The following is a 72089-nucleotide window of genomic DNA, read 5'->3' as shown; positions in this document are numbered from 1 at the left end:
CTCTTTTTAGAATTATGTAGGCTTATATTTCCATATACAGAAACCAGAAATTGGGTTAAGTGTAGTTTCCCAAATAAAACAAAAATGTTTAACTAATATGCCAAAAGTATAATTATGTATCTCTTTGTCCAAAGACATTTTTGCCAAACTTTTGAAATTTTACAAAAAAAGGAAACAATTATACAATGATGCCTTCTCTGAAGGCCAGATGTTACTTCAAACTTCTATTTATTAAATGGCTTCTATATATTTGTCATAATTCTACTCTCTTTGTTACCCAGTTCATCTCAAATCCAAATAAGATTTTTCATATCAACTTTCAAGTAGGATGATTAAGGTTGAAATTTTTAAATGCCTTGTCCATGTTCACACAGATCATAGGTGTCAAAACTGAAATTCCAATGCAGATCTGTCAGAGACCAGCTCTCACTCTTTTTACTATGCTACAGGAATATGATTTACTTTACAATAAAGTTCATATTTTTAAAAAATTTCAGATAACTTTTGCCTAAAAGAGGCTCCTCCTTCAGACTTTTAGGTAGAATTTACGAGAGTTAATTCTAGATGACTTTACCTGAAAACTCTAGAGATGAAGAAGAGTACACTCTTTAGAAGGAATAGTAAAGACAATAATGATAGAAGGGAGTTTGAACTCTGGAAGATCCAGGTTACTTTCCAGTGTTGTCCTTTAAAAGAGCAGTATCATCATTATCAGTGGCTATTGTTAATAAACACATCAGACATCTTGTTACTTACCTACCTTTCACTGTAAAACAGCATCTTTACCCTGGGCTAGTCATCGCATACTAATCATTGATTTCAGCTTTTTGTTTTCTTTTATGTGGTGTCCTGAGCCTAGAGAATACACAGGAATTTCTCTGTGGAGTAAGACACATCTAGATTCAAATCCTCCCTTCTCCCACTTACTACTTAGAGCACAGGACATTGGAGTTATTATGTAGTCATTCTCAGTCTTTGTCCCATCATTTGTAAGTGATGAAATTAATAGGTACCACATAGAGTTATGGTGAAAATTAACTTAGCTCTGGTAAGAAAGGGTTTAGCCAAATCCTGGACTCACAGCAGGCACGCAATAAAATTTAGTCACCTTGCTTTCGATCTTTTTTCTTTTGTTTTAACCTTATAATGCTTAGCAAAGTATAATTTTCAAAAAGTTATAAGAATAATTCCCAAGTAAATAATAAATGATCATGTGCCAAAGGTTTCATTCTACCTTTTAATTAATGAGGAATCCAATAAGATGTTAAGACTGGTTCAAAAAAGAACTTTAAAGACGCATATATATTGGCAGTCAATAATACTAAAAATGAGTTGCCAATGGATGCAAAACAATATAAAATTTTTAAAAATGTGGTGTTTTCATGTTTGGCAATAAAAATGTGATATTTGAGGTTATATTTTTATGGGGTGAAAATCATTTGTTTCTCTACCTGACAAAATTTGTTTGCCTTGCTACGGACAAAAATCATTTGCATTGCTATTTGTTTTCTACAGGCTGACGTCTACCCCTACTGAGTTGTAAAATAGCTTAGTCAATAAAAAGTTAATCAAATGTGCACACTCCTTTACAATCAAATAATCCCAGACATTCCATTAGACAATGCCTAGGCCTTTTCTAAAAGAACACTCAGAGTAATCTCTTTGTGCATTCTCAAACCTTGGACATGCTGTGTAAAGTACAAAACCTTGGTTTTGAAAATTCTTAGTTTCCGAACAAATGATTCCTAAGACTCCATTATCTCTACAAATATGCTTTTAACATTATAGGTAAACTATATACATTTATTTCTCATGTATTCATGTCTTTCTAAGTCTTGTATTTTGATAGTGTGTCTATTACTTTGATTAAAGAACTAGCTCCATATGCACTTCTGGCTCCTCATTAACTAACTGAATGATAACAGGCAAGTCACTGTTGCTCTCTAAGCCTCAGTTTCCACCTGTGAGAAATGCAGATAGTAAAGACAAATACTTTATTTAATTGTTGTAAGGGTTAAATGAAGTAACACATACGAAATTTTACAACCATTTCTGAAACATGATAATCATTAAGCAAATATTTTTATGTCATTTTAATGTCCTTGAAAGTTGAGATATGGGAACAACATCCATTGAGTGTTTGCTTGTACAGTAGCCGGCAGATGAAAATGGGAAGGAAAGCAAGTAATAGAAGTTCTGGAAACTGACAATAATGATAAATGTGATGATGAAGTACACTTGAGGACCAGATCAAAAATTTGGTTCAAAAATCAAAAAGACGTGCATTTATTGTTTTTAGACGAGTAATTTTCTTTCTTTAATTAAAAGTTTCCATGCATTTTCACTTGGAAGACTCAGTTATAAAATGGAGATAAAGATAATTCACTAGGCCAGGCATGGTGGCTCAGTCTGTAATCCCAGCACGTTGAGAGGCCAAGGCAGGTGGATCACTCAAGATCACGAGTTCAAGACCAGCCTGGCCAACGTGGTGAAACCCCATCTCTACTAAAAATACAAAACATTAGCCAGGCATGGTGGTGTGCACCTGTAATTCCAGTTACTCAGGAGGCTGAGGCAGGAGGATTGTTTGAATCTAGGAGGTGGAGGCTGTAGTGAGCCAAGATTGCACCACTGCACTCTCCAGCTTTGGGTGACGGTGCGAGACACTGTCTCAAAAAAAAAAAAAAAAAAAAAGATAATGCGCTCAAAGCATAGAACTTTGCTTCACAAAAATGATAATCACCAAAATAATGTTACTTTTACACTGTTGATTTAATTTAAAAATGTAACTATATAGGTTACATTTGGAGTTTATTAATTTATGGAAAGAAAATTAATTCTAACTCAAATTTCTTTCTTTTGCTTCTTCTTTTAACATATAAAATATCTCACTCCCTTATAGTCAAGAATTCCCAGAAGTTAAATGGTTCGATTTAGAAGGTAATAAGTAACCAGCCCCTCAAGTGAGACTGGTGCAGAAGGGATATGCCAAAAAATACTACAAGGTTACCTCTATCTCTCTATTAGAAACACATTCTGCTACAGCACAGAACCATGTATAACAAGTTAAACTCAGGCCTCTAGGTTTTTATTTTGGTATTTTGTTTTGTTTCATAATGTTTTGCTTTTTACCCTTCAAAAATAAGGATTAGAAAAGAAACAGTAATGTAAACTGATATCTTTGGGAAGAACAGTTAGATGTTTATTTTAGGAAAATTATTATGCTAGGATTTCGACTTAAAAGTTCTATAATTGCTTAAAGTTTCATGACATACCAGAATAAGATTACAAAATGATGTTTTAACCCTCACCCTTTTAAAAATACATATAAAACTTGACAAAACACACTAAATGTAATAAAGTATATCATTGGCAGAGATGACTCATATACATAAGAAAAGTCCTTATTTGCCCTGTAACTCAGAAATGTATAAATATAGAACATATCTTATGTGGGAAACAAAATTTCTATGTCCAAAGCCATGAAAGTACTAACGAATAGCCAACATTTTAGTCTCATAAATTAACCAAGCCATATCATATGATGTTTGAATTACAGTTCTTTAATATTTTACTGCATAATTAAGTTGTAAATATGTAGTCTTTATATAATTCCATGATTTGAAGTTTAATTCCAAGTTAGAAAAAATTTTATAGTGTATATTATTTAACCAACCACATTTTATTTTTGAAAGTAGTTGTGTTTTAAGCAAAAAAAAAAAAAAAAAGAAGAAGAGGAAAAATCACAAAGCAAACTAAAATGGGGCAAAGTTTTAACTTACTTCGAATATTATACATAATAAATGTTTAGAATAAGTTGTTAGATAAATATGTTAGACACTGAAAAAAATAAAAAATATAGGAAATAAATGTAAAACTTTTATTATAATTTAACCAGAAGAGCTACTAAAACTCTTTTTCCAATTAATTCATTTAATCTTCTACTTTTTTGGACACTCAGAGCAAGCAAGCTAAAATTCAAGTTAGCTCATAATTTGAAATAAATTCATATTCAAATGCCAAATTGGGGCAAATCAAAGATATAACTATGGCCTTATAAATCAGAAAAGGAAGAAAATTAGATGGAAGATACATGTTACCAGTTTTAAAATGTAGTCTTCTAAAGTTAAATTTTCTAATTCTTTGTCTTCTCTGAGCTTCCATAAAAAGATTTTAAAAGGCATTGTGGGCTAACATAAAAAATATACTACTGGGCTTAAAATTTCTTAAGAATATTATCTGCTTAGGAGATGGAATCGGATACTCAGTTCAATGAATCTGTAGTCACTTTTCTAAAACAGCAGATTTTGGCTTTGCACCTCATGACAATTTCTTTGTCCAAGCCACACTAAAAATAGATCTTCGTATAATGGAAATGTTGAGACATTAACTATAGCAATGTGAGTGAGCACCACTATAATAAAGATTTCTCATCAACTCTTAGTTTATGTTATATTAACATATGAAAAAGCTATTTAAAGATTAAAATTAATACATCATAAAACAATGGTAATATTTCATACAAAATATAGTTTTATTTAAATCACAACTACTCACAATAGCTATGAATATCCCCATTCAAATTGCTATCATGAATATTGTATAAAATGAGAAGAATAAACTAAAAGTAAAATTAGAATACTCCTTTATAAATTATAATATGTCAAGCTAACAAATGGCAGACTTGTCATATTGAGCAACTAAATGTCTAAATGATCATTCAGCACTCATAGTGTAGGAAGAAAAAAACATTGGCTTTGTTGCTTCTAAAGCAGTTGCTCGATTTTTCATACTGTCATTCTGCTCTATTAGCAAAGCCTAACACAATTAGGTATGAATATGCAGTAATAACATGCAAATTGTTCCCTCACAATTGCCCTAAGGCAGCAGTCTCAGCCTTTCTAAGCTTGATTCCTTCTATATCATTACAGGCTTGGCATAATTCATCAGAATAAAAAATACCTTAGCCTTATTGCAAGTGGCTAGCTAGTAAAATCACTGCTAGTTGTTAACCACTCTCCCTCGATGGTTTTGTTAGCGATGCTTGTCCCCAGCTCCCTGCCACTCCTGCACTTGTACATGTTTCCCTTGGGTAATGTTAGACACTACATTTGAGCCTGCCAGAACAATTAACCCTACTGTTAATTAGAATGAAATGTCAGGCGCACAGATGGTACAAGCTGGCACCCTGCCATCCCGCCAACTGCTGCTGAAAGCAGCTACCCTACTGCTGACAGCTGCTCAGCCATGTCCCAAACCAGCAGATGTCAAAACTTTCCAGCTGAGGAAGGTTAAAAAAAGCAAAGAGGAGGGGTTTCTCATCCCAGCAGCGATGATGACTGTTTTAGTGCTATTGTATCTATTACCTGTTGTCATACTGTACCAATCAAGAGGAAGTCTGCAAGCAGAGAGACACAAATTTAAAATAATGATACTAATCATCATAACATAAATAAACACAATATGGCTATAATTCAATACAAGTATAAAAACAGCATTGGCAACAAACAAAATCACTGAACGTTTTCACTAAGTTCACATAAGTTGAGAGGCATATTTTCACATATGTTTTTAAACAGAAAAGAATATTTTAACATTCCCAAACCAAGTAATTTAAAAAGCCACAAAATATTGCCCATTTAACCTTTAGACAAAATATCCACTTTGTTTCTAGAAATCATACCTAGGGGTGAAATTGTTATTTTTCCTGGTGTCTTCTCTTGTTCATAATTTATGAACATAATTTTTGAAATGATAATTTATGTTTCCCTCTATCCTCATACACATATATGTGGTCACCAAAAAGAGGTAACAAAGGATTATCCATGAAAAATATCAAAACTAAAGTCTGATTGGACAATAAATTTGCAACTGAATATCATTTTGGTTAGAAACCAGCTTCAGAATTTTGGCCTGAATGTTGTGCTAATCTTGTGGCTAAACAATTAGTGATCTTATTATTAATTACTTGGAAATGCAAGTTCCTTCTAAACTCAAGAGGACTGGACCATAAATCCCTAATACTTAGTTTGGAGATAAGAAAACAATTTTGTCTTGCTGATTGCTATTAAACATGGGAAGTGTAGAAGTGTGAAAGTAATCTCTTTTCAATTATGCTATTTTGAGTCATTCTCTTTAACAGCATGAATGCAGGTGGATATTATAACTTAAATGCCACAGGAAATATGCCATAAAATTTAAAGTGCATGTTTCTGCTATTTCTATTTCAATCAGACATTATTTATTGATAAATTATTTATTCAGCATTTCATAAGCATGTACACATAATGAAAAATACAATGTGAAATCTTTTGAACATTCAAAAGGAATTAAAAGTTACTCACATACTAACTGCTCATTCTAATTAGGCAAAAAGAAACATAATATACATATATGGACCACATATCATTAGGGTTCTTCTGTCATGCCTAACCAAAGTTAACTATACTGTGAAGATACCCATTAGGGCTTTTCTGTCCTGCATAACCAAAATTAACTTACACTAAAAGGAGATTTATCAGAAAAGTATGAAATGGTTTATAGTAAATATTTCTGAAAAGCAGAAGGACTGGCTTGGAAAAGACAGGGACAGCTTAAGGAATGGGATGGCAAGAACAATGGGCAAACTAAGACACTAAGATGAATCAGCTCAAATAATTTCTTCTAGGAATGTAAAAGTTTACCTGGCCTACTTTGCTTCGTGTGCCTAAGCATGATATGTGCACTGTAGCTTAATTAATGATTCCAACATACTGAAACAAAAGTTTAGTGTGTTACTATCTGAAAATGGGCAAGTAAGTACTATGTGTCAAAAACATAAGTGTCAGATGGCCAATATCTTGTGAAGTCACCGCTAAAGGATGCCATGAAGAGACTTGATGCAACCTTGGTTAAAACTACAGAGAAGATTATACGGGAGGGGATAAGTAGGCATTCCAGATATAAAAGCGAGAGTAAATAAGATGTTGCATGGTGAGATAACAAGCCTGGAATGTTTGAGCATTGAACATCTCACTAAAACAAGCCAGTACCATTAATGGAACAGTGACAACTATGACTACTACTACTTCTAATAATTTATTCTACTTATTACTACATTTCTACAGCATTTTACCATTTACAAAGTACTTTATGAGAGATTCTTCTTTGATTTTTACAGTAGCCCTGAGAAATATGTTACACATATTTAGTGACTTTTTATATATAAAGAATCAAGAGGTGTGTTACAGATACACTAGAGTCAACATATGAACATACTATCACTAACACACATGAAGAATTTGATACTTATTAGATACAGGTTTAAGCTCAGAAAGCTGGAATTCTTTTTTCAGCTCATGTTTTTCTGGAAGCAATCTAAATAAAATGTGTTATATGTTATTTCATATTTTATTATTTTCCAAAAATATCATTTGATTAGCTATCAAATGTCAGGCACAAGTCTAGATAGCAAGAATAGTGAAATGAGATATAGCCCTGCTTTCAAGAAACTTGGAATCTAATATGAAGAGACAAGTGAAGAAGTACGAATGTTGTTTATGTTTGTTGGAAAAGAGACAGGATGAAGTCTCGTGGACACAGGACACAGGTAGGTCAGGTCCTACAAGGGGGCCATCAAGAAAGAGTTTGAAAGCTATATGACTCAATGTACTTGAAAATCAATTTGTTTCAGAGATTCACAAAATATCACTTGGCATACAAAAAGAGGACAAAAAAGATAATTGAATTAAAATAAGTACAAAAACCCATCAAAAATAAATCTGCCCCTAAAATGCACAGACAATACATTAAACAAGTAAAATGCTTGTGGTTTGAATGCTCCTTTTTGTAAAATGTCTCTTTGAAAGTAACAATACTAGCATGCTACTAAATCCAGAGTATGTGTTCAACCGGAAAATATTTTAATTTAAACTACCTCTTGAGATTAAAATGACATATTAAAGATGCACGTGGTATAATATTGAAGTTATGTGGACTTCCACAGAAGTTCCAATAATGAAAAATAAGATAATTTTAAATGAAATGGACAGGGACAAAAAATATTTGAATATTTTTGTTGGAATAAACGTAAAAATAACTCTTGCCCATTCAAAATTAAAGTATATGCATGTGTATATATATTTGTATGGTTTTATTTTCACTGTGAGAGTGTAGTAATTTTCTGTCTTTTAATCTTGACTTATAATAATTCATAAGGGTCATTTTGGGCATAAGTGCCATTAGATATTAAAATATTAAACATTTTTAAATGTACAAACATATAGCAAACTGAAGTCATACCATTTAATAACAATCAGAAATAAGATAAAATACACTTTTCTTGGAAAATCCTGTTGTGGTTGCTTTTTTGTTACTCAACTCTCTCTTACAGACCAGGGCTTATTCTTTATACCCATTCCACAGATCGCAATTTTCAGCTTTTATGTTTCCTGTCCTACATACATAACATCTGTATTTTGTTCAACATATTTAAATATGCAGATGAAATTTTCTAGTTGTATGCATAGTAAGAATTAATGATTGATGTGGTTTGGCTATATGTTCCCACCCAAATCTCATGTCAAATTGTAATCCCCATGTGTCAGGGAGGGACCTTGAGGGAGGTGACTGGATCAGGGGGACGGATTTCCCCCTTGCTAGTCTCATGATAGTGAGTGTGTTCTCATGAGATCTGGTTGTTTAAAGATGTGTAGCACTTCCCCCTTTGCTTGCTCTCTCTCTCTCCTGCCACTATGTGAAGGTGCTTGCTTCCTGTTGCCTTTTGCCATGATTGTAAGTTTCCTGAGGCCTCCCAGTCATGCTTCCTGTTAAGCCTGTGGAACTGTGAGTCAAACGTCTTTTCTTCATAAATTACCCAGCCTCGGGTAGTTCTTCACAGCAGTGTGAAAATGGACTATACAATGATCAAATCTTTATGAGTTTATGAACCATTATAAGCTTCTGAATTGCATTCACATGTAGTATTTCATGCAATCTTTACAATGCTTCGAATGAATGACAGGAGATACTATCATCCTCACTTTTTAGTGAGTTGTTCTCCATCATACAACTAACATGTAGAAGAGCTGAGGCCATCCAAAAGTTGCAACCAAGCCCAATCCTCTTTCTAATTTAACACCATCTGCCTGCAGAATGGACATGAAAGTCCACCAGCAAAGTGTAACAGTATTAACTGTCTTTTTAAAAATCAATTATGCCTGTTTTCATTTATTACAATCAAATCATAGAGATTAGCCTCAAAGAAGCAAAACACTCAATTACCTATTTTTTCTCGGCAACCATGATGCAAGTCAAAGACATCTAGATGAACCAGAGAAATGAACCAGGGATTTTTAGTGAACAGTTGTGAAATGATTCACAGTGCAGGCATTAAATATTTAAGCAGAAATAATGTAGCCTCTGTTTCCTGCAGATTTAATAGTGCATATACTTGATAAATTTGCTATCAGAAAAATACATTAGATTAGAAAATATGCCTGTTTAGAAAAATAAGCTAAATATTGTCAGATTAAGTGTAACTTCTTACTTATACCTCTCTTTCCTCTGTAGCCTAGGACCTCACCGGTGAAGAGACAGATGAGGAGGGCAAGGGAAAGGCAGATACAGGCAGAGAGAGGAAAATAGATACAGATAGATAGGAACAGGAAGAGAGGCAATTTAGGGAACTCGTGACGGTTATTAAATAGGGCAAAGAAACATTGTCTGATTCTAAGAAGGATGATTTTAGACAGAGCTAGTCTGCCCATGCAGGGGCCCCTGAACCAAAATACTCTTCTCCTAAATACCTGAATACTTTACTTCATTTGTCACACTGTCTCAATTCCACCACGGGATTATTCTTTTTTAAAAAATAATAATGCTTTAAAAATTCAAATTATCTCTGGGAGGGTTAAAACACTATTATTACTAGAAGAATAATATGACATCACTGGGAAAAACTTTATTACTTAGCTCAAAACCCACTAATTTAAACATGAGGATGCTGAGACCTTGTCAGGTCAAGCTATTGTCATAAAATCACAAAGCCCAACTATGTTAGAACTGAGGCTTCCAGTCTCCTGAGTCTCCAAGTGAGGAGAATCACAACAGTAATAATAGACAACATTTCTGAGTGGTCACTCTGGAGCAGCAGTGCTCTGAGACAAACCCCTATGTCGTAATGTTAAATGGCACTACTTGCACATGTTTTTTCCACCTGTGTTAAGCAGAGGAATAAGCAGCTTGTGGGTTGTTTCATGGAATGGGAAGAAGGGCAAAAGAATGGACTGATCCTACTTTCAATGAGAGGATGTCCATGCTTACCCACGTTATGCACTGGGGTTTTGCCTAAGATTTGAGAGCATCCTTAGAACACTCCTTTTAATGTTTCCATTGATATCATTCATCTTTGCTCTCTACTGCCAAGGAAGTCTAGTCAACTGCACTTTTCTTTTCTTTTCTTTTTTTTTCTAGGCAGAGTTTCACTCTTTTGCCCAGGCTGGAGTGCAGTGGTGCGATCTCCGCTTGCTGCAACCTCTGCCTCCCAAATTCAAGCCATTCTCCTGCCTCAGCCTCCTGAGTAGCTGGGATTACAAGCACCTGCCACCACGCCTGGCTAATTTTTGTATTTTTAGTAGAGACAGGGTTTCACCATGTTGGCCAGGCTGGTCTCGAACTCCTGACCTTTTGATCTGTCCACCTCGGCCTCCCAAAGTGCTGGGATTACAGGTGTGAGCCACTGCACCTGGCCTACAGGTTTCCTATATGTTAAAAAATTAGAATTTATAGCTTAAAAAGGTATTTCATAAGATTCTCATTATATGTTAGAAGTTCTTAACAACCTGTCATAATACTTATATCTTACCTTTAAAAATTACGTAGGATCTCTGTTAGATACCACTTTATTTATAAAATTGACAGTTATTTCAAGTACTTGAAAACAGTAGGAAGGGCTAATCTATAATTCATCTTTGTGCTCATTTAGACTGCTGCCCTTACTCATCTAGCTAGTCTGGATTACAATAGTTCACCGTATTTAAGAATAGGAAGATTATGTGTTTCATTCTCTCCAGAGTGGTCACTTTCCATCCCAGACTGAGAAAATTCATTTCAGCCATCAAAGTTCAGTTTGAATGCTACCTTTATTACAAAGCTTTCCCAAATCACACTGCCAGAAATCATCAGCTGATCTTAAATTTCTATTAGCAATTTATTTGAAGCTCTTTCCAAGATTTACCACATATCACTTTAGATTAGAACTATGTATGTACAAGTCTTACCTTTCTTCCTAAATGAGAAATGGCTTAGGACCAGGAAACTTGTGCTCTGAGAACCTATAATGCTTCCATAAATTCTCAATTAATATGTGTATATGTTTAAATGAGTGATGAGCTGAAGCTATGGGGCATGTGAAGGAAAAAAAAAATAGGAGAAACAAAGTTCTGAGTGGACTGGAGAAAATGCCTTGAGAATCTCTTTTACGTTGCCTCACGGTCAAATCACTAAAGATTACTCTCCCAAAGTTAAATCAACTGCTCAAAATAAATGCCTACCTATATTTGAATCATTAGAAGACATTGGTAAAACAAACCTGCCAGGAAATTATCCAAAGACATTATATACTGTCACCATTTGCTAGCATAGATATAAACCCTTATATCAGTAAGAAAGAAAAACTGAGTAACCTTTGATCTGGCCTAGAATCATTCAATCCAAAGTTCCACATTCCAGTTTGACTCCCTTTTGTGACTACAACTTCCACCGGCTCTCAAGGGAATTAAATACAAAAGACATGTGCCAGGCTCTGTATAAAAATATGGCTATCTGATTTTAAACTTTTATGTAGCTACTTATTGACTTATGAGGTATGGTATTTAGTTTCCATTAAAATAAGATTTGCTTAAACTTTTGAAACAGCAAATTAAATTACATATATTTAAAAGAAAATTAAATAAAATCTATTTTGCCTTCTGTGTACAAGGCACTATGTTAAACCTACATAGGGAAGAATCAGAGGTGGGTTCTCTGCCCTTGTGGAGTTTACACTCTAGAAATTCAATAACCATTAATCAATCTTTCATACAATTAAAATTTTGGGAAATAGAAAAGGGAAACATAAGTTGGAGATCTGTTATTGACTTAGGCAAGGCTTCTAAGAAATAATTTAACTTCATTTTGAAGAATTTATTGATTCTCCAAAATTATCATTTATAATTTCTACAGATTTCTGAATGAACAATGAATGATTTAAAGTTCTAGAATTATACATTGATCTTATGTAATCTTTTCTTTGGAATGTATTTTCATCACTCTTACAGAATATAAATCAATTATTTAAAAACATTTATCAAACTTCATATGTGTATTTTCATTAGAGTTGTAGACTGATTACAAAACTGGAATACTTGCATTTTTGCAACATTATTTATAAAAAAGAGTAGATTAAAAGAGCTGGCATTTAAACCAAATAATTTTGCTAGGATGTTCTGACATATTAAGAGGAGGTTTAAGGTGCCATATAACTACATGTGTAAGTACACCCTTATTGCTGACCTTACAATGCACTTAGTATCTTATACTTCACTAATGCTGTCTCTACTACCACAAGCAATTTATTCTGCCTCATGTTCCTCAAGTGCTCATAAATCAGCATTAGATCCTTTTTACTGAGTTGCTGATTTTAAGCCAGCACAGTTAGAGGGAGCATTTGGATTCAAAGTATAATATTGGCACACATATTGATTTTAATTAGTCTAATTAGTTCATTACACTAAAAATCACACAGATCATTTATTACATCAAACCTAATGGCATATGATCAAGGATTTAATATGATAATGAAGTAGATCAATTATCACTCATAAAGGAAGTCATTAACAAGTGTAAACATTGTCAAGCTGAATACCATTACAAATTATGAAGTCATAGCAAAGAAAATTTGCATATACACACTAATTTTATTTTATAGTTTATCTCTTTAAAAAAGAGGTACGTTTTCATTTTTAAATCCACTTTTTTGTGTCTGTTATTACCATTTTAAGTTATGCACAAGCTGGTTAACATAGGTTGTAGGTTTAAATACTTGTATCTGGGAAATCTATATGTTGCAAAAAAAAAATTAACATCGTTAGCTGGAACTAAAGTCCATTTCCATTTCTTGTTTTCCCTTCACCTTGAAAACTTAGAGTTCGTTCACTCTGGCAGTTTAGTAGTCCTGGTTTGCATAACAATAAACAACCAATGAAGGTTCTTGAAATATCTGTGATACTTGATATATCCTGCAGGCTAATTGATGTTATTTTTAAATCTTTAATTAAATAACAATAGCAACATATAATTACATTCAGCAAGGAACAAGATTTCTGCAGAAAGATTTCAGATTACAACCCTACATACTCATTTATTAATGCTTTTTGCGGCTTTAACATTACTAAGACATCTTAAATAAAAGCAGCCAAGTGTGCACACTGGTCCTAACTCAATGCATTGCCATTTATCATTATTATTGCTATCATTACCCTTTGCTTAGGGTCCCTTCACTCTGTTTTAAATCCATTTGACAGTAGTGCACATTCAAGCCATTGAGAATTTATTTTTCTGGTGAGAATTTGGGAGGTAGTATATAAAATATTTCCTTGATATCGAGATATAATATGATCTAATTGTCATTACCTAAATGTTAAACTTCAGCAAAAAAAAGCTGTCCCAGGAATTCTTCAAAACCTCTTCAGAGAGTTCTCAAGCAAAACACCTTGTTATTGACAATTATATATGTACATATAATTGATGTAAAGGGCATCATAAATGTTCCTGATTGATAATCTACAATAGCTAATAATAATAAAACTAATAAAATAATATAAAATAAAATATCCTCCTAAAATAACACCTTATTCTGTTGTCAAGATAGCAAACCTGGAAAGCAACCTCTGTGGATTCATCACCTGGTCCCTCCATTTTATTATGTGTACCTCACAGGCTTGTTGTGAGGATCAAATGAGTTACTATCCCTAACGTGCTTAAAACAGGGCCTGGCATGCATTAGTCACTCAGACGTTAGCTGTTTTATGAAGAGGCAAGTAGTAGTGTGTTCAGTTGTCTGACATTTTTCTAGTCTAACAGCTTCCTAGAGCAGACTGTAGTGCAATGAATATGCAAAGCTCACCTTTCTGCTTTACTTTCTGCCACTGGTGTAGAGTATACATCAATGGTATAATTTCTTAATGGCATTCTCTTACCAGACACTCTCACCTCAATGCATTCTCATTGCCATTATTGTTCAAAAGCGAAATTGATCACACCTTTTCACTCCTTCTCTGTGAAGAGAATAAAGTCCAGTTCAAACTCCTTACCATGACATTTTCTCTGCCCTCCCCGATCCTATCTCTCTACTCTAGGTTTGTGTGATGCAGCAACGCCAGGTTCTCATTGTTTCCTTGCAAGCATTGTGCTTATCAGCCTCCGTGCTATTCACTTCCTAGGTTTGCTTCCTGACAGGTTCCCTGTTTTTCTGCCTGATGAATCCCTAATGATTCTTCAATATCTATTCCCTCCAAATGCATTCCATTCTTCATTATGAGTTACACAACTCTGGGAAAATTATTTAATTTCTCCAAACTTCAACTTCTTCTCTGAAATGCATGAATAAATGTGATCATTTATGCTAATGTGTTTGTAAGATTAGGTACATATTCCACACAGAGTTCAGTACATAATAGGTGCTTAATGAATTGTAGCTATTATTATTATTATTGCTAACATCGTTATTATTCCATCTACAAAAAGAAAGCCTGCATTTCTCAACAAAAATATAATGAAATCTACGTCAGGATCAAAGCATTTGAGCCCATAGGTACTAGGTCCCCAAGCCCTAAGAAATGTATGAACAGATAGGACACCACCGGTGGTGAGTAAGACTCTGTAGCCAATGCTTATTACCTGGGTGATTAAATAATCTGCATACCAAAACTCCACAACACGCAATTTACCCATGTAACAAACCTGCACATGTACCCCCTGAACCTAAATAAAAGTTGAAAATAAAAAAATAAAAACTCTGTAGTCAAAAGTCAAAGATTGCATTGGTAACAAAAAAGACAACTAATATGGGGGGAACAGCAACTCCAAAGGCCAATAATATTGTTATTATTGCCATCCTGCACGAATACAAAAAATATGTATTTTTAGAAAACATTTAAATGTAGCAAAATCCTATTATCTGATGAGCTCTGAATAACACAACATGTCATTTGTTTATGAAGCATAAGCAATATACCTACAGATTGGTCTACTCTGCAAAAGGAGAAAAGAACACCTCCCCCTCTTTTTATGGATCTGTCAAATAAGTGCTGTGCTTTCTCTGTCAAGATCACAAGCTTTGGTGAATTAGTCATGGAGTTCTTTGTTTTTAGTTCAGATAAGCTGATTGTTTGCTTTTGAATGCAGTGTACAGACCTGTTGGCAAGTTGAGAGAAGGCCCCCAAGGAATACACTGAGGACTACAGTAGAACTCCAGCCAAAAGCAGTACACAAACTGCTCTCCAGATTCCACTGCGTGAATACACACACTGCCTTAATTAATCCATCATTAACATCAGAGCGCAGCACAGCGCCTACCACACCTGGCTTGACAGCTGGATTGAAAGCACCGTTGACAGCTGGTGCTTATGTACTTGCTTGAAGTAAGGGGGCTGATGATGGGCTTGCCTAGGGAGCTAGAGCCCTGCCGAGAGGTTATGTGTTTGATGAACGTAATAGCAGTTAATGAGAATATTTTATGCTAGAGTTTGGGGACTGATGTAATAGTATTACAATAAATTGTACATACTTGGCAATTCAATATCTAACTCTGCTAAATATTGTAAAGCCATGTAAACATTTGAACAAATGTCTTGTGTGCTAAGAAGTAAGTTCCCACGGAGCAGTATTTTTAACCTGAAATAGCTAAATAGGATCACTGCAGGTCCTTGTGGCCTGGGGGGGCAAAACATTCCCGTAAACATCAAGGCAATTCCCTTCTAAACTCTTGATCACACTCTATGCTTACTACCACGGGGTGTAACTTTAACCCCAAATGCTTGTCTTTTCCCTAAATCAATGTTTAGGCTTTATATTTTAGGGCCTTATTCAGGTAGTGTTATCTATCATAGCAATTAGGGATGATTAAGTGACTTCCGGTGGTGATTGATGGTTCCTTCTAGTGTTTATTAAGTTGGGAGCACTTCTCACTTGTTAATATAACAAAAAAGGCTGGGTCAGTTGCATCTCCAGTTTCAACAGGCTGAGAATCTGATTTTTCTCTAACTGTCCTGCTTTTGGCTCAGCTTAGCTTAGCAGCTGCGGCAGCACCATTAATAGTTTCACAAGGCCTATGGAATTAAGGTTAAACCCTGAAAACCCTGAAATTGGCACTTAGATCCTTCCCTGCCCTGCTTCCATTGATCAACCCAACCTGCCCCTTCAGACTCTAAGGTGGCTAAACTGAATTTGTTACTGTTCTCTGAAAACAGACTGCTTTTTTTTTTTTTTTTTTTTTTTTTTGGTCTCTCTGTGCCTTTGTTCACATTGTCCCAACTCCCAACTAATCTTTCATGACCCAGGTCAGAAACCACCTCCTGATCACATTTGCTTCCTCGGAGCTATGTAGAAGAATGAAAGTGGCTTGACCCACTACTGTGAGATTTTTAAAGGCAAGGGACTCTGTCCTATTTATCTTTTGCCAATTCATTTTTGGAATAAATGAATTAGTGACAAAATCAAGAATAGAAGCAGGTCTCACTGTATAGTACGTATTGCCCCCACCACCTTACATTATTCCCCAGCTGTGACTAAGTGAAAGACATTTAAAAAGGTAGAAAGAAAAATCCAAATCTATCCCTTGAATTACGTGTAGTGTATGCTCCTCTATTAATAATAGCAGCTAACAGTTTTTAAGTCTTTATTAATCACATTCAATACATTTTTAACTTATGACTCACAGTCAACCAATGAGATATTATCACTCTCATTTTATAAGTGAGGAAAATGTGACTCAGAGTGAAAGTTAGGTAACTTAAGTTTACAATGAGAAAGTAAAAGAAGTTAGGTTTTATAAAGCTAACCTTTATTGAACAGATAGTATGCTTTGGAGACTGTTCTAGGTTCTTTCCCACAGTAAATCACTTAATCCTCCCAACTACTCTGTGAGGTAGGTACTAATATAAATTTCAACAATGAGGAAACTGGACAACAAAAGAGGGTAAACACTGTGTGTCAAATGGTAATCAGTGGGGCTGAGATTTAAACTCAAGGAGTTTAGCCCCAACTCTCAACTACTATGCTATAGCGATTCCAGCATCTTTGACATCAAGCTCAGACTATTAACTGCTATGTGACCTTGCCTCAAAAGGAACATTTATGCCACTGTGATTTTAGTATATGTGTGTGTACATGCCTGAACTCCTAGGCTGTGGCTTTTTCATCACTGTGCATCCTACAGTGTCTAATTATCTAATACTGTTTTATAGACCTAAGTTTTCAATAAATATTAGAGGCATTTCACTTATGTACTTTGCCTTAAATCAACAGAAAACTATTAAGAGACAATTTTCTATGAGTCTGTCACATTTCTGCACATCTTAGAGGGGCAGTGACACCATTTGTTTCAGGTTATCTTCTCACCAATGCTTGTATAGCAAATAGCCTTGAAAGACAGAAATAGTATCTTCCCCTGGTGTAAAGTGCAAGTGCGCTTATAGCTTTAGGGAGTAGAGATAATACATTCTCCAGAGTAAGAAAAAGGATATGTGTACTGCATGTTACAAAAAACTAGATTCCCTAAACTCAAGATTCCTCTCCTGTAACATAACTCATTGCTTATGTAAACATCTCTCTGGGTCCCATGGGAGACCTGAAACAAATAGGTAAGAACTGATACAAATAAGCCCATGCTAGTTGCTAGCCACGGGTAATAAAAGTCCTTTGTCTCTAACCTAGGAATCTTGGGTCTTCTGCCATCATGCTAAGAAGTGCAGCAGGCTACCTTGTAGGCTTGTAAGTACAATCAAATCTTAGACGCTTCAGAGTTCTTGCCTAAAACAACTAAGGTTATGAAAACAAGTTTCCATGGTTCTCTGTGGGTAACTAAAAAGTTATTTCTAAAGTAGAAGTCGGAAATTTAAAGAAGTTTTTAAATTATTGATTTACAAGTAATTTATTTCCTAGTGAATTAATTCATTGTCCAATAAAGTCTAAATAATATTTCTCTCAGAAGACCATAGGCAACTTCTAAACTATCAATTGATAAACCTTAATGAATTCAATAAAAGTAGGAAAACACAATTACAATTATTGTTGACTAGTAATCATAGCTAGTTAAGTAACGTTTTTAACCATGTGGTAATAAATCTTAAAGGCTCATTTGAGAAATATCTCTCCAAATTTTCTGTTCTTTCTCACATGTGCAGAGAAGATTCTGGCTGTCTTCATTCTTGCCTGCAAAAAAGAAAAAAAAAAGTGACATAATAAAAAAAGACCTAGGTTATGAAGAAAATGAGTATTAAAACTATGCCTCCTCATTTATGCATTCATCCACTCATTCATTCATTCAACAAACATAGTCAAGTGCCGGACACTGTGCTAGGCACTGGGACTCTAACAATTAATAAGACTCAGTTTAGTAGAGAAATGGTTATGTATGTCTTCAACCAAGTGGCTTAGATTCTGTGGACCTTAAATTCCTCATCTGTAAAAGTGTTCCTTTATATTTTATAAGTTTTTCACATTTGAAATAATGCAATGTTTTTAATAAAAACTTTAAAGGCTACCTTGGATTTTAAAGCCTACCAAACCCATCATCATAGACCATGTGGCACAAATCTAAATCATAAAAGATTCAGAATGTTCAGATACATTTTTGTTTTTTAAACGAAATCCCTTATGAATCGCCCTTGAGGGCAGGGCATGAACGACTATAAGGTAATGTTAGGAGGAATCATTTAACCCCTCCCACTCAAGTTAGAACACAGACAGGTTTCTCTTCATTTCTAAAGGGGAAGGGGTGAATTCACTAACTAGTGAATTTAGAAGGAACAGAGACAGCATGATTCTGTTCCTTCCATGTTTCTCCCCTCTGAGAATCTGTCCTCAGGATGCTCCAATATCTGCTTCTCAATTGTAGCAGGTCTACAATGGCAGGATTTACCCTTAGAGGACTTACAATGAAGGAAGAGAAGCATCCAGTTTTGGGTGGATACATGCAAAAGTGAAAGTGTTAGAAAACCTAATTGCCTGCAGATTTAAGCCATGTTTTCCCAAATTTGGAAAAATAAAACTGACATACTGATCTCATCTATATGATTTTTATGTCTCATGTTTCAGTTGTTTGACACCTTGCACAAAGATAAAGGGTGGATTTTGTTAACCTCAAATCTCAACAGAAACATGTTTCTAAACAGTGTACATAGTTTTTCCTTACACTGTGATGTCACAGAAATATAAAATAGTTGTTGCCAAATTTTGAAATCCTTCAAAGAACATCTCTATTACAAATTTCCCAGACAGGCATCTATTATATTTTATGTTAATGCTTGTAGCTCTATTATTATTGTTTTATAAATACTCCACTTTAGTAAAAAGCATATTTTAGATATAGTAAAAGTATTGGTCATTTGACTGAACTTGAGTACTCAATCAAGTGCAAGGCAGATAAATTGATGGTTGAGAAAAGGTAAATGGTGAATTAATGATTCTAACAATAAATAGATGATGAACAATTTATCAAACTGCATACTTCCAGAAGATAAGGACTCACCTGTTTCTGAAAGCCTTGTATTCTACAGACAACCCCATTCAAAATATTTTAATACAAAGGTATTTCTTCAATAAATGTTTGTTGAATATGTGTAGAAGTATGTGAAATGATGCATAAGTTCCTTCTTTATTGTTTTTCCCATAGGATCACTTCTCAGTGGAACTAGTTATAAGATTTGGACATGTCTTTCAGTCCATATATCCCATATTCCTTTTAAAAAGTTATATATTAGGAAAACAATAAACATGTATAATTCACTTCATTAGGGATGACAGTCTACGACTTGTTAATATTATTGTAATGGGCAAAATAAAAACAAAGTTAGATTACATAGTGTTTAACCATCAAAGACACCATTGTATTTAATTAGACTCTGTGAAATGTCCATTTGACAGATAAAGAAACTGAGATTTAGAAAGATTAAATTAACACGAGGATGTGCCAGTGTTGATTCTTAAACCCAGTTCATTTGGTACAAAATTCTCATTATTCAACACTATGACTCCTTAAAAATAAGTATGAAATTAAGAAATTTCTATGACTGCTAACAATTATCTATCAGCTGCCTGTCTAAGAGTTTGCATTTGTTGAACTCTTACGCTAGAGTTAAGAGCAAAGGTCATGAAGGTCGTATATGCTGTATAGTGCAAATTGAAATGACAAGAAAAAGTCCTGCTGACAAAACGTCAGTAAGAAAAAAAGTGGGACTAATTCAGAAAAATAAAGGAATCATTTTAAACAATGCTGTAAGAAATAACAAACCACCTTTAAGGGTGTTGTTTGATCTTTAGAACCAAAGTTTTTAATTCTGGAAACTATTTTTAGAATGCAATTAGTATGTCATCGAGACTTTTAGATTATGCTCATGATTCATTGTAGACTATACAGAGAACAGACAAGAGTTTTTTTTTTTTTCTTTCAACCGAAAGCATGGATCATCTATTTGATTAAAAGTGTGAAGGAAATGAAAAATCTTTAGCAAATACATAGCACACATCCTGAATCATTTAAAACAATGTTTCACCTAGTTTGCATTTGAATGGTTTCAATCAGTACAACAAAACCTCTTTCACTGAGTATTTAAGTGTATAATAAATTAATTAAGAATGTTGGTAAAAAACTATACTCAAAATATATAATAATCTCAACATATTAGTAAATTTATTTTTTATTTTTTAATTTTAACATGATTTTGATGAAAATTTCCACATTGGAAAAAATAAATACAATTCTGTCAAATAAGGAACAAAAAAGAAATTAGATAAAGTGCACTGATATTTTGTTTGTGAGGAAGAATTGTATCTTATATTACAAATATATTTATCCACAATTGGATAGTCTTTTTACCATTTACAATACTTTTCCTTCCTCTTTCCTTCAGTTATTCATATTAAACAAGCATTTACTGCACACATACTAGTGAGCAATAGTAAAATGAAAGAGAGGCAAAGTGGAAAAAGAAGATAGGGTTTTGATATCCTCAAAAATCTAATGTGCTAGTTAACCAGGAGAATGACATGTAAACAAATGATGGAGAATCAACAGGCTAGCAGCTCTACTAATATTATGTTAAAACTGTTACAGTAGCAGAATTGAGAAAATATCTGGCTATTGAGAAAAATCACCAAGAAAATGACATTTGAACTAGGTCTGAAATGACCAAACAGAGAATATAGATAGATCGGTCATAGGCAGAGGAAGACTGTGTAGAAAGGCACCAGGCAAGTGTAGGGAAGAAGTAGAACACTGGTGCTGTACATACAGCATATGTGAAGGTGGAGATGGGGAGAACGCACACAAGTAAAGGTAAAAAGGGACACCTGCATTAAGAGCTTTATATAGGATCAAATACTCGATCCAGTTGAAAACCAATGGGAATTTCTGGAGTAAAAAAATTACAAAATTAACACTGATTTTTAGAAAAAACATTCTAATGAATGTGAATGGAGATTGTAGCAAAGATAAATATCTCAAGCCTCAAAGATCACTTGGGAAATTCTTCGTTTCTGTGAGATGAGAGGGGACTGGGACCCAAATCATCATAGTGACCTAGAGCTGGGGATGGACTTTGAAGCACATTTAAAAAGGAGAATAGCCCTCGGGCCTGGTGAGATTTGGTGTGAGAAGTTCAGAAGAATCTGAGATAATGCCAAGCTTTTGAATTTAGATGACTCTGTGGTACTATTATCAACTAGAGGAAGTAGAGAAAGTTGATAAAGGGGGATAAATTGATATTGGGTTCTTTTTGAGGCGTGTTGAGTTTAAGATTCCTTCAGAATCCACAGAGATATAAATAAAGCGGACAGGGAGAAACATGGCACTGGAGGACTATGGGAGAGCTGAGCTACAGCATGTACTTCTGGGGCATCCAACGTGAAAAGAATCAGTGACCGTGTATGAGATCACCTGGAGCAAGTGTGCAGAAGGTTGACGGCATAACCAAGTGGCGCCTTGATTTTCAAGGCATACATGGAAAATAGCTAGCTATAAAATCAAAAGGAATCTCAGAGGGCAAGCAGAAGGAGAAAAGTTCAAGCAGATATTGATCAAGAGTGTTCCATGTTCAAGACAGTGAAGGAGATGAGGACTGAGGAACGCCCAACTAATTTATCATTAAAGAAATGCAATTGATGGAAATTTGAGGGTGGGAGTAGAAAGATGGTTTAAAATTAAAAGATGTCACAGATAACAGAATAGGTAGTTAACAAATACTTTTGCTTTATTAAAATATTCAAAACTACCAAAATAAATATTTTTCTCTTCATTTATTCTTAAGCAAAGTACGGTTTTGCAAGTCATTAGAGATTCTACTCGAAGTGAAATCTCCTGTCATAATTTATGCCTATAGAACCCAAAGTGGCTGAAAATACAGGTAGGACACTGAACATCTTCTGGTATACAAAAAGAAATTATACCAACATCTATGTTTCTTTATGCATTTATTGACTTTTCATCACAATGTATGATGAGCCAAGTGAATAAGACCCATGTTTTTATTTTTACTTTCATGTAAACCCTCTGAACTCTTTTCTGTTTAGTCCTGGCATGATACGTTTGTATTTTTCTGTCATTTCAGGATAAAAGTGATTTTTACTATCCTAAAATATATTGTTTAATTGTTCCCCTAAGTAAATAACGTTATGTGATTTAATCCCCAAAGCCACACCAACATTAATAATAATACCAATGTAAATTTTGACAAGATATCATAAGTTACAAAACCATTCCATGAACTATCTCCTCTGACATCTTCTACAGCTTAAGAAAGTGAATAAGGCAGATATAGTTATCTTGCATGTAAGAACTATGACTTTAAGTGACTTGTCACGAGTCACGTGATGAGAACCTGGACTGTTCCTCTACAGCCCTGCCTCTTAATTATCTTCAGCCTAGAAAATAAAACTCCTTAGCAAATTAAAAACACCTAATTTTTTTCTGTAAAATATTCTTTATTTCAGATTCTCAAAGAGAAAACATATTGTTTGATTTTCTTTTTAATGGTCAATACACTAAATTATGTCAAATAGGACGGTAATTACATAAGAAGTATAAAACTTCTTTACACAAGCCAATTTATTTTATTATTAGAAACCATATGGCATAGGAGTTAAAAGTTCATAGACTGGAGCCACCTAACTAAGTTCTAATCCTAGCTGTGCTACTCACTGTGCAACTTCAGTCATGCCACTTAAACTCTCTGTGACTCAGTTTCCTCATTTGTAAAACAGATGTGATAACAATAATTGTTCCTACTTCCTAAATTTTGTTGTTTGAGTTATTACATTTAAAGCACTATGTAGGTGTTCCTGTTACCATCATTATTCTATAATGTACTAACCTTTTTAAAATGAAATGCAAGGAATTAACAAAGGAAATACTATTTTTTCCACCAGGTAATTTTTGAATCTAACAGGACTACTGAGAAGACCAAGGAAAGAAAAGACTAGAACAACTTTCTACTATCTTAATCACCAAATTTGAGAGAATGTGAAGGTCCATGGCTGCTGATGACTTGAAGATATAAAACTAAATACCAAATTATTTCTTCCTGTTCTCACAAATTAGATACATTTGTTTTGAAAGCAGACCTACTTTTTTAAATGAGCAAAGAACATGATGAGTAAACAGTGCACAAAAAAAGTGAAAAGAATATAGACAATTCATGAAATAGTGTTGAACCTCAACTCAGGTTTAGGGACTATGGGTACCTAGGCAGCCCTTGGGATCTTGGTGGGAGGAACCCATGGACTTCTCCACTTAAGAATGTTACCTTTAATATAATTGTGCTGCCAAAAATGCCAGTCACCATGACCATGTCTCTAATTTTAATACTGCAAATCCTCTGGAAATCTCTGTTACAGTTTCCATCAGGTATCCACATTGAGCAATTAAGCTACAAAAGAAAGGCAAAGCGATGCAGACATTTTCAGGATGGGAGAACTTCCCTATAAACATGGTGGGCAATTCTAATTGGATGGGGGCAGAAAGTGGAGGGCTAGAAAGATAACTCTCCTCAAAAAAGATACTATAAATTGTCATACAGAAATATTTGAATCCATCTACCCTTTTCAATTAAACAGACTCCTTTCAAAAAGTATTTAGTTAAAAACTATTTTTTGAAGCTTCTTAAAGTATTGCCATTTCTTTTCAGAAAACTTGTTCTGTTGTCTCCCTTCCCCACCCCAAGACTGACTGAGGTTGTATCTTTCAGCACACCTTTGCTGAACATTGATTATTATAATTTTTTAAATAACAATTTCAATTTGACACGTTAAAAAATAGCCATTAGCTTAACTTCAATTTTGTGAATGTTATATAACCCACAAAATTTCAATAAAGTTTTATACCACTCTGTCTTTTTTGTCTTAGACTAGCTCAAGTTGCTTTCTCTTACTTACAAACAAAATTTGAAAAAGAAAGTCAAAAATGCAACATCGTCAATCTCAGACAACTAGTGAAAATTTGAAAATGATATGTATCAACAGGAAAAATGGCTACGTATGTTTTGCTAAATGTTTATCAAAAAATAATACACTTAGAAATTCATTTTCAAACAATACTTGAATGTACAAAATGTGCTCATGGTGCCATATTAGGCAGAAAAAAATTGTTGCAAAAGACTTTGTATACATTACCATATAGTGTATGAAGCAAATAGAAAAAAAGTTGAAAATTTAATTAAAATGCTACCAATAGTTATTTCTACATAGCGGGATAACTGATTTTGTTTATTTCCTTCTTCATATTTGTCTATTTCAAATTTTCTAACCATATGTTATCTATATAATCCATCAAGATTCCAAGGGCTGCCTGGGTTTCCAGAGTCCCTAAACCTGAGTTGAGGTTCAACGCTATTTCATGAATTGTTTACATTCTTTTTATTCTTCTACGCACTGTTTATTCATGTCCTTTGCTCATTTAAAAACAGCAGGTCTTCTTTCGAAACAAATGTATCTAATTTGCAAGAACAGGAAGAAATATTTTGGGATTTAGGTTTATATCTCCAAGTCATCAGCAGCCATGGACCTTCAAATTCTCTCGGATTTGGTGAGTAAGATAGTAGAAAGTTGCTTTACTATCTTACTCACCAAATAGCAGACAGATAGTGGAAAGTTCTTTGTCTAGTCCTTTCTTTTCTTAGGTCTTCTCAGTAGGTGTTTAGAGTCCTGTTAGAGTCAAAAATTGCCAGGTGGCAATTTGTTTTTTTTCAGTTCCTTGCTTTTCGTTTGGAAATTGTAGCTATATTATGGAATAATAGTGGCAATAGCAACATCTACATAGTGCTTTAAATATAGTAACTCACACAATAAACTTAGGAAGTAGGAGCAATTACTATCATCACGTTTATTTTACAAATGAGGAAACTGGCCAGTGTGGTGGCTCACGTCAGTAATCTCAACACGTTAGCAGGCCAAGGCAGGCTGATGGCTTGAGCTCAGGACTTCGAGACCAACCTGGGCAACTTGGCAAAACCCTGTCTCTACAAAAATAAAAAATCAGCCAGGCATGGTGGTGCATGCCTGTAGTCCCAGCTATTCAGGAGGCTAAGGTTGGGGAATTGCTTGAGCCCAGGAGGTCGAGGCTGCAGTGAGCTGAGATCACACTCCTGCACTCCAGCCTGGGCAACAGAGCAAGACTCTGTCTCAAACACATGGGGAAACTGAGGCACAGAGCGTTCAAGTGTCATGACTAAAGTTGCACAGTCAGTGAGTAGCACAGCTAGGATTTAAACCTAGTCAGGTAGCTCCAGAGTCCAAGTATGACACTCTGGGTTGATGAGGGTAATGTTTCGCTGCCTTTTCACTCCACTCTAAACTGTTTGCCTCGCTCAGCCAATGTCAATGGGCTACCAGAATCCTTGGGAGATATGGTGTAGCACACCAAGAGTTACAGATGCAGTTCTCTGAGCAGTGGCTTGGACAAACACAGAACAAACTGCTAAAATCATGGAGGCAATTCTGAGAGTAGCAGAGCCTGGAGGGAGCTTGACACTTGGAGGGTGCCAGATACCCAGAGACAAGGTAACAGTGGCCCTGTGAAAGCGTTCTGTATACGCCAGACCAAAAAAGTCAATTGAGAACGTAATGGATGTGCTGATAATTGGTCTCCTCTGAGACTGGGCCAGAAACCGTTGCCTTGGCAGGAGATCAACACACTAACATCATCAACAACACAGACATATAAGATTGTCAGCATGTGTGGTAGACTACAATAGCTAGACCTATATTTTAATGTATAGTTGACCCTTGAAAAACACAGGTTTAAACTGCATGGGTTCACTTGTATGTGGATTTTTTTCAATAAATATACTGGAAAACTTTTCGGAGATTTCTGACAATTTGAAAAAACTTGCAGATGAACCACATAGCCTAGAAATATCAGAAAAAAAAAATCAAGAAAAGGCTAGGTATGTCATGAATGCATAAATTATCTGTAGATACTAGTCTATGTGTTAATCAACTCTTTCTGTTATCAGCAAACCTTCTAGTCAACAGTAGGCTACTAATAGTTAACTTTTGGGAGAATTAAAAAGTATACACAGATTTTCTGTTTCTTTTTCTTTCATTCTTTTTTTTTTTTTTTTGAGACGGCATCTTGCTCTGTCACCCAGGCTGGAGTGCAGTGGTGCGATCTCTGCTCACTGCAAGCTCCGCCTCCCAGGTTCACGCCATTCTCCTGCCTCAGCCTCTCCGAGTAGCTGGGACTACAGGCGCCCGCCACCACGCCTGGCTAATTTTTTTATATTTTTAGTACAGACAGGGTTTCACCGTGTTAGCCAGGATGGTCTCGATCTCCTGACCTCGTGATCCGCCTGCCTCGGCCTCCCAAAGTGCTGGGATTACAAGCGTGAGCCACCGCGCCCGGCATGTGCACAAAGTGCAGGTTTGTTACATATGTATACATGTGCCATGTTGGTGTGCTGCACCCATTAACTCGTCCTTTACATTAGGTATAACTCCTAATGCTATCCATCTCCCCTCTCCCCATCCCCCAGCAGGCCCCCGTGTGTGATGTTCCCCACCCTGTGTCCATGTGTTCTCATTGTTCAATTCCCACCTATGAGTGAGAACATGCAGTGTTTGCTTTTATGTCCTTGCAATAGTTTGCTCAGAATGATGGTCTCCAGCTTCATCCATGTCCCTATAAAGGATATGAACTCATCCTTTTTATGGCTGCAGAGTATTCCATGGTGTATATATGCCACATTTTCTTAATCCAGTCTATCATTGATGGACATTTGGGTTGGTTCCAAGTCTCTGCTATTGTGAATGGTGCCTCAATAAACATACATGTGCATGTGTCTTTATAGCAGCATGATTTATAATCCTTTGGGTATATACTCAGTAATGGGATGGCTGGGTCAAATGGTATTTCTAGTTCTAGATCCCTGAGGAATTGCCACACTGTCTTCCATGATGGTTTAACTAGTTTACAGTCCCACCAACAGTGTAAAAGTGTTCCTATTTCTCTGTATCCTCTCCAGCACCTGTTGTTTCCTGACTTTTTAATGATCACCATTCTAACTGGTGTGAGATGGTATCTCATCATGGTTTTGATTTGCATTTCTCTGATGGCCAGTGATGATGAGCATTTTTTCATGTGTCTGTTGGTTGCATAAATGTCTTCTTTTGAAAAGTGTCTATTCATAACCTTTGCCCACTTTTTGATGCAGTTGTTTTTTTTTTCTTGTAAATTTGTTTAAGTTCTTTGTAGATTCTGGATATTAGCCCTTTGTCAGATGGGTAGATTGTAAAATTTTTCTCTCATTCTGTAGGTTGCCTGTTCACTCTGATGGTAGTTTCTTTTGCTGTGCAGAAGCTCTTTAGTTTAACTAGACCCCATTTGTCAATTTTGGCTTTTGTTGCCATTGCTTTTGGTGTTTTAGTCATGAAGTCCTTGCCTATGCTTATGTTCTGAATGGTATTCCCTAGGTTTTCTTCTAGGGTTTTTATGGTTTAGGATCTAACATTTAAGTCTTTAATCCATCTTGAATTGATTTTTATATAAGGCATAAGGAAGGGATGCAGTTTCAGCTTTCTACATATGTCTAGCCAGTTTTCCCAGCACCACTAATTAAATAGGGAACCCTTTCCCCATTTCTTGTCTTTGTTAGGTTTGTCAAAGATCAATGGTTGTAGATGTGTGGTATTATTTCTGAGGGCTCTATTCTGTTCCATTGGTCTGTATCTCTGTTTTGGTACGAGTACCATGCTGTTTTGGTTACTGTAGCCTTGTAGTACAGTTTGAAGTCAGGTAACTTGATGCCTCCAGCTTTTTTTTTTTTTGCTTAGGATTGTCTCAGCAATGTGGGCTCTTTTTTGGTTCCATATGAACTTCAAAGTAGTTTTTTCCAATTCTATGAAGAAAGTCATTGGTAGCTTGATGGGGATGGCATTGAATCTATAAATTACCTTGGGCAGTATGGCCATTTTCACAATATTGATTCTTCCTATCCATGAGCATGGAATGTTCTTCCATTTGTTGGTGTCCTCTTTTATTTCACTGAGCAGTGGTTTGTAGTTGTCCTTGAAGAGGTCCTTCACATCCCTTGTAAGTTGGATTCCTAGGTATTTTATTCTCTTTGAAGCAATTGTGAATGGGAGTTCACTCATGATTTGGCTCTCTGTTTGTCTGTTATTGGTGTAAAGGAATGCTTGTAATATAGTACCATATTTCTTGGAGGCTTTTCTTGAAATAGTCCCATATTTCTTGGAGGCTTTGTTCATTTCTTTTTACTGTTTTTTCTCTAAACTTCTCTTCCCCCTTGATTTCATTCATTTGATCTTCAGTCACTGATACTGTTTCTTCCATTTGATCAAATCTGCTACTGAAGCTTGTGCATGTGTCACGTAGTTCTCATGCCGTGGTTTTCAGCTCCATCAGGTCATTTAAGGACTTCTCTACACTGTTTATTCTAGTTAGCCATTCGTCTACTCTTTTTTCAAGGTTTTTAGCTTCTTTGCGATGGGTTTGAACATCCTCCTTTAGCTCGGAGAAGTTTGTTATTAGTGAACGTCTGAAGCCTTCTTCTCTCAACTTGTCAAAGTCATTCTGCATCCACCTTTGTTCCGTTGCTGGCAAGGAGCTGCATTCCTTTGGAAGAGAAGAGGAGCTCTGATTTTTAGAATTTTCAGCTTTTCTGCTCTGGTTTCTCCCCATCTTTGTGGTTTTATCTACCTTTGGTCTTTGATGATGGTGACGTACAGATGGGGTTTTGGTGTGGATATCCTTTCTGTTAGTTTTCCTTCTAACAGTCAGACCCTCAGCTGCAGGTCTGTTGGAGTTTGCTGCAGGTCCACTCCAGACCCTGTTTGCCTGGGTATCACCAGCGGAGGCTGCAGAATAGCAAATGTTGCTACCTAATCCTTCCTCTGGAAGCTTCGTCTCAGAGGCACACTGACCTTATGACCTTATGAGGTGTGAGTCACCCCCCTACAGGGAGGTGCCTCCCAGTTAGGCTACCCGGGGGGTCAAGGACCCACTTGAGGAGGCAGTCTGTCCATTCTCAGATCTCTAATCCATGCTAGGAGAACCACTACTCTCTTCAAAGCTGTCAGACAAGGACGTTTAAGTCTGCAGAAGTTTCTGCAGCCTTTTGTTCAGCTATGCCCTGCCCCTAGAGCTGGAGTCTACAGAGGTAGGCAGGCCTCCTTGAGCTGAGGTGGGCTCCACCAAGTTCAAGCTTCCCAGCCGCTTTGTTTACCTACTCAAGCCTCAGCAATGGTGGACGCCCCTCCCCCAGCCTCACTGCTGCCTTGCAGTTCGATCTCAGACTGCTGTGCTAGCAGCGAGTGAGGCTCCTTGGGCGTGGGACCCTCCGAGCCAGAAGCGGGATATAATCTTCTAGTGTGCCATTTGCTTAGGCTGTTGGAAAAGTACAGTATTAGAGTGGGAGTGTCCCGATTTTCCAGGTGCCTCCTGTCACGACTTCTCTTTGCTAGGAAAGGGAATTCCCCAACCCCTTGAGCTTCCAGTGTGAGGCAATGCCCCACCCTGCTCCGTGAGCTGCCCCCACTTGTCTGGCAAGCCCCAGTGAGATGAACCCGGGACCTCAGTTGGAAATGCAGAAATCACTCGTCTTCTGCATCGTTCATGCTGGGAGTTGCAGACTGGAGCTGTTCCTATTCAGCCATCTTGATGCCACCCCCTACACAGATTTTCAACTGTGTGAGTAAACGCTGCATTGCTCAAGGGTCAACTGTAGAGTCTATTAATAGCTAATTTGAGATATAGTAAGGCCAACAGATCAGGAGATAATTGCCCTTGAAAACAGTTTATTACTCACAGTTCCCCCGAGAAAGGGTATACCACACCACGGGGGGCTACATGGGGAAGCACTGGAGTTGGTCATGAAGCAGAGGGAGAGAAATTGGGCAAACGCCTTTATTGTAGTCTCCATGAGAAGGTACAGGAGAGGTAGGGTAAGTAGGCTTAAGATGGCTACCCTGAATGATTTCATCAGGCTTTGGGACAAAGCAGCTGTCCCTAGTTGCCTGTACCTGGCCGTGGGGTTATTAAGGTAAGAGTATGACAGGAGATGGCTGAGGATGTGGGCTCTGGAATGGTTGGTTTGTATTTGAAAAGCACATTCCTCCCACTTGTTGATGGGGTTGGGCTTGTTTGTTTTTTTCTTGTAAATTTGTTTGAGTTCTTTGTAGATTCTGGATATTAGCCCTTTGTCAGATGAGTAGATTGCAAAAATTTTCTCCTATTCTGTAGGTTGCCTGTTCACTCTGATGATAGTTGCTTTTGCTGTGCAGAAGCTCTTTAGTTGAATTAGATCCCATTTGTCAATTTTGGCTTTTGCTACCATTGCTTTTGGTGTTTTACACATGAAGTCCTTGTCCATGCCTATGTCCTGATTGGTATTGCCTAGGTTTTCTTCTGGGGTTTTTATGGTTTTAAGTCTAACATTTAAGTCTTTAATCTATCTTGAATTAATTTTTGTATAAGGTATAAGGAAGGCATCCAGTTTCAGCTTTCTACATATGGCTAGCCAGTTTTCCATGTTCTCACTCATAGGTGGGAATTGAACAATGAGAACACTTGGACACAGGAAGGGGAACATCACACACACACACCACCAGGGCCTGTTGTGGCGTGGGGGGAGGGGGAAGAGATAGCATTAGGAGATATAACTAATGTAAATGAGGAGTTACTGGGTGCAGCACACCAACCTGGCACATGTATACTTATGTAACAAACCTGCACTTTGTGCACATGTACCCTAGAACGTAAAGTATTTTAAATATATATATATATATAGAAAAGCAAATTCCTTGAGGGGGATTCCTCCGGATGACAAGAGTAAGCAACGAGAGAGGCAGGAAGGCAAGGCAAAGTGCAAAGTGACTCAGACACATTTTTGAGTTGTCCAGAACAAGGCATGTCTAGCCTAAGGCTAATGTTAAAGCATCAAGTTTACAGAAGCCAGAAACATGATTAATACAGCTTAGCTTTTGTGAGCCAAAAAATACAAACAGCAATTCATTTAAGGGGCCCCAACAACTGAAGAGAAGGAAAACAAACAGAACTCACTCTGCATTATATAGAAATGATGGAATATTAGATATAAATATGAATATAAATAATAAAATCAGTTAAATTCAATAGATTGCTTGAAGGAAAATAATCATTTATGAATTATCATATGTGAGAAACTTTCTAGTGTTCAAAAGATTTATAAAGGGGTAAAAATCATGACAAAAAAGACTTAGAAGGTATATTTGAAAGCCCATACATTAAAACAACAGTAATTCAGAAGATGAAAAATGTGGAGATAAAGGAAAGGCAAGAGTCTAAAATAATCTTTGAAGAAAATTTCCCTGAGTTGAAGAATATTCTGACCTTTCAGACCGACTGTAGCTCACTAGCTTCTAGACTACATTGAGGAGAACAGAGAACCTCCCAGGCATATAGTAGCAACATTCCCAAACTCTAAAGATACAGAGAAATCTGACAGGTGGCCAGGAAGAAAAACAAATGCATACAATTGAAAAATATACGTATCTGTGTGACTCCAGGCTCTTTATCTGGCATTTTGGAGGCTATGAAACAGGGGAATAGTAACTACAGAAACTCTCAACAGAAAAAGACTACAGCTTATACTTATCAAGATGTCACTCATCTTATGGGACAAAAGTAAAATGTTTGAGGATCTGTAAGAATCCTCAGAGTATACACCTACTAACTCCATCTAAATAAAATGCAGGTAAGAAAACTTCTTACCAATTTACAAATGAACCCAATTAGAGACACAATAAAGCATGCAAGACACAGCAGTGAATAAAAAACTTTGACATTTATAATTACACTATGTTATATACATGATTATCTCCATGTATATTTTATATCAAACATTATTAAATCTGCATGGATAAAGGTAGACTTAAAGTGTACAGTATGAATGGCAAACAAGCATTCTTGAAGATAAGGGATTTACTATTAAAAGCACTAATCTATATCAGGCAAAGAAGTGGTAGGAATCGGGGGAAAGTAAATTTTCTGAAGAGCTTACCTTATTGGTGTGGTTGGGGAAAACAGTGGAATCAAATCTGTGGAAACAGTGTTGTGAATTGAATTATACTCCCCCAAAATTCGTATGTTGTAGTCTTAACCCTGACAATGTAATCTTTTTTGAAAGTAGGGTTGCTGAAGAGGTAGTTAAGATGAGGTCATACTGGGATAGAGTGGGCCCCTAATCCAATATAACTGATGTCCTTATAAAAAGGAGAAACGTGGACACAGACATACACACAGGGAGAACACCATGTGAAAAGAAAATTAGAGATCAGCATGATGTATCTACAAGCCAAAGAACAACAAAGATTGCCAGCAAACCACCAGAAACCAGGCATGAGACATATTCTCCCTCCCAGTCTCAGAATGAACAAACCCTGAAGACAGCTTGATTTTGGACTTCTAGCCTCCAGAGATATGACATAATAAATTTCCGTTGTTTAAGCCACCAAGTTTGTGGTATTTTGTAATGGCAGCCCTAGAAAACCAATACACTAAGTAATATGAAAGAGCAAGTTGGTATCTTGCTTCCAGATATTAGCAGAAATACATGCATCAGATTATATATAAAATCAGGAAAAGGGAAATGTAAAGACTAATAGAATGGAAAATAAAAATAGAAGCTCTGGAAGGAAAAATCACAACTTGATTATCAAGTAATATAAAGTAAATGAGTGAACCCCAGTCTCTACTAAAACTACTAAAAAATTAGCCGGGTGTGGTGGCAGGTGCCTGTAATCCAAGCTATTTGGGAGGCTGAGGCAGGAGAATCGCTTGAATCCGGGAGGAGAAGATTGCAGTGAGCTGAGATCGTGCCACTGCATTCTAGCCTGGGCAACAAGAGCGAAACTTCATCTAGGAAAAATAATCATAATAACAATAATAATAATAAAGCAAAGCAAAAAAGGAAACAAAAATGCTTAGTAAAATCAAGTATATCATTCACTATACTAAATGTCAACAGAATGAACACTTCATAAAACATAGAGATCGTAAGATTCAACTTTTAAAACACTGTACCTTATTTGCAAGAAATACGTTATCGTAAACATTAAAATCATTCACTATTATTAGATTCTCCCCTTCTTGGGTGTGCAGAAGGCTCTAGTTGGTAAATATGTCACATGACTGGTTTTAGAAAATGGGCTGTGAAACAAATAATTTAAGAGGGAAGCACATGTCCCAGCTACCTCTTCCTCTGCCACAGTGAACCCTAACACCACAGGTTGAGATGGCAGAACTTCAAGATTGAAGCTGCCTGGATTATTGAGGGTACAAATGGAGGGCAGCTGAGTTTTCAAGTTAAAACAAAACAAAACAACAGCAAAGAAACCTAACTGGCCTTTAGTGAGAGCCAAAAATAAACTTTGTTTCTCTAAGCCTTTTAAATGTCAGGGCTAATTTGTTAGTGGAACATAGCTTTTCCTTTCTAACTGATAAACACAATTAAAACAGAGGAATTTCTTTTAAGGTTGGAAATAACAGGATAAACAGAGATACCAGGCAAATGCAAGTAAAAGGAAAGCAAGAATGGATATATGGTGAGATGGATAATTGCATTAAAAGCACCAACAAGGATAGACAATATAATGATGTAATGATAAAAATCACAATTCATAAAAAATATAAACAGCCTTAAACACACACACACACACACACTCATCAATAATATGCTATAGATCAACAATATGATAGTTTAAGGATATAAAACAAAAACTACTGAAACTGCAATAAAGTTTTGACTAAATTAGAGTATGAAACTTAAGTATATCTCAGAATTTGACAACTCTAATAGATAAAATATAAGGTCATAAAATAACTCAATGATAGTATATTTAATAGATATACCCCCTGTATAGAGAATATACATTTTTATATGCTTAATTTAGCCACATCATAAAGCTTGACAGATTTTTAAAAGGTGGCTTTCTTTTAAAATAATTCAATAAAATTAGAAGTTAATAAAAGATTAACTAAAATAATATTGAGAATTTGTTAAAATGAAGTCTGGGGAGGAAAAGACTTTTATACCATGGCTCTTCTAAACTCTTGTCTCATCATCAATATCAAAAAAATAACTATCAATACTATCCAACATCCCATCTTCAAATTATTCTCTACATAAACTTCCAAGTTAGATGAAAGCTTGTATTTTTTTCAAAATGAGGAGATAAGTAGTTTATTTCCATATAAAGTCTTATGATAGCCTAGCTAAAAGGAAGCAGAACTTACACATAGACAATGTGAGGCAATTCAGCTCAGAAAAATATCTCAAGCCAAGTTGCATTCTAGGCTTGAAAGATCCTGTCCATACATCATTGTACTGTCACCATGTAATAGGATGACCATACGTCCTGGTTTGCCAGGACAGTTGTGGTTTATGTCTGTTGCCCAGGTGTAATTATTAATAGTACTCTCTTTCACTTTCAGAAGTGTCTCAGTTTGGACAATAAATTTTATAGTCACCCTACCATGTAGTGATACAGCCCCATTGCTTAACAAGGTAGGAATCTCAGGGCCTTTTCTGTACAAAGATTTGTGAGCACACCCAGACCATCCATGGACGCTTTTTCATTGTCCTGCTTTTCCTCATCTATGAAAGGAACATCAACAGAATTAAGTATTAATTAATAATGAGAATGAAATGACTGGAAGCAGTATTTATGACCCTGACCAAATTTGAAAATATGCTTATTGAAATAGATACCAAGGGAATCACTGCATAGGATTATACCAGACAAAATGATAATAATGTATTAGGAAAAATATTATAGGACCTTATTAAATACATAAAGCATATTTTTCTAAACAAACTAAAATTCACCAATTCAATCAACCAGTACAAACTGGAATACAGTCCATGCTAGTGTGATGGAAAGGATCAATATAAATTTGATCACCTTGTATACATTAAAAAAATAGACAAGATAAATTAGAAAAGCTATTGGTATAACATGGATAATATAGTACCTTATGATTTCATTTCACACAACACTGGTAGTTTTTGGTATACATGTTGACTTCTACAATATACTTCTATGAATAAACACCAATCAATAGATTTATATCATAATCATCCCTATGCTATCAAAGTTCACCTAATAATGTAAAACAAAGTCGTTCTTTAGTCTCTTCTCAACACTCAGTCAATTCACTACAGGTTTGGAACACAACCTATACTCTTCTACCTACTATTCTTTATTACATAAGAAACTATGTACCACTTTATCTGTCCCCGGACAATCCTTGAGTATCTAATGCCCCTATTGCTTAAGACCCACTACTTTCTGCTTTTCATTTCACCTTCACAATGACTACTACTGGCAAAGCCTTAACTTATCTATTCCTTCCAAACCCCCAATGCAAATATCTTCTTTTTATAATAAAATGAAAGCAACTTTCTTTTCCTTTTTTTGCTCATTAGGTAGCCAGTATTATTGGCATTATAGTTAATAGCCACCTGGTATTTAAATATTCTTCTTTACCAATATATTGATCAGATTGCTGTAGATACTTGGCAATTTGTATAGATAGATGAATTTTTCTTGAATCTGTGAAATCAACACTTAGAATCCCACTATATTTGTCACAGAAATCTATAACATTTTTCCTCAGAGATTTAGTTGATTAACTAGTTGAGGGATAATTATTAAACATTGAACTTGATCTTTATTATTGCTCCTTGTCATCTACTGGTGGATACATTAACCATCAGAGTTATGATAGTAATAGAAATGACAAATACAGATTCTTCTCAGAGGAGTAGTAGAATTGTCAAGAAATATAAGAAATTTGTGTATTTCCTAAATGCTCAGTTCCTAGAATTCAAAAGTAGCATTTGGAATATGTCCATGGAAATTTGATAATATAAATTTAATTTTACAAAAATCAAGTAATATTCTTTTTAATGATTCAGAGGTTTTCTATAAGATTAAAGATAATTTCAAGAATCATTGAACTTCAGATTTTTTTAAAAGTTCAGTAGGCTAGGAATTTTGAAAAGGACCAAAGTAAAGGCATCCAGTGCCAACATGAAAAGAACATATGCATAAACGAATAGATGCCGCTTAAGATAAACTTAGGTATATCTCAGAATTTCACAGCTCTGATAGGCAAAATATAAGTAAGGTCATAGAATAACTGAATAATACTTGATTTAATAGATATATCCCTTGTATAGAGAATATACATTTCCTTTATATGCCTAATTTAGAGACATCATAAAGCTTGACAGATTTTTAAAAGGTTGCTTTCTTTAAAAGTAATTCAATAAAATTAGAAGTTAATAAGAGATTAACTAAAATAATATAATTTGTTAAAATGAATTTTGAGGTGGAAAAGACTTTTTTACTATAGTTATTCAGAAGCTCCTCTCTCATCATCAATATCAAGAAAAATAACTATCAATACCACTAACTATCATCTGGTATTTCAGCTGGTTCTGTAACACCACATGAAAACTTTTTAATTGCAAGCAAGAGACTAATTCTAGTAATGTGTATGCCTGGAAAGAGTTTATATTTCTTTTCTTTTTTTTTTTTTCTTTTTAGGAGAGGGTCTTGCTCTGTCATGAAGGCTGGAGTACAGTGGTATGATCACAGCTCACTCAGCTCACTGCAGACCCAAACTCTCCACCTCAGCCTCCTGAGTAGCTGGGACCACAGGTGGTGCATCACCATGCCCAGCTAGTTTTTATATATATATATTTTTGTAGAGATGCTGTCTCCTCATATTTATATTTCTTAATTAACAAAAGTAGAAGGGAAAATATTTTTTAAAAAATTTTATATATAGTTTTATTGAGGAAAATATTTTCAATTCTCTTTGTTTTCAAAATCAAAGTGAGTAAAATTTTATACATTTTAAAGCTAACACCCATGTTAATATATATGACAAAATTATTTGTCATAAAAATTACAATAGCAAAATTTTACCATTGGTACTGCTGAAAATTCTCTAGTACACACAATAGAAAACTGCAGCTACTATCATGAATGGAAAAAAACAGACGAGATTGGCTTTAGCCTATTATTCAGCCTAAATTGACTTGATAGTTTCCTTGTACGCCAAATGCATACTTCAGTATCATCTCTAGTAACTCAGAAATTGTGCATGACAAATGACAATGTGATTACAATATGTTACCATCTTACAAAATAGTAACTGAGCCATTATGAGTACAAAGTATGTTTTTCAGATTTGTGTTAATATATGAATATTAAAATTTCATACATAAAAAAAGTTCAATATGTACTTCGTGATGAAATTCTGTCTTTGCATGTTGAGATTCCATCAATTTTTTGAAATATAATTGTGTAAATTTTTTTGCCAGAGTAAAATAATTAATGAGCACTTTGATTCCAGTTACTTTTAAGTGAAACTATTTTTTTCTTTATTTTCAGAAGTTAAATTAGTAGTTAAAGAGACAGTAAAAATATTGCAAAGAATGAGTCAGGTAACCCTGGGAGGCATATTATATAATTTTTGAGTCAACAGTTTTTCTAAAAATTTAAATAATGATATAAAGCAAAACAACCAATAGTAGATAAAATTATAATTCTAATATTTGTAAAATTATTTATGTGCTAGCATTCCTGACATTAAAGCAAATAACCTTAAAAAATGGCTGATAATTTGAGATATTTAACTATATTTAGGCCATAAGTATTTCAAGATTCATATCCTGCTTCTCCAATGGTATCAGTAAAAAGGGAGCATCTATTTACTATACAAATATGTGGTAAAGTACCTACAGGAGCCATCTAGAAGCCAGCAGTGCTGAAAAATTGTTTCTAAATCACAAGGTAAAATTATACAAATTTGAATCTTTAAATGTAAATAATTAATAAATGTATATATTCTGAGTTTTGGTACAATTGAAACCACCTTTGCAAAATTATAACTGAGGAAATTATGACAGTGAAAGAAATTGGACCCCACCAACTCTGTCTTGTTTCTAACCCTTAAGCTGTCCTTGTTCATTCCTGGGCGTAGGTCGAACTAACTTTGGGAAGGAATTCAGTTCATGGTTTGACTCTGAAACAAAATTGATAACAGCCCTTTACCAAAAAGACCCCCTTCTTGCCTGGGGTCCAGTCTGCCTTTGCAGGGCTAACAAATTAGCTAAAAGATCAGAAATTACAATTTAGGGGTCATGCAGCCTCTGGCTCCAAGAGTCTAAACCTCCCCAGATTGCTCCTGGGGATAATATCACTATTGCAAAACCTAAAATCAGTGCTTGAGATACTTTGCAGACCCTGTACTGGATGGATCAGCTGACACCACCCAGACTGGTAATCTGGCCCAACCAGTTCTGCTGTCACACCCAGGAACAGAACATACTAAGAAAACCTAACTTTTATCCGCTATGATTCCATCCCCAACCTGACCAGTCAGCACTCCCCCCTTCCCAAGCCCCTACCCGCCAAATTATCTTTAAAAATTATGATCTCCAAATGCTCAGAAGACTGATGTGAGTAATAATAAAACTCCGGTCTCATGCACAGACGGCTCTGCGTGAATTACTCTTTCTCCATTGCAATTCCCCTGTCATGATAAATCGGTTCTGTCTAGGCAGTGGGCAAGGTGAACCCACTGGGCAGTTACAAAATCTCAGATTTATTTTTATATCACAGACATTCTACACTGATGATATTTGGCTTCAACTTTGGCTTCAGCCAAATGTTTATTTCAATATCCAGCCACTGAACATTTGGCCCGTGTTCAGCCCCCAAGTAAGGGTAGAATTATTTTAATTCCCCAGGGAGCCCTCCTAAAAGTGAACCTTAGGAAAACCTTAGAGAAGGGCTTCTCAAACTGGAATGCGAGTTAGGGTCATCTGGGTAACTCTTCAAATGCAAATCCTGATCCAGGGTCTGCGGTGGAAGCAGAGATTCTGCATTTCAAATCAGTTTCTGGCTGATGCCAGAGCTGCTGGTCCAGGGCCCACATTTGAAGGAGCAAGCTCCTAGAGAACACCTAACATTCCTACGTGTGAGTGAACACGTGGACATTCTGAGACAGAATTTCTGGAAAATAATTCTGTTCACTTCCCAAAAGTTTGTCCTGGGTTCGGAGCCTAGTAAGGGAGAAATGAAGAGAATCAAATTACTTCTTTTATAGCTTAAAGGTGTTCTACTATGTAAATTAAAGAAAAAGCATGAACAAATTGAGCAATTCACAAACAGGTTATATTAAAGACAAGAGTTTGGGAAATGATGAAATCATCCTGAATTATATCGTTAAGTGTAAAAATTTAAAAGGACCACACACAATTTCTATTAATAGTACAAAGCAAAAAGAAACCATTAATAGGAAGTCAAGAAAGTGAACCAAAGACTGTGATTTAAAGGTCCTGGAAAGAAATTAAAAAAAGAAAAAAACAAGAATACATAGCATTAATGGAAACTTAAAGGGAAAAGATAAAGCAAGATAAAATGCTAGCCATCAGGATAAAGCAACAAGATGGAATTTTATAAAATACTCTATCTTAAGGAAAAGATAATTGAGGAAAAAATAAACCTAATAAACCAATAGGGATCTACAACTTACTGAAAATGGCTAAAATATTAAACTATTTCATATTAGTCTTTAGGTAGAAAAAAATGAAGAAATTAAATCTGTAGAGTAAGAAAGAACTGAAAAACTAACCTATCTCCACCAAAAAAAAAGCAGCTATACAGTCAGAGAAATATTTTAAAATTTTGAGAACACGTAAATCATCCAGCTACCATGTATTACCAGGAGGATGACATGTAATCTAAGGGAGAGGAAAATTTAATAATGTTTCTATGGGACTAAACTTTTATTGTTATAATCATTATTTAATATATCTGAGAATCAACAATACATTAGAGCTGTACTTAAGGTAGAGATAGCCACTTCTATATGAATTTATGATTCAAGCTGAAAGACAAAACACAGGAGAGAGAAAATACAGCCAGGGGAAGATGCAGAAATCATTTTCCCAGAAAATATTAGAATATACTACATAAGGGTAAAGTTGTTATATTTGTCCTTAGAAAAGTGTAAGAAAAATGAAGGCTATGTTCGTAGAAAACTTGAATTGAGAATATGCTGATGAAGTGTAAGAATTTCTGTCCCATTTAGTCTAGGCCTAAAGTATTTTCTTACAACTAGGTAACCCATGATAGCATAATATGGGAAAACCATCCATTATTAACACAGAGGAGTAAATGAAGCACTTTGGAAGAGAACTACCTTTCAGACCACCAAGGCTCTATTGACTTAATTGCGCCCTATTGTACTAAGTGGTCCTTTAATGGGAGGGAGGATGTAATGCAACTATGAGGCACTTGACACAACAGGGAATATTTTACTCATCTAGAGGATACTTACAGATACTGCAATGATAACAATTGTCTAGTACCACTTCACACAAACACCTCTCCACATTTCTGTGTATAAATTCACTTTGAAATTTGTCACTGGAAGAAAGGGTGATTTTTGCACACTTCAAAATTTTAAAGAAAGCAAAAGAAATTTTAAACAAAAATTAAACTTTAAACTAAAAGAGCTCTCCAAATGGCTTGAAAGCAACAGCTCCATCTTCTGTATGCACTATGGTGTCCAATGTGAAACACTGTGTGGGTGTATGAGTGTGTGCATTTTGAAAATGGGGTGGAAGTAGCAATATATTTGTCCATGAGAATTTATATACATTGTGAGTAGCGAACATGCATGAAAAAAATGCTTTGTCTCTGTCCCTAGGTCACCAAAAAACAGGATTCACTTTGAAATTCTAACCTCTTTTTGACCACAATAAATAACTCTTGGCTGAGATTCACTATGCCGGGGACCCACTGGAATCCCTTTCTGCTTAGAGGACATGGCCCCATTAAACATAAGGTGGGTTATCTCTGGCTGGAATGCCTGAAAAGGCCTTAGCAGCACTATTTAAAGGCAGCAACACATATATTTGCTATAGCTATCTCACTTCTGGGAGTTTATCTTTAAAAATGACTGTGGATATATGTGGCGCAAAGGTATACACTTGAGAATATGTTTCAAAATGTTGTTTCTTTTAGCAAAAATTTAGAAACAAACATGAATGGTCAATAGTAGAGAACCAATAAAGTACACAATATTCTGATAGTTAAATACTAAGTAGCCATTATAAATGAAGTAGAAAACTATTTTTATAGCATTAAAAAATTCTGTTAAAGTTACTAAAATAAATTGTTAGTTAATTGTTAACTAGTGCTTCATTTTGTTATAATATCTACATATATAAATGTGCTAAATAAATTATAGAGGGAAAAGAATAAAACATGCAGGCAGGCTAAATGTTATCCTCTTTGGGAATGGTAAGATCAGAGAAGATCTTTATTTTTCTTTGTGCTCTATTTTTTATATTTTATAAAAGTGATATATTATCTCTCAAAATTTTATGTATAGTCACATTTGGCAAAATTATTTCTAGATAGGGAGCTGTTTTTTAGAAAATACTTTAGTGAGCCAATTGAGGCTGAGAGTAACTGCTGGAAACATGAGGAGCAATGTCAGTTTGCAGAAATGCAAATGTAGGTTACCTGGATAGGGAGAGGACTTTAGTTTGTTCTTGAGAGGAAGAGAGAGAACCAAGGAGAAGAAAAAGAGCAAACAAGAGCATGAGGAATGAGGTTTGAAAGTGGGGATCATGCAGGAAATCAGTCAGTGGAAATGTCTATGAAGTGTAATGGCCAAAGGACCTTTAAAGAATAAAATGACTAGTATTCAAATCAATGCTTTTATATTTGTTGTATGTGATCCTTAAACCTCTTCCAAAATTCTTCAGTAAAATTTAACATGCTCATGAATGTCATGTGTGAGAGTGGGTTTGTTAGGGCAACTTCAGAAAGAGTTGAGATTTTTCTCTCAGTGCAAAACAGAGGTGGCCCACACAGAGGGAGGAGTTTAGAAGCAGAGGAAGCTGAGAACCTAAGCCTGGTGAAATTCACAAAGATCTTGGAAAGGGCTCTACATTTCCACAGGACGTGGAAGTCAAGTGAGGTGAGGGAGTGAATTAACCTTACTGGTTGCTATGGGGGTAGAAGGAAACTTCCCCTCTGCCCTCTGAAGGTCCTACTGAAATGAGCTGACAATAGATTAATAGGAGAACAGGCATACAAATTTTTCACAAGCACATGGACATGGGAGTCTCAAAAATATGAGACTCACAGAAGGGCTACATGGGTGAGGCTTCAATATAGTTGATATGGTTGGATCTGAGTCCCCTTGCAAATCTCATGTTCAATTGTAATCCCTAGTGTTGGAGGTAGGGCCTGATGGGAAGTGATTGGATCACAGGGGAGGTTTCTCTTGGTTTAACACCATCCCCCAGTGCTGTTCTCTTGATAGAGTTCTCACAAGATCTGGTTGTTTAAAAGTGTGTAGCAACTCCTCGCTCTCTCTCTTTCCTCGTGTTCCAGCAATGAGACATGCTTGCTTCCCCTTCACCTTCCACTATGCTTGTAAGTTCCTGGAGGCCTCCCCACTAGCTGAGCACATGCTTCCTGTACAGCCTGCAGAACTGTAGAACCAATTGAACCTTTTCTCTTTATAAATTACCCGGTCTCAGGTATTTCTTTATAGAAATTCAAGAACTAATGTAACCCTCTTTATGAGAAAGAAGAAAGTGAATTAGCTGTAGGCAATTAGAGAGGTAGTAAATAAATTTTTAGGTAATGAAAGGTCCTGAGAGGCAGACATTATCTAGCAAATTATTCTCTTAAAAAACTGAATGGTATTGGCAAGTTACACGAAGGTGGAACTGCATTGTATACTGCCATCTAAGGACACGGGAAGCAGCCATCTGCAGGTTAGGAAGAGAGCCCTCATCAAAGAGTCAAATCAGATGGCACCTTGATCTCAAACATCCTAGCCTCCAGAACTGTCAGAAAATAAATTTTTGTTGTGTAAGCACATGATCTATGGTATTTTGGTATAGCAACTGAAGCAGACTAACACATTGGTATTAAAAAGCTGGAGTACAACTGCAGCTGACATCTGGGTTACAATTTTAAATCTAATAAAAACTTTAGAAAGTCAGACCCAATGGTTAGCCTGATTTGTGTCACTTGCCTTTTGGAGAAAATTTCCAACCATTGTTACTGACCTCAGCCTAACATTTTATCATCCATTTTAAAAAGCTTCTTTAGTTTCTGCATATCCTATTAAGTTGTTATTTCAAGTTGGTGTCCCACCTTGGTTTGAGTGCCTTTCTGCTGGTTTATTGCCAGCTTAATATTGAAATGGGATGTAACTTTGGCTCAGATTTTTTTTTTGTTTCCCCCTTAGTCCACTTTAAAAACTATGCAAAGACCCACATTCTAGTTTTTAGTCATTATGACTATTTTGCTTTTAAAGGTTAGTCCTCAAGACCTGTAGACACACAGAGAGAACCCTTGGCTCCCTGCTCTGACTTTTTTGCCACATCTTCTCATCTACAAAACTAGATCCTGCCTACTGGCTCCTGTGAACATCAAAGTGTGAGTTTTATTTCTTTCATCAGGAAATCCCGTCCTTGCAGCACCTGGACCAGTAGACGGTATGATGATCTTCACACGTAATATCTACAGGATTTAGGGAAAAAAAGTATTTATATTCCTGTAAACTCAAACTAAAGCAGTTTCCCAGGATTAAAGGCAAAGACTGGGGAGAGTCCCAATGAAAGAGTGCTAGTGGGTGGAGGTTTCAAATAGTGCTGAGAAAACAAGAAATCAACTCCAGCATCAAAGTAGGAGCTACATGAGGGCAGTGATCATAATGTCTTGTTACTACTGAATTTCCTAGGCCTATGACAGCACTTGGCATCAAATAAGAACCCATTAAAGATTTGTAGAATGAATTAATAATACAGTGATGGCTGCATCTGCACCCTTTTTTATGGGGACAACTTTCCTAGAAACACCGAGAATATTACTTCTTTATTAGTAGTGGATGTTTTAATTCCATTTCATATAACTTGCTTCAAACGAGTTATATTTAATTTAAAAAATGCTTACATAGTCTCTAAGTGCCATCATTAACAAGGGAATTAGTCAGAGGTACGACTGTAAAGTGGAAGGCATTATTCCTTGGCTTCGTGTTTTCTGAGATTTTTCCCTTGTAGGACCCGCTTCAGATTTCCTAAGCCCACAGACTTCCCTCTCAGGCCTCATCTGCTCACATGGTCTTTATTCTAACAAACATTGTCTGTGATTCTTTCCTTTTTAATTACCTCTTATCTGGTCAAGGGTCTCAGAATCTTCTAAAGTGACACATTATCTCACTTGTAAAATTTATATAACCAACCATGCTCCCTTGAGAAGGAATTGTTGTCCCCAATGTCTCACTCCTTCCTTCCACTTTAATATATGTGCTTTCTAAAGACAATAGGCCTTCTTTCTCCTCTCCCTGTCATAAGCTGCCACTAAGTACCTGTATTAGTCAGGGTTCTCTAGAGGGTCAGAACTAATAGGATAGATGTATGCATAAAGGGGAGTTTATTAAGGAGTACTGACTCACACAATCATAAGGTGAAGTCCCACAATAGGCCATCTGCAAGCTGAGCAAGGAAGCCAGTCCGAGTCCCAAAACCTCACAAGTATGGAAGATGACAGTGTAGTCTTAAGTCTGTGGTTGAAGGCTCGAGAGCCCCTGACAAACCACTGGTGTAAATCCAAGAGTCCGAAAGCTGATGATCTTGAAGTCCAGTGTTCAAGGGCAGGAAGCATCCCACCCCCCCAGCATGGGAGAAAGATGAAGGCTAGAAGACTCAGCAGGTCTGGTCCTTCCAAGTTCTTCTGCCTGCTTTATTCTAGTCACGCTGGCAAGATGGTCCCCACCAGATTGAGGGTTGGTGTTTCTCTCCCAGTCCACTGACTCAAATGTTAATCTCCCTTAGCAACACTCTCATAGGCACAGCAGAAACAAAACTTTGCATCCTTCAATCCAATCCAATTGACACTCAATATTAACTATCACAGTACCTCAAATGATGGGAATTTCAAACCTGAAAGGAGGAAGAAGAGAGGGTATCATCAAGATTGTCTTTAAAAAAGTTTTATATCCCCTCAAATTCTGTAGTAAATCATTGAGACATGCCTTCAAACATATCAATTTCAAAATGTGCATTATTATTTTGCCAGTCAGATTTATGTGCATTTGCATTCATGTGTAAGGGCAAAAATAAGGTTTTCAATGGAAAGAGAACTCAGTTTTAAGTTTCTCTTCTACTCAGTGAATGTTACTTACTGTTTCTAAATTTCCATTTTTTAACTGTAAAATGGAGATATTACAAATGGATGCCAAATAGAGAGATGATAGATAGATGATAGATGATAGATAGAAAGACAGATAGATGATAGATAGATAGATAGATAGATAGATAGATAGATAGATAGATAGATAGAAGATAGATAGATAGATAGATAGATAGATAGATAGATAGATAGATAGAATACAATGTATACACGTTTGGCCCAGGCCATATTCCTAAATTAACTCAATGTATCAGCTATAATGATAGAGGTTTAGCTGTAATCTATCCCCATTGAAATAAAACATGTGAAGCTTAATGAAAATTTTGTTAGTCTTAAAATCTTGATTGCTGGCAAAAAATGAAGAGCTTTTTTCTGAGTAACTAAATGATGTCCGGCTGTTCCACACCACTGTTGCTTATTTATTAGATTAAGACTTTAGCCACTTTTAATCTTCAAAATAAGACTCTGTACCAAAATATACTTTTTTTTGGAAAATTACACCTCCTAACACAAATATATAACAGCAGAAATACAACTAAATAAGACTTGCAGCAACCAAGAAGTTGAGCAAAACTGCCATTTACTCACTAGTTTGCTTATCTTGGCAAGGCTGAACATGGCCCACAATCCCTGTCTTGGAATCTTGACCCTTCTCAGGAGCATGCTGTGTTTTGGGGCCTTACTGCCCACCCTTCTCAGTCCTTTCCAGTCACGAGAAACATAGAACACTGAGTGCCACTGCGCTCTACAGGTTTCCACATAATTGGTTTAACAGTAAGTAAATTCCAGTAAGACAGTTGTGATGGCAGCGGCGGCCCTTCTGGAGTGGCTGCTGCAAAAACGCCGGCTAAGGTGGGGAAGGCACGGCTGCAGTTGCATGCTCAGCAGGACCAGCAGGAAGTGGGAACAGGTGGAAGCCCCACCCCCCCTGTGGAGCTGTCAGGGTGGAAGTCCATGCTTCTGGGTGCAGCTGCAGCCGCTCAGCTGTGGCTCCAGACCCAGGCATCCCTATGCTCTCAGGGTTTCAGGAAGCCTCTGCCCCTGCAAGCTCGGAAGTGCCTGCTCCTGCTACCTGGCCTCTCCCTGATCCCAGTGCCCCAAGAGCAAAGCTGTGGCCGAGCTCAGGCAGTGTCGCAAACAGCCAGGTGTGTGCCCACTCAAGACAGTGCTGACACACCAGCCCCCTGCCGCCTCAGCTTCCTCCAGACTTTGAGCGCTGAGGAGGAGTGGAGGGTGGGTGGTGGGGGGTAGACAGGTTCCTGGGTGGAAAGGGGCAGGTTCCTGGTGAAACTCCACTTTCAAGCCAGGGATGTCCTAAAGCCTGGGGGAACGGCTGCCAGTTTCGGGTGGAGTCGATGTCCCGGAATAAGAATTTATGGTGCTTTTTCTGGGCCTGCCCATGGCTGCCGATGAACCTATGAGCACACACTTCCTCTCTTCTGGGCCCAGTGGGCACAGTAGCTCACGCCTGTGATCCCAGCACTTTGGGAGGCCGAGGCGAGCAGATCACTAGGTCAGAAGATCGAGACCATCCTGGCTAACACAGTGAAACCCCGTCTCTACTAAAAATACAAAAAATTAGCCGGGCATGGTGGCGGGTGCCTGTATCCCTGCTACTCGGGAAGCTGTGGCAGGAGAATGGTGTGAACCCATGGGGTGAGCTTGCAGTGAGCCGAGATTGTGCCACTGCACTCCAGTCTGGGAAACAGAGCAAAACTCCGTCTCAATAAATAAATAAATAAATAAATAAATAAAGCCTGGACTCAGCCAGACAGACGACTGGGGACTACCAGCTGCCAGAAGGGGAAGAAGCTCCCCCCCTTCCCTCCCTGAGGGTCTCCTCAACTTGTTGGGACAACCTGCCTGTGGAAAGGAGCTACCTACCATGCGTCTCCTCTCTGCTGAGAGCTGGACACTCATCTGGATGACCTGCCTGCAGAAAGGAGCTACCCACTTCAGGTCTCTTGAGAGCTGTTCTGTTGCTCAGTGAAGCTCCTCTCCCCCTTGCTCACTCTCTAGTTGTCCGTGTACCTCATTCCTCCTGGATGTGGGACAAGAACTCTGGATACAGCAAATGGCAGAATTGAAAGAGCTGTAACACAAACAGGGCTGAAATACGTCTCCTGCTTGCCACATTGTGGGTGATGAGAAGGGGAGAAGAGTTGCAGCCCTTTGGGAAGCCCAGACCTAGGGGATCCTTAAGCCAGAGCTTTGACACCCTATTTGCCCTGTTTGGGACTCTGGTTCCTGGTGTCTCCAAGCTTCTGGTTGCCACTGCATTCCCCAATGCCCGAAGTGGAAGCCGCTTGTGGGTACGACTGAGCTAGCCACAGCCTTGCACAAAAGTGGAGCCTGTGCTGGTACCTTGAGCTGCCCGCCCCACTGCACCTGGCACACCTGGCACACCTGGCTGTGCACAGTGCCCAGACCCCCACGCTTGCTCACACACCCCTCACCACTCTGCGCCTGGCTTGCCCTTGGCAGGCATGGGATCCAGGCTAGTAGTGCAAGCCAAGCACAGCCTGCCAGGCTGAGTGGGCAGAAAAAGCCTAGCAGGCCCAAGCAAAACCTGGGCAAAGGCACCACCAGCCACACAGCTTTCCAGCTGGCAAAGTGACACCCCAAGGATCCTGTTACAGTTGTCCTGATCAAGATTTATAAAGGGAGATCAATTACATTCGGCAAATGCAGCTTGAAGGAAACAAGTGATTTAATAAAATTTCAAAAAAAATCAGATGTGGTTTTAAGGTAATACTTTGCCAAATTCCTCTGGTTGGGAATGGGACACAACAACAACCCCCAACCCCAACAAACCACCACCAACAACTAAGGAGCTACCTAAGTAACATGTGGTGGCCATGCATTCCCTTACAGGTCTGATTTGTTGGCTGAGTGAGGGGCACAATTCAACCAGAGCTGATTTGCTGGGGTAAAGAAGAGAAAGTGGTGAAGATGATATAGATGATCTCTCTTCATTTCTCCCCACAAGATGCATTTCTTCAGTGCCTTTAGTATTTTCTATGAATTAATATGGAATAATTATTTAAATAAGATTGGTTTGGCTGAGGCCCATGGCCTTATCCAGTCCAGCCTTCTTCATCATTATATGGAAACCCATGCAGCCCAAACAAGATCACTGCATATTTATATCTAGATAAAAATATGTTCATGTTAAGAAATCTCTAGCTAGAGATGATAATTTGTTGGCTGGATAAAAGCCAGGATAGTTAGAAGTTACCTAGTCAAAAGGTCCTCAGAAATTCAAATTTCCCATTTGAGGTAAAAGAGATGACTAGCTTGCTTTTCTTATAGCTCTGGCCAGGGACAAAAGTCAAAAATAAAGTTTGATTTTGAAGAATACCACCCTCAGCACTATAAAAATGGAGAGCAGAAGCCATGAGCTTCCTATTACAGAATCAGCAGTATGCTACATGTAAAGAGTCACCATGTATTAAATAATCAATTTATTCATATGACAAACCAGCAAGTGGCAGGCATTATGCTAGGTTCTGGGGTAGCAAAAATATTTACAAAACTGCCTCATCCTTGAAGGGTTATAACTGTCAGTGAAAGAGAGACATATAAAAAAACAACATGCTAAAAATAATGTTTTAAGTCTGACAATAAAAGTGTCTACACAACATTCATTGGGAGCATCCTTTCATTCTATCAGTGATGAAGGTAGCAGTTTGCAAGGAAGAGCATAATGGAGGAAGTGGGCTTGAGTTACAGGTTGCCATTCTGACAAGAGAAGATCATGAATGAAAGCACAGGAAGGAGTGCAGTGATGACAAATGAAGCTTGGACCGGACGATATAAAGTGTGAGACTGGCACCAGTAAAAGTCATCCTGGAAAGAAGTATTCACTCATTCATTCACCAAACATTGAATGCCAACTATGTGACAGTCTCTGTGCTAAATATGCTGCAGAAATATTTGTTGTCACTGACTTGCAATGCAACAGTGGTCTATACATATAATTAAATTATAATACTCAAATGATATAAGTACAATATGAAGGTATACATGGTATATTACGGGAACACGGCTTATAGTCAGAGAAAACTTCCTGGAGATCAATTCAAAAAACATTTTAATGCACTCTTAAAGAAAGAGAAAAAACAAGTAAAGCAGACATGAGAGGAAAAGGCATCCTATAAAGATAGGGAAGCATAAACACAGGAGAGACTTTAACCAAAAACAGCACAGTGAATGTAGCAGAACCGCAATTGATAAGTGATATGAAGTTAGAAAGAGAAGTAGGGAGAAGATGATAGGCTAACTTATGAATAAAATGTTTGGACTTTATAGGAAATAAGAAACTTTGAATAATTCTTACATACTAAGAACTTAGTTGTCTGCAATTTTGTAATTTCCTCATGTTAATGATTTAATTAATCTCAATAGCTTTCCCTAATGTGATGATCATTAAAATCCTTCACTAGAAAAGCATCTCTGTTTGTTTTCCAAAGTAGGTAGAAAGAGGAGAATGATAGAGATTGCTTTACATCCTACAATCAGGCTTGAATTAAAAAAGAAAAAGAAGGAAAAAAAAAAAAATCCCAATGAGTAAAGTGGATAAGATCACAGAAACTGAGAGCAGGATGGAAAGCATGCTAAGTCATTGGAACTTCCTTCAGGGAAGAAAGAAACTCTCAGGAAAAACACCTGAGCCCAGGAAGAGGGCTTGGAGCAGAGTGACAGATGGACCCTTAGGGCTGCCACAACTTTCCCAACAGACAAATTGCAAGCTTTAGCACAGCTTAGTTACTCCGTTTGAGTAATAGCAATCTGAGCTTATTTATAAAAAAACTAGATGATCCAACACTCTTGATTTTGGTAATACTGGGGTAAGAAGTGTCTTGGCTTTTTTTAAAGGATAATTTATAGAATATTTTGAATTTTTTATGTCACTAGTGATATGTAATTATGTGACACATCAATGTAAAATTAGTCTTTCAATACAGTTTTCCAAGGATAATTATATGTAATTGAAGAGAAATAAGAGTTTTTCCTACTTTAAGGTGATGATCATATCATACTGTCATTTATGAGTCATATGATAATCATACCCACAGTATAAGATCAAAATGTGTGTTTCTAAGTGAGGATGCTAAGTGGCATAGTATACCAAGCAATTAAAATGGAAAAAGCTCCCAGGAAAAAATGTCCAATGTTTGCAAAGAAAGATGAATTTTTAGAGCCCGTTGGGAGACAATTCTCCAAGGATTTCTCACATTGCTGCATGTCTTGTGAAGTAAGGTATTGTCTGTCCTTTGTTTCAAGCACTAACTGCCCTCTTTTTTGGACTATCTTTCCAAGTATGTTTGTACAGAAAACAGCCTTGCAAAATAATAAGGTTTCCCTGCAGAGCAGGACAGGTTTCCTTGAGACAGGGATGTCTCCCTCTAGATCCAAGGACCCCTTTACACAGCCTGTTATAATGATTCACTGTTTCTAAACTCAAAGTCCCTGTAACACATACTGCATGCACAGGCTTCTCTCTGAGCCCATTCATAGGAATTTCTCACTTCTCAACTTTCTGTGCAGCCTTCAGTTTTTTATTGTATCCCTCAGAGCACACTTCTACCCTCAAGATTGTCTCCTTCTCTCTCTGCTTCTCTGTGTTCCAGGCTTTCTCACTTTATTAGGCAGAACAGTTTAACTTTCCACTCCATAGTCAGTTCTGAGCTAAATTTTACATATTCACAGACTCATTAGGGACACAGGAAGGGGAACATCACACTCCGGGGGCTGTTGTGGGGTGGGGTGAGGGGGGAGGGATAGCATTAGAAGATATACCTAATGCTAAATTACGAGTTAATGGGTGCAGCACACCAACATGGCACATGGATACATATGTAACAAACCTGCACATTGTGCACATGTACCCTAAAACTTAAAGTATAATAATAATAATAATAATAAAGAAAAAAAATCCTTTAAAAGACAAAACCAGATTCTCTTGAAAAAATAAAAATAACTGGGTGCAGTGGCTCATGCCTACTGTAATCCCAGAACTTTGGGAGGCCGAGGCGGGCAGATCACTTGAAGTCAGGAGTTTGAGACCAGCATGTCCAACACAGTGAAACCCTGTCTCTATTAAAAGTACAAAAATCAGCCGCGTGTGGTGGTGCATGCCTGTAATCCCAGCTACTTGGGAGGTTGAGGCAGGAGAATCACTTGAACCTGGGAGGCGGAGGTTGCAGTGAGCTAACATTGTGCCATTGCACTCCAGCCTGGGCGACAGAGTGAGACTCCATCTCAAATAAATAAATAAACAAATAAAATAAAATAAATAAATAAAAATTAAATATATACACAAATTAAAATTAAGAACTCAATAAATAAGTTTAAGAGCAGGTTAGACACAACATAGAGAAGATGAATAAACTAGAAGATAGATCAATTGAAAATATCCAGATTGAAGCATGAAGGGAAAATGAGAAAAAAAATAGACAGAATTGAGTATAATTGCATAAGAAGCATATTGAAATAAGCTATACATCAAGTGCCAAGATTCTACATAAAAAAATCCTATTCAAAAAGCTCCAAAAAATTTATTGTCAAACAGAATTAGATTGAGAAATCTCCACCAGAATCACTCAGTAGTTCTTAAAGGTGATGTTTTTTAAGCTGTTATATCATACAGGATAGTGCTAAAATATTTAGTCAGTAAATACACTGACTACAGGAAATAATCAGAGGCTTATTGGTGAAAATTATTATAATTGCTTGCAATTGAGGATGTACTTTTAATCTATATTAAACACCTTGTAACCTAATACAATTGCTTTTCTCATTCAATGTAGTCATATTCTATAACGTCATTGTGAAAGAAGACACACATGCGGCCAAAAAATGTGAAAAAAAGCTCAACCTCACTGATCATTAGAGAAATGCAAATCAAAACCTCAATGAGATACCATCTTGCACCAGTCAGAATGGTTATTACTAAAAGTCAAAAAACAACAGATGCTGGTGAGGTTGCAGAGAAAAAGAACACTTTTACACTGTTGGTGGAAGTATAAATTAGTTCAGACATTGTGGAAGACAGTGTGGGGCTTCCTCGAAGACCTAGAGGCAGAAATATCATTTGACCCAGCAATCCCATTACTGGCTATATACCCAAAGGAATATAAACCATTCTATTATAAAGACATATGCATGTGTATGTTCATTGAAGCACTATTCACAATAGCAAAAGTACAGAATCAACCCAAATGCCCTACAATGATAAACTGGATAAAGAAAATGGGGTATATATACACCATGGAACATTTTGCAGCCACAAAAAGGAATGAGCTCATGTCCTTTGCAGGGACATAAATGGAGCTGGAGGCCATTATCCTCAGCAAACTAATGCAGGAACAGTAAACCAAACACTGCATGTTCTCACTTACAAGTGGGAGCTGAATGATGAGAACACATGGACGCACAGACGGGAAAAACTCACACTGGGGCCTGTTGGGGTTGGGGGGCAGGAAGAGAAGGAGCATCGGGAAGAATAGCTAATGGATGCTGGGCTTAATATCTAGGCGATGGGATGATCTGTGCAGCAAACCACCATAGCGCATTTTTACTGATGTGACAAACCTGCACATCCTGCACATGTACCCCGGAAGTTAAAATAGGAGTTGAAGAAAAAAAAAGTCCTTGTGAAACTTGAATTAGTGAATACTGAATAATTGCCACTCAGGGAAAAACAGGGTTAGGTTCCTGTGACCCTCCAGTCACAACGGTTTTATTAACTTATTAATACATAACCTTGTTTTACGTGCATTTCAGTTTAAGGACATTTTTTTCTCCCTTAGTCACAGCTTCTTGTTTATTTTTTCTGTATCATGAATCGCAAATTGAAATGATATTGCTAATATACTTGTCACCGTGCATCCTTCTTTCTCTCCCCAAAGTGAAGCTCCAGCAGAGTAGGGCTTTGTCAACCTGTTCACTGCTGAGTCCTCAGCACTGAGTGCAGTGTGTGGTAGATGCCCAGAAGGTGATTGTCTAAATACATTACTTTTTGAGAGACTATACTATATGGTTATTACTTGAAACAGGTCACCTCAAAAGGTAATTTTTCCTTTTTTCCTTCTTCTACTTCTCTCTCTCTCTTTTTTTTTTTTTTTTTTTTTTTTTTTGTGACACCTCAGTTCAGGGTGTTCTCTGTGGCTGTGAATGCTTTCCCGTCTTGTTCACAGTTGATACTGGAAGGCTCTCCAGCCCTGTTTCTTTTTCTTTTTCTTTATCTTTTTTTTTTTTAATTTTACTTCAAGTTCTGGGATACATGTGCAGAATGTGCGGGTTTGTTACATAGGTATACATATTCCATGGTGGTTTGCTCCACCTATCAACCCGTCATCTAGGTTTTAAGCCCCGCGTGCATTACATATTTGTCCTAATGCTCTCCCTCCCCTTGCCCCCGACCCCCTGACAGGCCCCAGTGTGTGATGTTCCCCTCTCTATGTCCATGTGTTCTCTTTGTTCAACTCCCACTTATGAGTGAGAACATATGGTGTTTGGTTTTCTGTTCCTGTGTTAGTTTGCTGAGACTGATGGCTTCCAGCTTCATCTATGTCCCTGCAAAGGACATAAACTCATTCTTTCTTATGGCTGCATAGTATTCCATGGTGTATATGTGCCACTTTTTCTTTATTCGGTCTATCATTGATGGGCATTTGGGTGGGTTCCAAGTCTTTGCTATTGTAAATAGTTCTGCAATGGGAGTGTAAATTCGTTCAATCATTGTAGAAGGCAATGTGGCAATTCCTCAAGGATCTATAACCAGAAATACCATTTGATCCAGGGATCCCATTACTGGCTATATACCCAAAGGATTATAAATCATTCTACTATAAAGACATATGCACACGTATATTTATTAAAGACATATTATTTAATACACTTTGTTGATCAATTAACACTGAACTCATGACCAACAGCACTATAATTCATGCCTGAATGAAGCCAATCTAACATATGTATTTCCTCCGCAGGGCATATCTCAGCCTTATTGTGTTTAGGAACACTAGACAGCACTTCAGGACTATGCTTGAGGGCCATTCTCAACAGTGAAATCACAGACAAAATGCACAAATTGGGAAAAACATAGCACTAAACACACTGCAAAAAGGGTACTTGTTTACGGTAGAAGGACTGAAACAAAAAGTCATAGATTCTCCCTGTTTGACCTCAGGGAGGTTGAACAATTCCCAGGGACCATGCAACCTCCCTGGGAATATGCACGCTAGGAGAGTGCAATTTTTTGCTGTTCTACTTATGTGTGTGTCTTTGAACGACGAATCAAGTGTCACAAGCATTCATTTTTGAGTTACAAACAAATTTGAGTGAGTAAATTCATAAATACAAAACATATGCATTTATAAAATATAAATTATATAAATAAAAATTGTGTTAAATATGCAGGTATTTGTATGTACATGCATGTATTCATGTATGTGCATATATATGCATATGTACACACATTTATAATTTATAATTATATAATTTATCTTAAATTATAACAATTCATATTTATTATATATATTATAATGAGGCATATAGAGAATGACAATTTCCTAAACAAAAGAAGACAGAAAACTCAGCAAGAGCAATCTGTTCTCACACCTTCACTTTAGCACTCCAAACCTCCATGCCTTGGTTTTCCTTGTTTCCACCTTCCAACAAACTCCATTCTTTATTTATTTATTCATTCCCAATCTTCCTCTGCCGTGATATAAATTTCATAAGGACAGATATCTTTGTTTTGTTCACTGATGCATCCCAAGTAAACACTGGAAAATAAGGAAATTGACTTTATTATGTTTCCTATACTCACCTCCTATTAAAGTTTGAAGTCCAAAGAGGTTTGCACAGAACATAGTAAGACAGGAGATGTAAAGCAGTGGGAAGAGCACTGGAAATGTAAAGATCCAGCTTCCAGGTCTTACTTCTCCACTTTAATACATTATTATGTTTGGCAGTCTCATTGCTCTGAGCTTTGGTTAACTCTTATAAAGAATAGAAATAATATTTATCCCTGTAGATATCAAGGTTTGCCAATAACCAAATTTTAACAAAGAAGATGATATAGGCTTGAAACCCTTTAAGTAAACATAAAGTTGGGTTATGTTCATAAGTACTTAAAAACAACTATATGATAAATAATATTAAATTACAGTTTCTTGGATATTTACATGTAGACTCAACAAAAATATCTTTTATGTCCTTGCCAACTTTTATCTTTCTTTTGGTTTCCAAGTATCACGTGCTTTAGTTATGTTGTGATTCCACACGAGATTCTAATAATTTCAAATATTATGCTAAAAAAGTCAAAATTAAACTTAAAAAGACAAATACAGATATGTTTTAAAAAAAGGACTTAGGTAAATACAAAATATACTGAAATGTATGGATTAACTATTATATTAGATACATTAGTTGCTCAAAATAAATGTACCAGAAGAATTTAAAGTATGTATCTTATATATAATCCTCTATAACACAAATGTGGGTGCATAGGGGGAAAATGTGAAATCCTTTTACAGAATCAGGGACAGTGCCTTTAATTTATCTCTTTTTATGATGGGATTGTTTTTCTCATGAGGTTTTGGCAGGCCTTTAAGATTGATGTCATTTTTGATTAATTCTTTTTGTACTCTGATGACAGCTAATGGAATGATTTGAAAGCTATTTGCTTTACAAAAAAGATCCAATGTAGCTGCCTTTTGTGTCCCTTCTTAAAGCTTTTACTTCCTTCTCTTGAAATAATTAGTAAAAGAGAAGAAAGATTGCTGTAATTACTAAGCATTATAAACTATATCTAGGTGCATGACATTAACAGTAGCTGTCATTAAGATTAGATCACTTGTCTCATTTTAAGGAAATGTTACTTTTTCTTATTTTAATGATATAATCTGAAAAATATCTTGACAGGATGCTAATTCTATAAATGAAATACAGGCCCTTAAACATATATATATATTTTTATTCTTATTCAGAGACGTATAAAGTGATTAAAATTGTGCCTTCAAGTATATCAAATAGCTATAATTGGCATTATAAAAATGGATGAAAGTCATCAATTATTTTATAAGAACCATCAGAGTTCATGCATTATAGTTAAAACTTCATTTAAAGAACAGATCCAAAACTGAATTTTAAGACTATCCTTTCAGTCCTACTCAAGTAATCAACTGATACGCTTTAGAGGAAAGACTTTGGATAAAAAGGTTTTAATTTACACAATGATTCCAAATGCTTGCTTCTCTTTGTTAAAGTTAACACTTGTGTACTGCATCATTTTCTTCATCGGTCTTTTGTTCATTGGTATTATAATAAATGCTATAATACATACATTTTTTTTCCTGAAGACATAACAATTTTCTTACTCAACCAATACAATTTACCAATAAAAGCATAAATCTTTAACAAATATAATTGGAATATTCTCATATACAAATAGCAGAAATACTTAAGTAAATTTAAGAAAAATAAGTAATGTGAGTAAAAAAGATATAAGACAAAATATTATCAAAGAATATCCAGACTATTTCTCTAGACATCAAAATATGTAACTATCTAAGTTATATCCTAAAAGGACCAAAACTTTTACATTACCTTAATTAAACATTCTTACAGTGGCAAAAAAATCCACAAGCTATACAAACATAAATATTTTTTATTTGTTGAATAATTAAATGGTCTTTAAGAGCAAAATTTTATGTTATGTATCTTATATTTCCATGCTACATAGGGTACATAATTATGGTAACTATGAAAACCAACAAGGAAAGCATTAGCAATTAATGGTACCCAAAGTTATCTTTGGAAATTAATGCTTTTTCCCGCCCTGAAACAACAAAGTTGATTCTATTAAATGTGATAAATGAAATGTAAATTAAAATTTTAATAAGGTGCTTGTTAATCCATTTGTTCACAGATAACTTGAACTCAGTTAAATTAGTTCCTTATTATGAGCACTAGAGATATGATTTCTTCTAAATCTCAAGGGCAAATAAGTGTTAGAGGACTGCTGGTCCCAAGATAGCTCCATAAAGTGTTATTAAAATTATTCACTAGACACTTTTTCTGTGATGCATTTCATTTAGAAAATCATTTCTCTGTTGTTAAAGATAGTAAAAGTTCTCTAACAGCAATCACAACACCAGATACAAAGGCAAAATAATTCCACATATGAGCTATTATGGGATATTTATCTTTGCCCTGAAAATTTTATCACCAAGAATTGCAGAAAGTAGTTCTCAAGCAATGGTGAAACATCACATGGTTTCTGAGAAACAGAATTTCTCCTGGAAAACGTAAAAAGTGTTTAGTATTTGTTAAATGTTCTCTTTAATTTCAGGACAGTGTTTCTCAACTTCTTGCACCTGCAGATCATCTCGTTAATGCAATGTGTCCAGTCTAATATGTCTAGCACAAATATAAAAATCAATTTTTGGTAAAATTGTAAAAATAATTCAACTTAAAAAATTGAATTAACTATTGAAATTAATAATAATAATTATACTAGAGAGAGAGATGGTTTTACAGTGTTTTCTCAAGAAGTCTGTCAGACTATCACTAAAATCTTGAGCCATAATTAGAGAATAGCCAGTTGGATTCAGTTCTTACCTTTTATTTGTACTACATTGGAAAAACGTAAGTCACTATTGTAGGTGATCTAAAATTGCAACATGTATTTGGCAACTCCCTTAGTCAATTCCCAATACTCAAATAAAGCATGGGAGTCTTTGATGATATAAAGCCAACAATGTTATTCTTAATGAGATGCCAAGTCAACAATCATTCTGCCACATATGTGAAAAAGTTTGTTTCTAGTACTCTTGGAGCTAAGGTGCTAGTAACTTTATAAAATGCAAATTAAAAAAAATGTGAGCCACAATTTACAATGATGGTTACTATATGCTACTTAAGAACTAATAGTTCTTAAGTATATTTGCCACATTTAAAACAATTATTGGACATACAGTACCTAAAATAATCTTGAAAAAGAACAAGTTGAAGGATTTGCAATTCTCTATTTCAAAACTTGTTACAATGATATAATAACTAAAACAGTATGGTACTGACATAAGGACAGACATATAGATCAATAGATTAGGATTAAGAGTTCAGAAATAAATCCATACATATATGGTCATTTGATTTTCAACAAGGGTGGTATCCAGACAAAACAATGTGTCTAAAGCAGTCTTTTCAACAAATAGTGTAGGGTCACTGGACATCCACAAGCAAAAGAATAACTTGGACCCTTATCTCACACCATGTATAAAATACTCACAAAATAGATCATATGTGTAAATGTAGGAGCTAAACCTATTAAATTCCTAGGAGAAATCATAGGTGTAAATATTTGTGATGGGTTCTTAGAAAAAATACCTAAAGCACAATGGACAAAAATATATATAGATAACTTATATTCCATCAAAATTAAAACCTTCATGTTTTAAAGAGTGCCAATTAAAAAAAAAGTGTAAAGACAACCCACAAAATGGAAGAGAATACTTGCAAACCACATATTGTGTAAGTGACCTGTATCCAGACTATATAAAGAAATTTCACAATTTAACAGTTAAAATTAAGCACAAGATTTGAATAGACAGTTCCCCAAAGAAGACATACAAATGTTCAATATGTGCATGAAAAGATTCTCAACATCATTAATCATTAGGGTTATTCAAAAAAAAATCACAATGAGATAAAACTTCTAAAAAACCAGGAGTACAATGGTACTATCTCAGTTCACTGCAGCCTCCACCTCCCAGGTTTAAGCAATCCTCCCTCCTCAGCCCCCTGAGTAGCTAGGATTACAGGCATGCACCACCACGCCCGGCTAATTTTTGTATTCTTAGAAGAGACAGGGGTTTCACCATGTTGGCCAGGCTGGTCTTGAACTCCTGGCCTGGTCTCGAACTCCAAAGTGTTGGGATTACAGGAATGAGCCACCACACCTAGCCGAGAACTTTATTCATTGCTGTATCAACTATAAAATGATGTAGCCACTTTATAAAACAGTTCAGTTTCTCTAAATATTAAATAGAGTTATCATATAACCCAGCAATTCCACTTGTGGCTATATCCAAGAGAAATAAGAACATATGTTCACGTAAAAATACACACACAAACGTTCAGAACAACATTATTCATAATAGACAAAAAATGAAAGCAACCTAAATGTCCTAAATGTCCAATTACTGACAAATGGGTAAAAAAAGTCATCTATTCACACAATGGAATGTGATTCAACCATAAAAAGGAAGTACTGTCATATGCTACAACACAGATGAACTTTGAAAACAAATCCTAAAGGAGAGAAGCCATTCATAATACGCCACATTTTGCATGAGGTGTTTATATGAAATATTCAGAATAAGCAAATTAATAAAAACAGAACTATATTAGTGGTTTACCAGAGACTGAGAGGAGGGACAGACAGGGAAAAATTGCTAATGCAAATGGAGTTTCTTTTTGGTGTGATGAAATGTTCTATAATTAATTAGTGGTGATGGTTGATCAACTTTGTGCATATACTAAAAACCACTGAGTTTTATCAAGGGATATTTTTATATATTTTATTAGGATTGTAGAAGAGGTGAAAAGAGCTTTCAGGTAATATGAAAAAAAGCTTTTAGGTTATACTGTATTTAGGGAGAAGAATTCAAAGAAGATTTAGTGACAGTCTGAATCAAATATCTGATTAGTGACTATAAATAGTGACACATGGAGTTGAACAGGGAGACAGCAGCTTCAAAATCTACATGAAATGAAATGAAAAATTCAAATAATTTTGTCTAGATTCTAGATCCATGGGATTACAATTGCCAAGTATGTATAAGAACTATGACATGAAAACAATGGGGTCTTGCTCAAGGTGGAGTCATCTTAAAAGCACTTTTCTTCAAAACATTGGAAAAATGCTACAGGACTAAGCAAAGATTTTTTTTTGAGCAAGACCTCAAAAGTCCAGTTATTAAAAGCAAGAATTGACCAATTAGATTACATGAGCTAAAAAAATCTTCTGTGCAGCAATTTAAACAATCAACAAAGTGCAGCGACAACCTACAGAATGGGAGAAAATAGCTGCAAACTATCCATCTGACAAGAAATTAATAACCAGGATATATAGAGTTCAAACAACAAAATAGCACATAAAACCCAAATAATCTGATTAAATTTTTTGGTAAAAAAATATGAGTAGACATTTCTCAAATGCAAACATACAAATGGCCAACAGATATACGAAAAAATGCTCAAGATTACTCATCATCAGGGAAATACAAATCAAAACCACAACATTAAATCATCTCACCCAGATAAAACGACTCATCAAAAAGACAGAAAATAACAGACGCTGGGAGGATGTGAAGAAAGGGAGATGCTTGCACACTCTCAGTGGGAATTTAAATTAGTCCAACAACTACGAAAGACGGTACAGAGCTTCCTCAAGAAATATAGAGCTACCATGTGATCCAGCAATCTCAGTCTTGGATATATATCCAGAAGAAAGGAAATCAGTATATCAAAGAGATAGCTACACTCCCATGTTTATTGCAGCACCCATCATAATAGCCAAGATCAAACTGTTTGGACACTTCAAGCTAAATGACCATTAATGATGAACGGATAAAGAAAATGTGGTATATATACAAAATGGAATAGTATTTAGCCACAATAAAAGAATGAAATACTGACATTTGCAGTAATACAGATGAGCCTGGAGGACATTATGTTAAGTGAAATAAGCCAGGCACAAAAAAATAAGTATCACATGTTCTCACTCAAATGTGGAAGCTGAAAAAACTAGTGATCTCATGGAGGTAGTGAGTAGAATGGTGATTACCAGAGGCTGGGAAGGGTCTGAGGGAAGAGGGCATGAAGAGAGGTTTGCTAATGGGTTCAGAAATACAGGTAGATAGAAAGAGTAAGTTCTACTATTCGATAGCATAATAGCACAGCTACAATTAATGAGCATTTATGCTATATTTCAAAATAGCTAGAAGAAAATATTTGAAATGTTCCCAACGCAAAGAAATGATAAATGTTTGAGGTGATGGATATCCCAATTACTTCGATTTGCATTACACATTGTATGCATGTTTCATAATGTCGCATGTATCCCATACATATATATAACTATTATGTATCAATTAAACATAATTTATGAAAAGCAAACTTCTTCAGAAATTAGTTGGTATGATGAAAATAGATTCCAAATAATTAAGGAGAAAGAGGCTAAGATGGAAGACTAATGAAAATGAAAACAAAATAGAGTAGGTTAGAAACTATTTAGTGATTCATACCAAAGGAAAGATTAAGGAATTTAGAAACAATATTTGTAATCTGTGATGATAACTGCATGTACTATAAATTTAAATTATCTGGCTTTTTTTATTTCTTATTTTTTAAAAAGGTGACTGGGTGCAGTGGCTTGCGCCTGTAATCGCAGCACTTTGGAAGGCCAAGGCAGGTGGATCATCTCAGATCAAGAGCTCAAGGCAAGCCTGGCCAGCGTGGTGAAACCACATCTCTGCAAAAAATACAAAAATTAGCCTGGCGTAGTGGCGGGCGCCTGTGATCCCAGCTACTCGAGAGGCTGAAGCAGGAGAATCTCTTGAACCTGGGAGACGGAGGTTGTGGTGAGCTGAGATTGCACCACTGCACTCCAGCCTGGACAACAGAGCCAGACTCCACCTAAAAAAACAAAAAAAAAGTAATAGGTATTTCTCATAGATTTCCCTTAAATATAAAATTTTAAACTAAAAGTTACTAATGGAATGATATATTCTGAAAAAAATAAAACTAACCAAAATAAACAAGATAAATCAAAACAAGCACTTGAAATGAGAAAGCTGAGTAGCATAATATTTTTGGAGGATGGCATTATTTGAGTGTTTATTCACAACCTTGATGGTGGAAGTATATTGGAGAAATTACAGATTAGAAGAGAGAAGAACAAGAAAAACATCACTCTGAAAGTGTAACATTGTTTTCTGAAGCCAAAAAAGTATAATGAAATGGTGCATCCCTCATAACTTTACAAAAATAATAGAGACTAGATGATGAAATACAGCAAAAATATAGTAATATGTACAACTTCAAATTCTCAGTCATCAGTTGGAATTTCCACTGGCCATCAGTAAAACAACTTAAAACATTTTGACTTGCCTTGCTGACAATTTTATCTGACAAAAGATTTTTAAAAAGTAGGTAATATAGGTGGGATAGGAAGTACATTTGGGAAATATTCTTAGCAAAAGGGGGGATGGGACGGCAAAGTGGAAGTGACAGAGACCTTGGCAGAAGAGTATTGTGTTATCTCAGAGAACAGTGAGTAGAGTCAGAGGTGAAGCTGTTATGAGTGTCAATGATAATCTTTTCCTCTTTTATTTAAAAAAATGTCTATATGCCATTTTGTTGTTTTGGTATCTTTGAAGAATGACAGTTGGAAAAGAACATTTTTCACAGAAGTCTCACACATGGGTAGGCGAGAGGAAAAAGGAACATGGGGAAAAGGAAGCTAAAATAATGTTTTTCTAAGAAAATAATTTAAACAACAAGAAATTAGTTTTCTGAGAAAATGACCAAAAATTTTTATTTGAAGATAACAGATGCTCAAATAATAGCTGATTAATTTGTTTTTAGACAACTGACATACAACTTTTTAGCAGTCAAAATTGTTAGCCTATGTAGACTTGGGAAAAGATTGAGAAGTTGATTACTAAAAATAGACTAAGACACTTTTGTACCTAACTAAGCATCGTATGAATGATGTATTCATGTAATCCTGAAAGAGCATGTCTTACCTGATTCCTCTAAACTCAGACTATCTGAGAAATTGATTATGTTTTCTACATAAGTAAATATGTGTACTAGAAGCTCCATGTTCTCAAATTCTCACTCTCATCCTCTTCACTTTTGCCACAAATCTATTTCATTCCTTGCCTTTGACATGCCATGACATGAAAGGGCCAATAATAAGAAATTGTGCCAAAATACTTCATGATCTTTAAAAAATATTCAAGTGTTTGCCATCTGGACCCTGGTCTGATATGTATAATGAATAATGAAATACTAAGATTATATACCAGTTATTAAATTGAAAATTTATCACAAATAAATCACATTTAAATGCTTGCAATAAATACTTTTTTTACTGTTTTGTTAGGGTTTGGTACAGGGAACGAATGAAATAAAAAATATTTATGAATACTTATTTCTTATGAGTAGAGTTCCTATTTGAGAAATAGATAACACAGAATCTGGGTCTAGATTAGAACTTGAATTCTTTCTGTTCAAACCACTGGGATGTGCTATTGTAATATATTCACTGCCAAGAGATACATTACTGAGAAAATGATGAAATCTATCATAGACAGAAAAATTGACTTCCCATCAACTGCATAATATGAAAAGAAAAATTGTAATGAGAAGCAATGTCAAAATATGAAATAGTACAAATATATTCATCATTCACATATGAGAAGAAAGAGAAGCACCTGCCCATTGCAGGCACTTAAAGGTAAATGAACAATAGGTGGAAGGATGGTAGTGCCTCATGTTTGGATGATGACGTTCACATTTGCCTCATTCTATATTTATTGACAATTTTTTAACTTTAATAAGACCAGAGAAACAGTTTCAATGAGGGTGGAAGGTGTAGAGAAGTCTTAGCCAAAGACAATAATTACAATACACCATAGGTCAAAAAGCCACAGGCTATTAGAGTTCAAATTACTATCATCCAATCCTGTTTAAATCCAGTATTACAACTTTAAAGATGAATCGAAGCATTTATAAATATTTATGTATTCTGTATTGAGAGGTCAGTCCATTACTTGTTTTTCTTGTTTGCTTGCTTTTTTGAAGACCAAAAAAAAAAAAATATTTAAGAAGCTTTCACAGAATTGGAGACATATATTTATTCTTTATTCATCTTTTCACATTGGAATATAAACATATTATTAATTGACCAACCAACTACATGCCAAAGCCAATAAAATCATGATGAGTAAAACCAATAAATACTTCAAGTGAGCTCATCCATCTCCCTAAAGTTATATATGAAATGTTTTCAAGAAAAGAATAAAAATTTTGAGAATTAATATTTTATCTAATTTTCTGCATATCCATTTTAAAATATAAACAGATGACAAATTTAATATTTTGACATATGATTTGTAAGGCAGCATACAAATCTGAAATACTTCCACTAGACTGAGACAACTTATGCATTGTATTCTTTTTACTCACACTCCAAAACAGATGTTGGAAACAGCCATTTTCCTAACATATTTGTAGGCAGATTGCCCTAGTTTTAATTGCTAATCTTAACATTTTGCTTCTTAAAAAATTTACTTTATTTTATTTAAATGTATCAAGATTAAATGTTGTAAAGCTCACCCAACTTCTAAAATTTACCAGCAACACAGGGCAAAAGGAATAAAATCGAGTTTGTGATGATTCACCAAACTGCGGTACACAAAACTCAATCTCATAATCTCCAAATTATTCTAGAAAATTTTGAGAAACAGGTAACTAAAGAGAGAAATAACAAATGCCTTCCTGTATTTAAAGACTTCTAATGTGAAAGAAGCAGTGGAAAGAAAGCTACATGGCCTTAGAAAGAAGTCTAATCCACTTAACAGATATTTCAAAAGAGTAGATTTTCACTCAAGACAATAAAAAAATTTTAATAGTTTAAAATATCTAATTATTTGTATGCCTGATGGTGATGATTGTCGTGTTGATAGAGATAGCCACTAAAATATACTACAGCTATCTCTCAGGGTTGTTTAAGAAAGTATTTTCATGTTAATGTTCCTAATACAAAAGAAAGGATAAATTCTTGAGGTGATAAATATTCTAATTACTTTGATGTGATTATTACTCATTGTATGCCTGTACCAAAACGTCACATGTACCCCCTAAGTATATATTCCTATTATGGACCCATAACAATTGAAAATAAAAAAAACTTTAAAAAGGGATGAAAAAAGCAGCAGTAATATCCCTTAAAATGTTAAATTCTGTGGTTCAAAAATAACGCTTGTATTAAAATTGTTGCCTATCTGATATTTCATTTTCTTTCTCCTTTGAATTAAGGAAAATTGCATAGTGCCTTTTTGTAACTCAGAAGAAACAGCAAATGATTAAAGTATGTTTAAAATGATTTAAAAATTGTTTAAAAAAATCAACATTAGTTAGAGTATATGGAAATTGAACTTTTCATGTAGTATTGATGGAAAATAAAGTATTATAAATGTTCCATATGATCCAGGGATTGTGTGTGAGCATTTCTTGGGCTCAACAATAACATTCTCAGGAATTATCTCCCAGAGAAATACCATACAAGGTTATCTCAAAGCTACCCACAGGAAAACTCATCTTATTTGTAATAGTTTCAAATTTTAAGCAATTCAATAATGACTGACAATTAAACAATTTTATTAGATTAAATAAATTGTAGTACATAGAATATCAGGCAGTCATTAAAATTGATGATATAGAACTATTTTATTTATTTACACAAAGACATAAGAAGGTGCATCCGTACAAACAAAACCTCTCTGTGACTAAACACACATCCATCAATACACATACATCCACAGACACACATTTAGACTCAGAGTTAAATATGGGCACTGATTTTTATACTTTTTCTTCTACTTATTTATATCATTTAACTTTGTTAAAAGGCATGTATTGTCTTAATGAGTAAATATTGAATTATTTTTATAAGTAAAAAAATTATGACAGTTTATCTTAGGCATGGAGGATCTAAGAAAATAAAGAATAAAAGAAAAACTATTGATACAACGAAGAATGTGTCAAAATCAGCACACAAGATTAATGTACAGAAGTCAATTATGTTTCCATATGAACAAAATAACCTGCAAATGAAATGAAGAAAACAATTCTATTCATAATAGTGTCAAAATGCTTAGGAATGTATTAACTATATTAAATAAATATTTAGTGAGATTATCCTGTATGACGGGCCCTGTTTTAGGCCCTGAAACAGGCCGATCCAACAGATAGCACTCCCACCCTCATAGTTTCTATGCAGGTGGTTTGCATTTTTTTAATTTTCCAGATGAAGTTGCAATGAATTTTCATTCATAAGTAATTTTTATACTTAAATGTGTGTTCTGTTAGATGGTTTTCTAGAATTGCTGTATTATAAGGCATGCAAATTTTAAAATTGTGATCAATATGGCCAATTGTCTTGTGAAGAGATGGTATTCAGTTTATGGGAGAGCACTTACATTTAAACAATAGAAACCTGAGCATATAAATTTGCTTAAACTTAATGATTTTCAAATAGTTCCAATTTTGCAGTAAAATTAATTTCAAATGGAATTATTTAAATTCTTTACTTATCATCTAATTAAATTTAAATTATTGAATTAGCATCTAATTTACAGAAAGAAATCAAAACTGAACTACAACTATTGTACAGATAAGCTCATCCAAGAAGTAAAGATCTTCTTTGCTGAAAGCTAGAAACAACTGCATTTGCTACTGAATTTTTCAGTAATCATTCCTCATGTATAGAATAAGAAGAGTCATGTCATATTTCTTTTCAAAACCGAATAAAGTTAAAAAACTAAATCAAATATTTAAAAGAAAACCGCCCACCGAAAAAGGAAATTGCCTTCCCTCATTTGAAAATAGCAGTATGTTACCTCATTAAAATACCAATATGTAAGGTATGTGAGGTTGGTAAAGAAGGAAAAAAAAAAAAAAAAACTCTTGTCAACTCTGAGGTTAGCAGGCTTTGTAAAAGTGACGTATTCTAGAAGCAGAGGATTATTTAGTGTACTAAAAGGTAAAAGGAAGGCCATCAAAAATAAAACCTCCTTGTTAAGCATGAATCAATTCCCAACTTAACATACACATTCACAAGCTTCAAAATGTGCAAGAATAAAAATCAAAGTCTACTACAGAAAAATCTGTAAACACTTATTCAAACATCGAGTATACGACACATAGTATTACTTAAGTCCCCAAGGATTTGGTTTAATATATTTTCCTATATTAGTGCTTGTAAATATGGGGGAAAGTAATGTGTTTTTATATTGCTTTTGGAATTATTCCCAATTACTACACAGTGTTTTTTTTGTGTGTGTTCTAGAAACTATCCTTAATACATACGTAGTCTAGAATTAGTATTCCAGCAGTTATTCTTACAAGAGTTCTTGAAAATATGAAATATATTAAAGCATTTTGTGCATTGTCCACAAAAATTAGCAAGAATTTGTGTAACAACTATGTAAAAAGGTATACAAGCTGACATCACTATCACCCACCTCAAATAATATCTATATAAGCATTTAAAAAGTGTCTAACACAAAGCCCAAAAAAAACCTACCATTTCTACCGTTTTCTTATCAAAAGTTAATGTGACTTGTACAGGAAGTTACATGTTGCCATTATCTATGTATACTTTATATTTTGGTTATCAATAAGAGTTAAGTCCTCTATGCTTCCGCTTATTGACTTCATTGCTAAAAATTTCCTATTATGTTACTCCAAAAAGTATAACAGTGCAAATGTCCATTCAGTGGAATACAACTCAGTCATTAAAAGAAATGAACTACTGATAAAAGCAACAACATGAGTGAATCACAAAAGTACTATGCTGAACAAAATAGCTAGATACAAAAGAGTATATACTTTTCTGCTCCATTCATTTGAAGTTCTAGGACAGGAAAAGCTCATTTTTAGTAAAGAAATCAGTGGTTGCCTGGTGTGGTAAAGGGGACTGGGAATTAATGGTGAAATGTTATGAGGGAAGGTTTGGGGAAGAGAGAAATGTTCAGTATCCTGACTGATGCTTATTACACTAGTGTATATATGCTATGCATGCATTTGATAAAAACATATCAAACTATATGCTTAAATTGAGTGAATTTTTGGTATATAAGTTATGCCTTAAGTTGATTTTAAAATTCAACAAAGGAAAGTGACTAAGAAGAATAGGAATAGTTGGTCAGAATTGACAGAATTACTTTCTACTGCATATTAGACACTTGATAAATATGTACCGAATGGATTTATTGCACACAGCAGTAAGCAAGGCAACCACTGTTTCTCATATTTTATAGATTAAGATTAAGATACTGAGATTTAGAGAGCCACAAAATTAGTCAACAATGAACTCTCTTGGTAGGTCACAGGCTAATAAATTGTAACTGTACCGGAATTCAAGTAATTCTGTAATATAATGATGTTTCCATACATATTACCTGCACAATTCAAATTCAGTTGCACATAACTAACTGCATGGAGTTACAGAAATACTTACATGATATTCTGTTAAAAAGAGTATTCTTCGAAATAATTCAGTTCTGGATCTTAGAAATATTTCATTATAAAAAGCTTATTCAAGAAAACGGTATTTGTTAAATTGATATTTTTAACTATATGATCAAATATGAATACTGAAACATTGAATTTTTAAATATTTAGTTGAATTTCCTATGATAAAGGTTGGAATGACTCTACTTCAATCTCTGTGCAATGCATGATTTAGTTTGTTCTATAATAGAAATTAAGAAGAATATAAAAATGAAGTCATGCCTATTGCAATCAAGGAGCATATAGTATAAAAGAGAATAAGAAGCATGTACAAAAAGAAATATTATGAATGGCTTATTAAACATTCTGGACTCATAAGGACACAAGTAGAAAACAAATTTATTCTTCCCCCATCATATGCCTTCAAATCAGCTTTCCTAACATGCTTTCTTAGAATTGTATGAAATTCTGGGCAGTTTCATAGTTTATTCACTCATGTTCAGATAAATAAAAGTCAGTTTAGTCTTATTATGTAAGTTCTGAAATAACACATAGAAGCTTATTGTGAAATTAGATGTATGTAAATCGGAATCTTACCTTTTCATAATCTATAAATAATTTCAAGGAGATAAACAGCTGAAAGGCACAGCAAGGCCTGAAGAGTGAAGACATCTCCCCAGGTTCTTTTTTCCTGTGTCAAACATTCACTTGGGGCTTGAATAACAAAAGAGGTTGAAAACATGCAACAGGGAAAAATTAAATTATGAAATATTGTTATTTTAAACTCCAGAGTGTTGTATAGTTTATATCACGTTCTTCACAGAGGCATGCCTCATAAATCCATAGATTCCAGGCTTATTTATTATAAGTAAATAATTCTGTGGGGTAATTCTTTATATGCCTCTGATAACACATCAAACAATTCCTATAGCTTTTATTCTTAGGTAATTAATAGTCCTCTCATCAGTTTATTCATTAAAACAGTCTTGTTTTTGTAATTAAAATGTCCAGGTCAGTGTAATAATCACAATTCAGAACTGTTAACAATAGAATTCTTCCCTCATCTAGCATAGCACTATCTCAGGTTGGAAAGTTTGCAGTACTGAGGAGTTATTATTGAGCCAGCTACGCCCTCATTCCCAAGTCACGGTATCCCACCCTTCTAAAAAGGACAAGGGAAATGATTCCCTATCTCCAGGCTTATGTGACTGCCTGGAGCTCTCATCATCAAAGTACATCAATATAGCACTGATGTAATTTGGGTTTTGTATGCTCAAAGATGACTCCTTCTGGAGTGTTTAGCGGATTTCTCTGAAGTTATCCGGTAGATAGCTCCAGTTGCAGTTTCCATAACACAGATATCATGACTGTGCTCCTTCAAGCAGCTGAAACTTCAGCCTCTGGGCCTCCACTGATATGCTACTCTTCCCAGTGACTTCATCTCTCTTGGTAACCTTTGTGAATGAAATCCATTTCATGGATTGCCCTGATTATCTCTTTCCCATGGGTCTACTTGACTCACAAGAAGACTTACACATACTTTCTCCAACTCTGAAGGTGCAGTTTGCTTGCAAGATAGCCTTCTTTCCCTTTGTCTTTGCTGCCAAGCAGGTGCTCTGCCTGTGGTCTCCTGGCTTTAGAATTATTTGGTTAAGAATCAGACACAAGTTCCCTAAACTTCAGGAATGCAAATAAACTTTGAAACTCTACTCACTGGCTACATGTAAAGTGAAGGCTACATGTAAAGAAGGCGAAACATCTTACTCTCTTTTCCTACTGAAGGATAACTCTCTCCACAGGTATCCTCTCTGTCAATCCTTCAATTCCTATTTAGTAGACTAGAAGTGACTTATTATTAACATTAGCAGAACCATTTTTTTCCAAATTATTAGCTTGTCCAAGATAGCTGAGGATAGTTGGCAAGAATTATATAACCTAAGGTTTTTAACCTCAGGAGCCTCAGCTTATACTGAGAAAGAATGAGTTCCAAAACAACACACACACACACACACACACACACACACACTTACCTTCCATATTTGGTTACATTATTAAGCAAGACAGATAGTGTTAAGTTCCATAAGAGAAGAACAAACTATGTGCAAGAGAAACATGAATAAAGATAAAGAAGTAATCATTTTCTAAACACTTCCAACAACCTGGGAACATCTATACAGTATGTTTCAGCTCATTGCACAATTCAGACACTTCAATATAATATGATTTTTGATACTGAGCTAAAATATGCTTCCTCGACTCTCACTGTTTTTGGTTCTGCCTTTGAAAACCATACAAACCAAGGTGACATTTCAACCACAGCATAGCCCTTCAACATACGTACCATATTTCTATAGAACTAACTAGCACACTCAAATTATTTAGTCATTTCTCAAAGATATGGCTTTGACCCCTGTCAGCATACTGGGTACTCCCCTCTAACTCTATTATGTTCTTCCTTCTGTCACTCTTCCTAAAAGTCATGTGCCTGAGACTACAAAAGTATTGAAGCTGACAGAATCACCCTAAACACTATAGTTCTAAAAATGCAACAAAAATTACAATATCACTTCTTGTTAGATAGATCATATAGTTGACTTTTCTGAGCTCTCAGTTAAAAAAATTCCAATACAGGCACTTTTTTTGAAATTTAAAAAATGAAGCCTCATAATGTTGCCCAAGCTGGCTTCAAACTCCTAGTCTCAAACAATCCTCTTTCCTCAGCCTCCTGATTTTGC

Source organism: Hylobates moloch, unplaced genomic scaffold, assembly GCF_009828535.3.
Source record: "Hylobates moloch isolate HMO894 unplaced genomic scaffold, HMol_V3 SCAFFOLD_9, whole genome shotgun sequence".
Lineage (NCBI taxonomy): Eukaryota > Metazoa > Chordata > Mammalia > Primates > Hylobatidae > Hylobates > Hylobates moloch.
Note: the sequence above shows the minus strand (reverse complement) of the source record.